This window comes from Lactuca virosa, chromosome 4 (genome assembly GCF_052849685.1).
Source record: "Lactuca virosa cultivar CGN04683 chromosome 4, Lactuca_virosa_CGN04683_v6, whole genome shotgun sequence".
Taxonomy (NCBI): domain Eukaryota; kingdom Viridiplantae; phylum Streptophyta; class Magnoliopsida; order Asterales; family Asteraceae; genus Lactuca; species Lactuca virosa.
This window is the reverse complement of record NC_136429.1, coordinates 478,914,260-478,986,348: the sequence shown is the minus strand read 5'-3', so window position 1 is coordinate 478,986,348 and position 72,089 is coordinate 478,914,260. Positions and strand designations below refer to the sequence as shown.

Below are 72,089 nucleotides of genomic sequence, written 5' to 3'. Positions count from 1 at the left end.
TGCTAAGCGCAAGAGAGACAAATGATCGAGTAGCACCCGAATCAAACAACACCTGAACTGGGATACCGTCCACATGGAACGATCCCGCCACCACATCGGGTACAGCACGTGCCTCCTCGGCTGTCAACTGGAAAGCTTGGATCCTCACCACTAGAGCCTCTGACTTGACCTTCCGGCCATCCGTAACCCGAGTAGTCGCTGGAGTTGGTGCCACCACTGGCGCTGCTGCTGTCAGCCTAGGGCAGTTGGCCTTTTTATGGCCCCTCTGATTGCAATGAAAGCAATTCAGGTCTAACGTCTGAACGGTGGGGGCAGGGGCATTACAATCCCTGCCAAAGTGCCCCATCTTGCCGCACTTGTAGCAGCCTGATGATCCCGCTCTACAATCTCCCTCATGCGGCCTGCCGCATTTCCTGCAGCGGCTCTAGCCCGACTGGCCCTTCAGCATAGCGTTGGATCCCTTGGGTTTCTTCCCCAAAACCCCAGTAACCTACTCCGTCTCTGCCTTCCTCTTCCTGAGGTGCTCTAAATCAATCTCCCTCTCCCTCGCCCTGGCAATCATAGACTCCAGGGTCGGGTAGGCTGAGTAGCTGACATGCTCTTGAATATCAACTCTCAACATATCATGATAGTGGGTCTTCCGCATGTCCACATCCCCTGCATACTGAGGTACCAACAAGGCCCTATCTCGGAACATGGCGGTGATCTCTGCCACTGTCTCCATAGTCTGTCTCTTGCCAAGAAACTCCTTGGCCAACTGCTGAAGCTCCACAGCTGGCGCAAACTCCGCCCTGAACCTGGTCGCAAAGTCCGACCAAGTCATAGCCTCGATGGTTGGGGCTCCCAGTGAGTCACCAACTAACTCCCACCAATCCCTAGCTCTGTCTCACAAACAACCCGCAGAAAAGCGAACCTTCGACCCCTCCGGGCAGAAGCTCGTCAACTGCGCAGACAAGATGTTTGCGATCCATCACCTGGCAGCAATGGGGTCCTTCGCCCCGTGAAATTTTGGTGCACCACTCCCCCTGAAGTCCTTGAAGGACAGTGTGCGCGTCCCTGACTGGCTGGACGCCAAGTCACTCCTGAATGTCCGGAGGCAATCCTCCATCAACTCCATAATCCCCTCCTTGATCGACCCGAAAATGACCGGGGTTGCCTCAAGGATACCTCTTGTGATCTCAGACGTGATGAACTCGTGTAGCCCGTCATCAACCTGCTCAGATCCCGCACCCGAGCCTGATCCTGATCCTCATCCAGACCCTGAACCTCCTGCTCCATGTCGCGTAATCGCCATACTCAAATAAACACATAAACTTCAGGGTCATACATACTCTCGAGAGGTCTCACACACTCTCCAAGTTTCCTGGTTCTATCTTAGCCTTCCTTGATTCGAGTACGGATCCTCTGCTTCCAGTAGTACGGGCCCATACTACCTTCCACATCTATTCGTACTTTCCTCAAGGATTGCTTCGACTTCACCAAGTCCCTTCTACTAATACTGCTTTCCAAACTATTCTCATCCTAGGTTTTTCCTAGGGCGCTCTCCGACCTACTCTCCGCCATCAGCTGCACAAGGAGTCCCTACCATCTTTCCCTAACTAGCTTGCGAATACTATTACATATTCACTTACTAGTTAGTTAAAGCTAGCTGGAACCCCTATAAGCACAAAGCAAGCAGCATTCGTGCATTGAGTAACCATTACCAAGCATAACCTAATCAGGATATCATACTGCTGACTAACCAGACTTAGCATATAGCTCAATAAACTCATACATCAGGCATATAAGGCATCCTTCCTAGATCCTTAGCCCTAATCTAGCATGCAGTTCTCATAATCACATAACAGGCATACAAGGCATCCTCCCTAGATCCTTAGCCCCAGTCTAGCATGCAGCTCTCATAATCATATCATATAACATAACATATCATGTATGGGTATCTTGGGGAAAACTTACTTGAGCTCGGCCGGTCGCACGCATCACACACCTTGTTCTTTCTCAAAACTCCTTATTTTTAGATTTTAGAAAACTATTTTTTTTCTTGTAAAAATCCTTCAAGCGCTCGGTTTGAGTCCAGACACCCCCGAAGGTGTGCCCGAATCCCTCAAACCAAGGCCCTGATACCAACTTGTAACATCCCAATTTTCAAGACCAAAAAAAAAATTGTTTTTAATTAAGTACTTATAAAACCATTTACTGTAAAACAACATCATCATCATTTTAATTCATCAAACCATATTCACATGTCTCAAAAACCATAACAGAAAGTAGTAATAATGTCAGAGTACAATCCCAGGTTTCTCAAATGCGGAAAGTCATGTGTAATTGTGTGATGCGCTGCTACCCCGCCGGCTCCTTCCCCTTGGATGAAGAGGTACCTGAAACCAAAACTAAAAACTGTAAGCACAAAGCATAGTGAGCACCCCCATCATACCCATACCAAATAATGCATAATCCTCGGTATCCTTCAACCGGTAACTCCTCTTCGGTATCTTTCAACCGGTAACCGGGAACTAACATCCCCTTCGGTATCTTGCAACCGACAATTGGGAGCTACCCTCCCCTTCGGTATCTTTCAACCGGTAACCGGGGACTATTTCACCCCTACTACTGCTAGCACATAACAAGCACAGTAACATATCAGGCACAATAATAATATCAGACACAATAATCATAACACATATCAACACTAGATAATTTGTCACAAAGACAATCGTCTATCCAACACTCTTACTTGTGGGCCGGCATTGTGGCCGTATACCCACTCCTACTAGGAGGAAACTCACCTCAAAGTCGTGTGGTGTCTGCACTGATCTCGGTATGAAAACTAACTCTCCTCGAATCCTCACTCCCTACACAACAACTTTTCTAACTTATCAATCAATACTCGTGACCCTGACAAGCGTCTACTCCAGTCCAAGACAAAGTCAAGGTCAACACCTTAGTCAAAGTCAACTTCTGGTTGACTCGACTCGCCGAGTTGGTCTACCAACTCGCCGAGTTCCCATGTCCACGAAAAGCCATAATCCCGACCCTACTCGTCGAGTCTAGCAAGAGCTCGACGAGTTTTCCTTCAACAACACATCAGACTATCTTCAACCGACTCGCCGAGTTCATCCTTGAACTCGTCGAGTTCATCTTCATCCGCATGAATGAGTTCAGTCTATGACTCGCCGAGTTCCCCTTGAACTCGCCGAGCCCCTCTTCATGTGGTTGGGGCATTACCTTGAACTCGTCGAGTTAGCTCATACGCTCGCCGAGTTCTATGATTTCCAGGTCCAAAACTAACCCCAACAGGCTGAGTTTTCCTTCAACTCAACCAAAGACCACTTCCAGAAGTCGTTTTGGGGGAAACTGTGACCCGACTCGCCGAGTCCCTCTTTGTCCAAAACTATATTGTAACATCCCAATTTTCAAGGCCAAAAATTTCGTTTTTAATTATTTAACATATAAAAACAGTTTACCAAAAACATTGTTAATTTCATATGACCACGAAAACATGTATCAATTCATATCATCAAACGGTACTAAAATCAGAGTACAATCCCATGAATCACATAATGTGGAAATCTGGTGTGCGGGTGATGTGAAGCTACCTCGCCGGCTCCTTCCCCTTTGCTAAAGAGGTACCTGAAACAAACTGAAAACTGTAAGCACAAAGCTTAGTGAGTTCCCCCATCATACCACATACCATAAATAACACATACTGCCAGGCGTATCTGGGTGCCTGACCTACCCCTTCAGTCCTCTTGACCGGTAACATTGCCTATCATACCTGGGCGCTGGCCTACCCTTTTGGTCCTCTCGACCGGTAACCTTGCCTAGCATATTTGGGTGCTGGCCTACCCCTTCGGTCCTCTCGACCTGTCTTCGGGGACTATTTCACCCCCTACTACTACCACATAAAATCATAGCACATAGCATAAGATGTCTAACATGACTAGGCACTAACTACCCCTTCGGTCCTTTCGACCGGTTTTGGGGACTATCCTACCCCTCCTATCATATATCACATAGCATCATAGCATCCTAGCATGTAATCATAACGGATAACACATACCAGACAATTATCACAAAACAATCATCTCAACTCTAACTCATACTAGTGGGTCGGCCTTGGTGCCTTAGACCCACTTCTACTGGAAGGTAACTCACTCGATGTCTTGCAGTATCTGTACAGTCCTCGGCACGGGAATCAACTCGTCTCTACTCCTCAATCCCTACACAACGACCTTTTCCGATTACTAATGCATACTCATAACCCTTACAAGGGTCAACCCAAATCCAAGTCAAAGTCAAGGTCAAACCCTGGTCAAAGTCAACATCCAGTTGACTTGACTCGCCGAGTTGGTCCACCAACTCGTCGAGTCCCTAATCTTTCAAAATGATACACCCCCCCCCCCGACTCTACTCGTCGAGTCTAGTAAGAACTCGACGAGTTCACCTTCAACCATAGCATCGGGACCATCTTCAAACGACTCGCCGAGTTCATCCTTTAACTCATCGAGTTCATCTTCATCATATGAATGTGTCCAGTCTATGACTCGTCGAGTTCTATGCACAACTCGTCAAGTCCGTCTTCATGGGTTGGGAGATTGCCTTGGACTCGCCGAGTTTGTTCATACACTCGCCGAGTCCCATGATTTCCAGGTCCATAATCACGTCCATCTTGTTGAGTCCCCTTCTAGACTCAACCAGATTCCTCAGAAACAGAAAAGGTTGGGGGAACCAATACTCGACTCGCCGAGTCCTCTAAAGTCCATATCCATAAACTCGATTTCTGTTGAGCTCATGTCATCCAAAGGGTAGATCTGACCTCCTAGGGTCGATATAACACGTAAAGTCACAAACTTTACGTCTATGCATGGGTCTTTAAGCTTAAAAGACCCAAAAATGAGGTCTACAAGATGCATGGGGCTCTCATGGCCATAAAGTTGGCACCTTTATGCCATGAGGACCCTCCAAGGCTCAAGATCTGAAGCCATTACTTATACCTTACACTCAAAACCCGAAATGGCTTAGAAATACCCCAAAGATGTCAAGATCCAAGCCCTAAAGTAGATCTAACAAATAAGAAGTTAAGGTTGGAGCTTTTTACCTTCAACAAGCTGGAAATGCAACCAAATCCCTGGATCTACTGACTTCCTCTTGAATCTCCAAGTCTTTCCTTCTTTCTTCAAACTTCAAATCACAAAGAATGGCACAAAAATAGCTCAAGACACTCAAAAGTTGATTAGGGTTTCGTGAATAGGGTTTGGAGGTGATGGAGGTTTGGGTGGAGGCCTCATAAAGTGTTTAAATAGGGTGCAAACCATCAAATTTAGGGTTCAGTCAGATAGCTCCTACTCGCCGAGTCGATCTTCTGACTCGTCGAGTAGGTCACTTAACCCCCCCCCCCCCGATCCGAATTCGAGCCTACTCGACGAGTTGGGCCTCCAACTCACCGAGTCCCAGAGTAAAATATGAAGTTTTCTTGAATTAAATACGTACCTGAAACCAGGTGTTACAACTCTCCCCCGCTTATTTTAGACTTCGTCCTCGAAGTCTGCTGCTGAGTCCTGAAAAAGCTCGCGGTAGTGCTCCCTCATCTCTTCCTCCGGCTCCCAGGTCCATTTCGACCCCTTGCGGTACTGCCATTGCACCTTCACCAGATCCACCCTCTTGTTCCTCAGATCCTTCGACTTCCTGTCGAGGATCGCCACTGTCCGCTCGATGTAGTTCAGGTTGTCATCCACCGGAATATCCTCCAAGGGCACCACTGTCGAGTCGTCCACCAGGCATTTCCGTAACTGGGAGACGTGAAACGTACTATGAATCTGACTGAGTTCGGCTGGCAGGTCCAGCCTATACGCTTCCTTGCCCACCCGGGAGACAACCCTGAAAGGTCCAATATACCTGGGGCCCAACTTGCCCCGCTTCCTGAATCGGATGCCGCCTTTCCAAGGCGACACCTTCAGGAGGACCATATCCCTGACCTGAAACTCCAGGTCCGAACGACGCTTGTCGGCATAGCTTTTCTGCCGACTCTGAGCAGTCTGAAGCCTGCTCCTAACCTATTGAATCCTCTCTGTCCTCTTGAGCACCACTTCGGTGCTCCCCATGACCCTCTGTCTGACTTCACCCTAACATATCAAGGTCCTGCACTTCCTCCCTTACAACATCTCAAAGGGAGGACGATCGATACTCGCGTGATATTTGTTGTTGTTAAGAGAACTTAGCTAATGGAGATAGGTATCCCAGCTACCACCAATATCTAGAACACATGCCCGCAGCATATCCTCCAAAGTTTGGATGGTCCTCTCGCTCTGACCATCCGTCTGCGGGTGAAAAGCGGTGCTAAAGTGCAGACGAGTACCTAACTCGTCATGGAATTTCTTCCAAAATCTGGAAGTGAACCGTACATCTCTGTCTGAAATCACGGAGACTGGCACTCCGTGTCGAGCTACTACCTCTCGGATGTAGATATCGGCCAGCTTCTCGGCCGAGATTGTGACAACTCGAAATCTCTATCTATAAGTCAACTCGATCAATAGAAAATAGGACTTGTTTCTGCCATCGTTTTACTGTGATTAGGGTCAGTTTGAGAGTCACTAAGCTTAGTACACTTAAGGATTGAATGCTGAGAAGTGTTAGCTCGGGATTAGAGGAATGCATTCGAGCCGGAAAACATCGTCTAGGGATGTTCACGGCCGCAAACTAGGTTCACGACCATGGACCCATGTTGGGCCGTGAACACCTCTCCATATATATATATATATATATATATATATATATATATATATATATATATATATATATATATATATATATATATGTTTCCTTCATTTACTCCTCATTTCTTCCCTCCTTGGCCGAAAACTCCTCAAGACTCTCTCAAGACTCATCCAACAAAAGCTCTCTTTTCACCCCACAAACGTAAGTAATTCATCCCTTTCCACTTGTTATTCATCTTATTCATTGATAAGTCTATTTTATGAATATACTAAATTGTACTAAATATGTTCAATTGATGCATAATTGTCCAAGAATGGCACTACTTTGATGAGTTGTTGAACTATATATGCAGGTAAATACTTAGTGCTAAAGTGGGTGGAACTTGCAAGAAAAACGAGCAAAATGAAGCTAACAAGCGTGGGAGACGAATTGCTAAAAGAATGAAGAAAAATGATGCTGAGAAATTTGACCACTCTTCAATGTTTTGATCATATCTCAAGATTTAGAGCTCCAATTGACATGAATGAAGAAGTTCTGCAAACTAGACAAAATTTCCTACAACTTTCATGTTTTACGTTTTTGCTGATTCTACCGTTTTCATCACCAAAAAGGGGCAACAAAGATGAGAGACGTCCTAGAACGCGTCTAAGACGCCCCCTAGGACGCCTACCCGTTTTAGGCCATTTTCAAGTGCAAATCTGTAACATCCGGATTCCCAGGTATCTTATTTTATGTATTTTTATTGAATATTAGAGAGGGACTCGGCGAGTAGACGCTTAAACGCGCCGAGTAGGAACGACGTTTGCTGACTGTATTAAATGAATGGACTCGGCGAGTCCGCGCTGTTAAGTGAAACCCTAATCCTCGGGGCTTGAGCCCTATTTAAAGGCCTTTATGGCCTCCATTTGCGGCCAATGCACCCCAGAGGAACCCTAGAGAGAGCAGTAAGAGAGTTGAGAGCAAAAGGAGGCTATTTCTTCATCTTTTTATGTGGTTTGGCTTGAAGGAAGATAGGAGCACACATCCAGAACGTGAAGGGGACTGGATCTGAGCTAATCATCTTGTGGTATCATCTTTAGAGGTATAAACCTTTCCCATTTCGTGTTATATTGATGGATTTCTTGCTTTTAGGGTTTTTACCCTCATTTTATGGAAGATCTAGAGAGTATGAGGTCCACTTTGGGATTATGACACCAGATCTGGACCCATAGAGGTCCAGAGGACCTTTCCCACCTTGCTTTATGCTGATTCATGGAGGATTGGAGACTAGGTTGCCATTTCTAGTGTTATTTCTCCATTTGAGGCTTGATATGGGATGCATGCACGTAAAGGTTGCACCTTTACGTGACTTTTGAGTGTTAAAAGGATGGATCTACTGTTTGGTGAAGCAGATTTGACCTCAAGAGATCTTTTGAGGGTTTTCATGGGAGGAACTCGCCGAGTCCATAAGGGACTCGACGAGTCGAGTCGGGTTGCCCCGCGACTCGCGACCTGTGACGACCCATGGAGCACCGGGTTGACCAGCGAGTCCAGGGAGGACCAGGGACGTAGAGTACAGACATGTACTCGCCGAGTCACTCTAGTGCACTCGGCGAGTCCGGTCAATGTTGACCGTTGACTTTTGTTGACTTTTAGGGTTTAGTCAGTGGTTGGTCTTATGAGCCATTAGAGGGGCAGATTGGTCTTTTGCCCTTCTTAGAGAACTTACAGAGAGGGGTTGACCTAGCCTTTAGAAGTTGTATTAATTAGAGTAATTATTTATGTGATTAGGCGAAGGCTAGCGCAGTAATTCAGAGTTCGAGATTTACCGAGTCACCTGAGGTGAGTCTTCTCACTATACTTTACCTTGAGTGGTAATAGAGCTATGTGATAGAGTATCTTGTATGTTATGTATGTGAGGTGTTGCACTGTATTATTTCTATGTGATATATGCTGTGTGTATTCCAGAGTTACAGAGTTAGAACCGGAAGGTTCACAGAGTTAGGACCAGAGGGTCCACAGAGTTAGGACCGGAGAGCCCACAGAGTTATAGCCTCGAGTGGCTAATATGTGTTACATGTGGTATTTTGGGGAACTCACTAAGCATTTATGCTTACAGTGTTGTGTTATGTGTTTCAGGTACCAGTGAGGATCGCGGGAAGGCGCCGGCATGATCAATACACACATGAGGAGCTTTTTATACTTGTGATCTTGGGATATGTCTTCTGGAGTGTTATGTGATACAATGAGATTTTTATAATATTGTGAATGAAATTATGTTTTTAAAATGTGAAAAATTGTTTGAAAATTTTTGGCGTTACAAGTTGGTATCAGAGCCTTGGTTTGAGGGATTCGGATGCACCGTCGAGCGCATTTGAACTCAAACTGAGGATTTGAGGAAAATTTTTCAAAATAGAACAAATTTTTCTAAAAAGAGTAAAAAGATTTGAAACAAGCAGAGCAGATCAGTGTGTACGATCAGCCAGCGCCCGAACGGTGATTTCCCAAAATACCCTTACATTATGCGTTATGAGATATTATGTGATATGCTATGCATGCTAGAGTAGGCTAGGTATTACTATTAGGACTAGAGTGGCCTGATCTGTGATGCCTTAGCCTAGGAGTTACTGCTACTATGAGATGCTTCGAGAGTAAGTAGGTAGCAGCGAGAAACTTATGAGTGGTTTACTAGAGAGTAGCCTGAGTTTAGTGAGATATGGAGTACTGGTGACCTGGGATCCAAGGAGGAGGAATTAGGGTGAATACTGATGCGGTGTGGACGGTAGTATAGGGCCCGTACTACTGAAGACACCAGAGCAGTGCGCACTCTAAGTAAGAATCCTTTGGGTACTATGAGAGCAAGTAGGGTCGAGTATCGAGTGCGAATATACTCAAGCGAGTCTCTGATTCCTTTTGTGTTGTATTTCAGAGACATCATGGTTGGGACGCGCCATCACCCAGGGGGCAGTGGTACCAGTGATGAGGAGATCCGTAGGCTGATTCACGAGGAGGTGGCCGCGGCCATCCGAGCTGAGATACCAGAGATGTTCGGGTCTATCAAGACCACGTTGATCGAGACTTTTGATGAGCGGTACGCTGCTCTCGCTGCTGCCAGGCCGCAGGGGGGGTGACTCGTTGCTGTACCGAGAGTTCAGCAACACGAAGCCACCAGAGTTTGATGGGACGCAGGATCCGATTGCTGCGATGAGATGGGTTTCTGATATTGAGGGATGCTTTTATACGTGTTCTTGTCCGGAGCATCTGAGAGTTCGGTTCGTGCTGAACCAGCTTCGCTTGGGAGCGAAGGACTGGTGGAAGTTTGTGACAGCGCACTACACACCTGTCGAGTCTGCCGCAGTAACCTGGGAGAGGTTCACCGCTATGTTTCGTGATGAGTACGTTCCCCCGGTGGAGAGGGAACGTTTGGCCCAGGAGTTTCTGACCCTCAAGCAGGGTACTGAGTCTGTTACTGTGATCATCAGGATGTTCCATGAGAGGGCGATGTTTTGCCCTAAGCACGTGTCTACCGAGCAGGCACGTATGAGTCAGTATCTGAGTATTCTGAGGAGGGACATACGAGAGTTCGTGGCGAACTCGTCATACCAGACATTTGCTGAGCTTCAGGCAAATGCCCGGAAGAGGGAGATAGAGCTAGAGACTCAGGCTAGAGAGGAGGCGGAGTCTCAGGGGAGAGATCGGCGACCGGCACAGTCCCAACCGGCAGCCAAGCGGGCCAAGCCCGCCGATTCGAGATCAGGGAACCAGAAGGGCCGCACTTGTGGCAAGTGCGGCAAGGGTCACGAGGGAGTTTGTAGAGCAGGGTCTTGCTACAAGTGTGGCAAGGAGGGGCACATGGCCAAGGATTGCCCCAAGGGGTTTGTAGTTTGTTTTCACTGCAACCAGACCGGACACCGGAAGGCAGAGTGTCCGCAGTTGCGAGGGTCGGCCCAGGGAGCTTCTCAGGGATCTGTCCCTGCTGTCGTGCGAGTTACGGAGAGTCGGCCAGTGAAGGCCAAGGAGCCAAAGGCTCGCGGGAGAGCCTTCCAGTTAACAGCGGAGGAGGTCCGCGCAGCGCCTGATGTCGTGGCTGGTATGTATTCTTTCATCTGCTTATTTTGGATTGTGGTGTTATGCTTATATTGTGTTATGCGTAGGTACATTTCTTGTGTGTTCTGTACCTGCTTTGGTGTTATTTGACTCGGGTGCGAGTCGGTCTTTTGTGTCGTTAGCCTTTAGTCAGCACATCAGTACTCGTCGAGAGGCGTTGAGTCGACCTTTGCGAGTTTCCATAGCTGACGAGAGAGCAGTGTATGCCACTGATGTGATTCGAGGATGTGTACTCGAGATCTTCGGCGTTGAGTTTCCGATTGATTTGGTCCCGATTGCTATGGGAGATGTCTGTGTCATCATGGGCATGGACTGGTTGAGCAGATTTGGAGCGGTTATCGACTGCGAGCGACATCTGGTGACCATACAAGACCCTAGTGGGGGAGTTCTTACAGTTTATGGCGAGGATACCCGTTCTGGGTCGGCATTTTGTTCAGCCGCAAGAGCGAGGCAGAGTCTACAGCAGGGCTGTAGTGGGTTTGTGGCTTATGTGGTGGATACGAGAGTAGGTGCAGAGAGACCGAGGTCGGTCGATGAGGTCCCGATAGTGCGTGAGTTCTCGGATGTTTTCCCCGAGGAGTTACCGGGTGTGCCTCCCGAGAGGCAGGTGGAGTTCCGTATCGATTTGGTTCCGGGGGCAGCGCCTTATCACCTTGCACCTCCAGAGATGCAGGAGTTATCCTCGCAGCTTCAGGAGCTGCTGGGAAAGGGGTTTATACGGCCGAGTAGCTCGTCGTGGGGAGCGCCGATCCTTTTTGTCAAGAAAAAGGATGGTTCACACCGGATGTGCATTGACTACCGGGAGTTGAACAAGTTAACGGTCAAGAACTGTTACCCTTGGCCGAGGATCGATGATCTGTTCGATCAGTTGCAGGGAGCATCTTGGTTCTCCAAGATTGATCTGAGGTCTGGATATCATCAGATGAGAGTGCGAGATGAGGATATCCAGAAGACGGCGTTCAGGACTCGTTATGGGCATTATGAGTTCGTGGTGATGCCCTTCGGGCTCACCAATGCACCAGCATCATTCATGGACCTCATGAACAGGGTGTGTAGATCGATGTTGGATCGATCGGTGATCGTGTTCATCGATGACATATTGGTGTATTCGAGATCCAGAGAGCAGCATGAGGAGCATTTGAGGGAGATCCTCGAAGTTCTGAGATCGGAGAGGCTTTACGCCAAATTCTCCAAGTGTGATTTCTGGTTGCGAGAGGTCCAGTTCCTGGGACATCTCGTTAATCAGAATGGGATATTGGTCGATCCGGCCAAGATTGAGGCGGTAATGAGCGGGGAGGTGCCGAGGACCCCCACCGAGATCAGGAGTTTTTTGGGGTTGGCCGGCTATTATAGGAGATTTATTAAAGATTTCTCCAAGATCGTCGTGCCTCTCAACAGGTTGACCCGGAAGGGCGTTACTTTTTCGTGGGGTCCTGAGCAGCATGCCTCGTTTGAGACTCTTCGCCAGAGGTTGTGCGAAGCCCCGGTGTTATCCCTTCCAGAGGGAATGGAGGATTTTGTGGTGTATTGTGACGCATCGATATCAGGGTTGGGTGCAGTGCTTATGCAGAGGGGGCATGTGATAGCATACGCATCGAGGCAGCTGAAGCCTCATGAGACGAGGTATCCCACTCATGACCTGGAGTTGGGAGCTGTGGTGTTCGCTCTCAAGATCTGGCGTCACTATCTGTATGGGGTTCGGTGTACCATATACACGGACCACAAGAGCTTGAACTATTTGATGGATCAGCCCAACCTGAATATGCGCCAGAGGAGATGGTTGGACGTGGTAAAGGATTACGATTGTGAGATCCTGTACCACCCGGGCAAAGCTAACGTTGTAGCTGATGCCCTGAGCCGTAGGGCGGAGAGTGCCCCGATGCGAGATGTTTGCTTGAGATTGACTGTGATGACTCCGGTGTTGGACACCATTCGGAAGGCCCAGGCAGAGGCTGTGAGACCGGAGAACCGCAAGAGGGAGCGGGTGATTGGGCAGGTACCTGAGTTCGTTACCGATAGTCGTGGGCTTATGACCTTTCAGGGTCGGGTTTGGGTGTCGTATACGGGCGGGACGCGCATCACTTTGATGGAGGAGGCGCACAGATCGAGGTTCTCGATCCATCCCGGGGCCACTAAGATGTATTTGGACCTGAAGAAAGATTATTGGTGGCCCTGTATGAAGAGGGATGTCGCGTGGTTTGTTGAGAGGTGCTTGACATGTCGCAAGGTTAAGGCCGAGCACCAGCGTCCGCATGGCAAGTTGCAGCCGCTTGATATTCCCCAGTGGAAGTGGGAACATATTTCCATGGATTTCATCACCAAATTGTCGAGGACCGCGAGGGGTGTCGATGCAATTTGGGTGATCGTCGATTTGCTGACGAAGAGCGCGCATTTTCTTGCCATCAGTGAGAGCTCTTCTGCTGAGAGGTTGGCAGAGTCGTATGTGCGGGAGGTGGTATCACGTCATGGAGTACCGATCTCGATTGTGTCAGATCGAGATGTATGTTTCACTTCCAGGTTCTGGAAGAAGTTCCACGAGGAGTTGGGTACGAGATTGCATTTCAGTACCGCCTACCACCCCCAGACGGACGGACAGAGTGAGCGAACGATTCAAACGCTCGAGGACATGCTCCGAGCATGTGTGTTAGACTTCGGAGGAAGTTGGGACACGTATCTGCCGTTGGCTGAGTTTTCCTACAACAACAGCCACCGTTCGAGTATTGGTATGCCTCCCTTCGAGTTGTTGTATGGGAGGAGGTGTCGGACTCCCATATGCTGGGGAGAGGTAGGGCAGCGTGTGATGGGTAGCACTGAGATAGTGTTTCGGACGACAGAGCAGATACAGCAGGTTAGACAGAGGTTACTGACGGCCCAGAGTCGTCAGAAGAGTTACGCGGATAGGCGACGATCCGATCTTGAGTTCCAGGTGGGAGATTTCATACTCCTGAAGGTATCTCCTTGGAAAGGAGTGATTCGATTCAGGAAGAGGGGCAAGTTGGGGCCCCGGTACATCGGTCCGTTCAGGGTGACCGCTAGGGTGGGCAAGGTAGCATATCGGCTGGAGCTACCTGTGGAGTTGAGCCAGATTCACAATACCTTCCACGTGTCCCAGTTGAGGAAGTGTATAGCCGACGAGTCGACGGTGGTGTCATTGGAGGATATTCAGGTGGATGCGAGCCTGAATTATGCTGAGAGGCCGATTGCGATCCGGGATCGGAAGATCAAGGTTCTGAGGAACAAGGAAGTGCCCCTGGTGCAGGTCCAGTGGCAACATCGGAAAGGGTCCGAGCTGACCTGGGAGCCAGAGTTGGAGATGCGGGAGCAGCATCCAGAGTTGTTCGATGAGCAGGACTTCGAGGGCGAAGTCTGATTCTAGTGGGGGAGAATTGTAACATCCGGATTCCCAGGTATCTTATTTTATGTATTTTTATTGAATATTAGAGAGGGACTCGGCGAGTAGACGCTTAAACTCGCCGAGTAGGAACGACGTTTGCTGACTGTATTAAATGAATGGACTCGGCGAGTCCGCGCTGTTAAGTGAAACCCTAATCCTCGGGGCCTGAGCCCATTTTAAAGGCCTTTATGGCCTCCATTTGCGGCCAATGCACCCCAGAGGAACCCTAGAGAGAGCAGTAAGAGAGTTGAGAGCAAAAGGAGGCTATTTCTTCATCTTTTTGTGTGGTTTGGCTTGAAGGAATATAGGAGCACACATCTAGAACGTGAAGGGGACTGGATCTGAGCTAATCATCTTGTGGTATCATCTTTAGAGGTATAAACCTTTCCCATTTCGTGTTATATTGATGGATTTCTTGCTTTTAGGGTTTTTACCCTCATTTTATGGAAGATCTAGAGAGTATGAGGTCCACTTTGGGATTATGACACCAGATCTGGACCCATAGAGGTCCAGAGGACCTTTCCCACCCTGCTATATGCTGATTCATGGAGGATTGGAGACTAGGTTGCCATTTCTAGTGTTATTTCTCCATTTGAGGCTTGATATGGGATGCATGCACGTAAAGGTTGCACCTTTACGTGACTTTTGAGTGTTAAAAGGATGGATCTACTGTTTGGTGAAGCAGATCTGACCTCAAGAGATCTTTTGAGGGTTTTCATGGGAGGAACTCGCCGAGTCCATAAGGGACTCGACGAGTCGAGTCGGGTTGCCCCGCGACTCGCGACCTGTGACGACCAATGGAGCACCGGGTTGACCAGCGAGTCCAGGGAGGACCAGGGACGTAGAGTACAGACATGTACTCGCCGAGTCACTCTAGTGCACTCGGCGAGTCCGGTCAATGTTGACCGTTGACTTTTGTTGACTTTTAGTGTTTAGTCAGTGGTTGGTCTTATGAGCCATTAGAGGGGCATATTGGTCTTTTGCCCTTCTTAGAGAAGTTATAGAGAGGGGTTGACCTAGCCTTTAGAAGTTGTATTAATTAGAGTAATTATTTATGTGATTAGGCGAAGGCTAGCGCAGTAATTCAGAGTTCGAGATTTACCGAGTCACCCGAGGTGAGTCTTCTCACTATACTTTACCTTGAGTGGTAATAGAGCTATGTGATAGAGTATCTTGTATGTTATGTATGTGAGGTGTTGCACTGTATTATTTCTATGTGATATATGCTGTGTGTATTCCAGAGTTACAGAGTTAGAATCGGAAGGTTCACAGAGTTAGGACCAGAGGGTCCACAGAGTTATAGCCTCGAGTGGCTAATATGTGTTACATGTGGTATTTTGGGGAACTCACTAAGCATTTATGCTTACAGTGTTGTGTTATGTGTTTCAGGTACCAGTGAGGATCGCGGGAAGGCGCCGGCATGATCAGTACACACATGAGGAGCTTTTTGTACTTGTGATCTTGGGATATGTTTTCTGGAGTGTTATGTGATACAATGAGATTTTTATAATATTGTGAATGAAATTATGTTTTTAAAATGTGAAAAATTGTTTGAAAAATTTTGGCGTTACAAAATCTAGGACGGCAGAAGACATATAAAACGTCCTGAAGGACACCCGGACGTCCTATATGACATCTAAGACGCCTACTAGGATGCCAACGCGGAAACAGCTCCGAAAATAAGTTTTTCAGCACCTATTTAAAGGAGATTTAACCCTAATCGACTTTGGACCTCTCCCATGCGATTTTCCACAGTTTTGGAGGGTTCCAAACACATTCAAACCTTCTCCAAACGCGTTTCTGATCATCAATTTCCGAATCCTAGGCTACAAATCACAAAGTTCATCATCATTCAACAATTGAAGTCGTTCAACCGGTGGATCTTCATCAAACTCCAGATTTTGTAACTTCTTCTCCAAGGGTTCATCGTTCCATGCAGGGGCGGAACACAAGCACTACAACTAGGGGGGCTGAAATCAAAACTTCATAATTAAACTATATAAACAAATTTTATTTGGTTCAAATTTTGACATATCAGAAGTGTAAACAAGAAAACTAATAAAGACTATTACATTTTTTATCAAAGTGGAACGCAACGATCTTTTGCTTTTTTAAAGTCTTCTACAACTGTTTCTAAACTAATCTTTTCAGCAAGTTCCCTTTCGAAGTGCAAAACCAATGAGTAATTCAAAAACTCGTCTTCCATCTTATTCCGTAACCTTGTTTTAATGAGGTTCATTGCTGAAAATGATCTCTCTGTTATAGCAGTAGAAACTAGAAGAGTAAGTATGAGACTAGCTACTCGATAAATAAGATGAAAGTTTGCTACTCTTCTAGTCTTTATCAACCATTGACACAATTCTGACATAGATGTCAATAGTTTATAATCTGCATGTTGAACAACATCAATCTCATAATGTTGAAGTTGAATCTTCAAAACTACTTTTTCTTGTTCATTGAAATCTTCAGGATAAAACTTCTCTACTAACTCAATTATATCACCACTTTGAAAAGGCTCATCAACACTTTTAGGATCTAAAGTTGTTGAAAGTCGAAGCAACTCCATAGATCTATCGCTGAATCGATGATTTAGTTCCATTATTTGACAATTAATTGCTTCGTAAAATATATCCACTCGGTAATGATGTTCAAGTGTATGATCACTACGCTCGTTACGAGCTCGAGCCCCTCTACTAAAGTATGGAGAAGACATATCAGGGATATCAATGTTGCGTTCCTGACAAAATGACATAACAAGAAAGAGCAACCCATCCCATCTTTCATTTTTTGTAATAACAATTTGGTAGATGCAACTAGCCTCAATACATTACAAAAATCTTGAGATTGTCTTTGTAAAGCTTGGCAAAGTAAATCAGTGATCTCCATTATTTCTTTCTCGAGATGAAGAACAAAAATGAACTCAAATGTAGTAATAGTCTCATATGCTGAATCTGCGTCGCCTTTGATTGAACCGGTGCCATCTTCAATAACTTTAAGTAAAACCTCACAAGTTGGACTAAACATTTTGATTAAGCTCGAAATTGATTTAAGGTGAGAACTCCATCTAGTATCACCAGCTCGTTGTAATGTACCAATTTGATTAAGACCTCTACCTGTCTCTAACTCATCAATAGAAATCTTATATGCAATTTCTTCGGCTTGTACAACTCTAAGTTGGTCGGAACGCTTGGAGGAAACAACAACAACATTGATAACTAAAGATAATCGAGTAAAAAACTTTTGTAATGCAACAACTCCTTGTGAAGCATCCATTAACGCTAATTGCAATCGATGAGCAAAACAATGAACATAATACGCATATGGACAATCATTTGAAATTAATGCTTGCAAACCCTTGAAATGACCTAGCATGTTGCTTGCACCATCGTACCCTTGGCCACGAATTGACTTAAGATCAAGATTGTTATGTGACAATACAAAATAAATTGCATTTTTAAGTGTTTGTACTGTAGTGTCAGGTACATGAACAAGCCCAAAGAAACGCTCCATAACAAAGCCTTCTTTATTTACAAATCTCAAAACAACTGACATTTGCTCTTTATTAGACTGATCACGTGCTTCGTCAACAACTAAACAAATTTTTCCACCATCAATCTCCGCACAAATCATCCTCCTCACCCTAATTGATATAAGGTTTAGAACCTCTTTTTGAATTGACGGTGATATATATGATGCATATTTAGGAGCTGTACGAAACAATTCTTCCATCTCTGTGTTATAATCGCCAATTGCCTTTAACATTTGACGAAAATTTCCTTTGTTTATGGAATCTGGTCCTTCATCGTGGCCTCTATATGCAACTCCTTGAAAGGCACACCAACGTACTGCATAAATAGTGGCTTTTAGTCTCAATCTATTATTTTTACGCTCTTCTTCTGTAAATGTCTCAAACACATTTCGTATGTCTTGGGTCTCGTTTAACAAATCATCACATGATTTTTGTGCAATGTTGTGAAACGATGTACACTCAGTCCCTATATGATGCAAAAAAGCACAACTTTTTCCACCAACTTTCTTCCAATTTTGAAATCCATCTATAGTAAATGCTTGTTGGTCGTAGTGTCCCATTCCAGAAGGCTTGTTAAATAGAAAACATGGAAAACAAAACGCAGCATCTAAGCTCTCAGAATATTCAAGTCAGTGATATAACTTAAACCAAGAAGCTTGAAAACTATGTTTATGAGTTTCTGGTCCCGGTTTTGGATATACAGAAAGTGTTTGATGAAAGGGACCAAAATTAATATACGCTCGCCTAATAGTATCTCGTTCATTCACCGGATAATCATAAATTTGCTTACGCAAACCAGGATCTCGTTCTAGTGTATTAAGATCAATTTCATTAATTTCAAGATGAGGTTTTTTGAAACGGTTATCAGTATTAGGAACAATGGGCGTGGGGGTATCATCATCTAAAACAATCTCTGATGACTTTTCTGAATCATGAGCAGAACTTGTATGTTTCTTTTAAAAAACTCATCAATAGTTGATTGTTTTTTCATGTTGATATCTACGAAACAACCAACATTACTAACAATCAACAAATATCAATATAAAATAACAATAAACAAATGAAGTTTTTTATTTTAAAAAGAACATTCGAATAATCAATAATTCCATATAATTCTATTAATTCAACCTATATTATCCACATTTATGATTTTATATGCAAAATAAAACAATAATTCTATTAATAATAAACTAATAAAGTTAAAGTAAAATATACATTTATATTTACCATCTATCATGGCAGATGTGTGTAGTGTGTTGTCAAAATCACATACCACAATTTGTACTTTATTGACTATTACCGTCGCAGTGTCTAGTGTAGGGAAACAACAATAAAATTAATCAATATAAATATAAACAAAAAGAAAGCAAACAGCCAACAGAGATACAAAGGAAAAGGCAGAGAAGCAAAACTACTAACCTGACAAGAGAAGTGAGAAACGAAGACCAAATCAGCGGAGCACTTAATCACACGGCGGAGGTTACGTCTCAACAGTCAACGGTCCAAGCTCCGACGACTAGCAAAGAGGAGGCTCCGGCGACTATCACGAGTGCGGTGAACAATCCGGCGACCAGAAAAAGGAACAAGACAGCAACGATCTTAATGGGTGGCGTTCTTCCGGTGAGTTTCAAGAAATAGTTTTCCGGCGGCGGGGATAAACTTAGGATTTTAGGTTTACACTTTTCAGTTTTTTAAACTCAAACTTTGGTTATATTGTTGTAATTTTGATTAGATCGTGAGTTTTTATAGATTTTAATAGATGTTAAGTTTCCTTATTTTAAAGGCAAAATTTCGTATATGCCCTTGCTAAATAACTAAATATCGTATTTGTCCGGCCTAAAATCTAAATATCATATTTGCCCTTCTTAATATTTAATAATATCATATATACCCAAATTTAATTTTTTGTTAATTTTTATTGATTTATAATCCTTTTTTATAACCTTAAATCATTATAATTGAAAATAAATATGAAATGGACAATAATGCCCTTACTTGTAAATTCCAATACCACAGATACTTAAAATCGCTGCTTCCTATCTCACCTTAATGTTGATCGTTGCTTCCCTGTTTTTACTTCCGATCACAACTTGCTTCCCCTCTTATCGCATCAGACTCATGCATCAGGTAAACAAAATGCGACCCTATTATTTTCAATCATATGGAATGTGAATTCCGTTTTTAGGGTTCCTAGTCTCAATTGTTCAAAATCTTTTTACAACCAGCTTAGTCATGTTGTATTTGATAGCTTAGTTATGTTGGATTTCACTGATTTGTGTCATTGATTCGTCATCTTGTTCATCCATGTTATGTGATTGTTCATCCAATGTGCTTAATGTCCCAAGCCTGACAATTCCCATTAATCTCTTCATGTTCTAGGTTGATACGTTTTGGGGATTTAGTCTATGGAAGTGATCAATTGTTATCCCCTGTTCTTTTTCATTATTTCTTGATGCCAACTGGCTGGGATTGTAATCTTCGACTCCCTATCATCCTACCAAATTTTGATGGAAAAACAGCTTCCCCAAGATCAGGAGGTAAGTTAGCATGTGCGTTTTGAAGCCCATGGAGTTCTGCTAGTGTCTTATCTTCTTCTTTTTTGTTGTTTTAGATTTCAGCCAATGGTGGGCCTGAGAGTCGAGCACTTGGAGCACAAGTAAGTTCTTAAAGTCGTTTCATCATTGACCGATTTTACTATTTTACAACTATCAGAATCTTAATTTGATGTGTTAATGCAGTTAAACATCCTCGAGCTTGCTGTCAATCTTGCAAAAAGAGGAGACGGTGAATCATTGACCAATTAAAAAGAGGAGACCTACCTGGTGAATCATTGACCGATTACCTGATGTGTATTTCTTGTGTACGACAACAAGGGGGAATAGGAGGTTGCTCCAATGTATTAAGAGCTTGTGATAGGGAAGAACCTTGGATGCGATATGGAAGCCCTGCGAATCTGTTATCATAATTAGCCTCAACACACGTGATCTGCTGTATTGCAATTTAGAATTGATTGTGAGGAATTAAATGAATTAAACCTCGTCTTAGGAAAAGGAAGGGTAATATTGTCCATTTGATTGTTGTTTTTAGTTATAATGATTTAAGTTTATAAAAAAAGGATTATAAATCAATAAAAATTAATAAAAAAATAGATTTGGGTATACATGATATTATAAAACATTAAGAAGGGCAAATACGATATTTAGAGCTTAGGCTGGGCAAATATGATATTTAATTGTTTAGCAAGGGCATATACGAAATTGTGCCTATTTTAAAGAATCGTAAAGAAACAAGGTTCAAGGATGGTTTTGATTTTGTTAAAGATCTTCCGAAAATTTTGTAACTGGTTTATGTTCACATGATATGGAAATCGGGGGGGGGGGGGGCAAGGATGTCATTCTAGAATTTTTTTTTTTTTTTTTTTTCAACATGGTTATCAGACTATGTAATTACTGGTATAAGGAGACCTAAAAGCCACTGGTTCCATGAGACGGTCCGCCACTGGTTCCATGATTGATTGATCATTAGATTTTATTAGTTTTATGATTTCAAGTTTGTTTATGAATTTTATTATGAGTTACATTGTTTTTATTCAAGTTTTGTGTTTTGTGAATTCTATGGAAGGCTAAACCACCTAGGTTACTTCTGGGAATGTTTAGGATGATTTGATGAACGTGTTTTGATTATTACTTCTATTCCAATCAACTTTGGTTATTATATGTTCTTCAATTTATGATTTCTATCAATGATAATTGAAGTTGGGTTTTATTCATGTGTTTAATTTTACAATTAAGATAGTTTATTGTCAATTCACTAATCGTGCCTAATTCATATAGTTTAGGAACTAAGACGATGAGTTGAATCAACGTATACTATTCCAAACTTGTGATTTTAAATGCTAAAAATTGTAATTGGTAATCATAAGACACAGTATTGTCAAGCCACTCATTGTTCCTAATCCATTTAGACATAGGGAGTAAGACAACTAGTCGGGATAACATATTGTGTGCCCAAAGTTATTTATTGCATGTTAATTGACCTTAGTTATGTTTTCATAATTAATTTGGAATTTAAGGGAAGATAAGCACGTGAGTCGTAATCAGCCGACACTGAACCTGAAGTAACCTTGTTTTTCTCATTGGTAATCGTTTGCAATATAAAGTTTCTAGTTTTTTTTTATTTAAATCTTAGTTTAAATATTTTTCGTGACAATTGCAAGTATTAGTTCTTTTTCATTGACTACTTTAGCACAAAGTTTGACCACAAACTCCTCGTGAATTCGACCCTTACTTACCCTAGCTATCTAGTGGTTTTGAGGTTATTTTTGATTGAGACAACCAAGGTTATAGAAGTCGCTACTCGGTACCTGCTCGGCCGACTGGGGAGTAGCGAGTATTCGGGAGTACTCGGGGAGTACTCGGATTCGGTAATTCATGTAGAAATATTTTTAGGAAAATTATATATGTCAAAATCATAAGTTAAAATTATAATTTGATTGAAATATATAACAAAATTAGATACATGTGAATACATAAAAACTGAAATACACACAAATGTCTCACTTCATAAATAATTACTGAAAATTTAAGATATATATGTAGTAATAATCACATGTGTGTGTTAAATAATAAATAATTAAGTGTATTATACATATTAATCTTGAAATTCTTGATTTTTTTTCTCTTTTTATGACAAATTTGACCATTTGACCGAGTTTGACCGATTTTGACCGAGTTGGCCGAGTTTGACCGAGTAGGTCCAAGTAATACCGAGTAGGCCCGAGTTAGAGAGATGTTGACCGATTTTTGACCGATTATGACCGATTTTTGACCGAGTTTGACTTAATCCGAGTTTTTTTGCCGAGTTCACATTACTCGCCTCGGTGGAGGGCCGATTCCAAGTAATCGTCCGAGTACTCGGCCGAGTAGGCCAAGTTTTGCAACACTGGAGACAACGACCTCGATCAAAATTTGGCGTCGTTGTCGGGGAGTTTGTGCACTTAAATCGTTGTGTTTAAGTAGTCATTATTTTTTTTAGTTTTATTTTTAGTTTAGAATCTTCACTTTTTGTTGTTTTTGTGTAGGTACACCGCTATCTAAAACATTGCTGATATTCGATCCTGAATGGAGGAATATACTTACATGAATCAAGATATGTGGTGGGAGAGAGAAAATATGGGCCAATATCAATACTATAATGATCCATATAATGATGATCCATACGATGATCGATATGATGAAGATTATTGGTGGACTGACAATTCAGCTCAAAGCCAATACCATGAATCATCTTGCTTCCCAGACAACCAAGAATCAGATAATTCTTCATTCGAAAAGAAGTTGGATCAAATGTTGGACATGTTGAATGAAACATTCAACATGGAGGAAGATAATTCCAAATCAATGATAACATTGTGCATAATCCTACACCACCCGAACTTAAGGTTGTGGTGGAGGATGATGTACCTTTAAATGATAATGATACCCAAAGGATGTTTGAAATCAAAGAAGTTGTAATTGAATTGGAAAAGTCTAATGAAGATTTTCATGAGTTAGAAGCGTCCAAAGTTAGGGAGGGGTTTGTTGAGGCTAATACCACCCCCTATCCAACAACTTTTAAAAAAACTGACCCACAACTTCTTCTGATGGATTCTAAAACATTGGCCAAATACAAACAACCAAGTATAATCATTGATCGTCCTTTTTTGAAAACTATATATGCTCATATTAGTTGCCAGGAAGGTGCGATAAATGTGACCTTTGTAAGCCATAAATTGAGACTCCTATTATTTGGACCTACTAATGATCCTCCAATCAGTGGTGACATGTTTGTAATCAATACTATTGATGATTATGTCTACGAGCATACCACAAATATGCTCTATGACACCACCCACGATTTGGAGAAACCTTTACCTTGTCACAGGTTAATAGAGTTGAATGAGATCAGGTGTCAAAAAGTGAAGAAAAAATTACGGACCATGAAACATGATGGCACGCTTGCCTACAAATCAAAGATGAAGATGTTTCATGATACCAAACATCGAGTCAAGAAGTCCAGTAATAAAAATTGTGCTTGGCTGTTCAAATCAAGGTTTGGGCGTCATCGTGGAAAGATTAAAGGCAACATGGTTTATTTATACAAGGTCAAATATGGCCTGCCACACGATCCAGTCATTCAGGTTAAGGTCAACAACAAGACGGTTGACTTTCAAAAAAGTCAACTAACATATGATCCTCCTTAGACATCGCTCGAGGTAACCTGTCCCGCTAATGACGTTTAACTTGGCAATTTTGGAACTTTGTGGGTGTGTTCACTACAAACCCTCACGAGACTTCACTCGTCCACTAGGGGTAACCTAGGGGTTTAAAAGGCTTGTTGCACGTGCCAAGTGCAATCGTGGACCCCGACGAAATTGAGGGCTAGTTAGTGTAATTTATTTTTATTTGATTTGATTTGTGTGCTTGTAGTTTTTTTTGTTATTATTTTAGGAATTTATCTTTTGATGCATCGAGGACGATGCAAGACTTAAAGTTGGGGAGGGGTGTACACAAGAAAAAGATGGAGGACTGAAGAAAAAGTGATTTTAAAAAAACAAATCATAATTATTCGACGTTTATTCGGGCAAAACGAAACATTATGCAAATATCTCCAACCAGTCAAGTTTTTTGGAAATCAAAACCGCCTCTAGTATCAGTACCATCAGGTGTGTCGTCCTCCATATTTTTAATTTCTTTTACATTAACTTTGATGATTTTTTTTGGTTAATCAAATTAGGATGAATGTACTGCTATCTTAAACTCTATCTTTAATTATCTTATCTTGAAGTTGGTCACCATGAAATATGTGATGAGTTAGTAGCTTCTCTATATCTTGAATGTAACTCATCAAGATGGAAAATGATAGGAGTTTCGTACATCGAGTCATAATATCTATTTAATATTGATTTTGTGGGTTGCTCAGCCGGTTTGGAAATATTTATATTTATTTAAAAAATTGTTATGTGAAATACCCAAGTGTTTGAAAAATGAAGGTTTTTGGCTCGAGCCTACGATCTTTCAATTGAGGACCCACCCGAACAATATGTGTCATCACGCTCTGAGTACTTGGTCATACTTACTCCTGCGCCTTTGGGGTTGGGAGGGGACTATTATTGTTTTCACACAACCAAAAAGCATCATAAGACATTGAAGAACTTCAAAGTATATATATTCAAGCTTAAGTCAAATACAAAGATGATCAAATCCGATGAATCCGTCAAAGAACTTGAAGAATGCACAATCAAGATAAATATGAAGAAAAGTTCAAGTTGAAGACATTGTGTGAAACAATATGTGACCCCTCGATAGCGGGAGTGTATGGGTTGGTCCATTAAGTGTTACCGACCGCGCTAACTATGTTAGTGAACCTTGAAAATGAGACTTTGGCAATGAGTTCAACTGATTACTCATGAGGTTGATTATTGGAAAGGGTTCAAAAAGTGAAGGGTTTCAAACAACAAAGTAAAATAAGCATAACATGTATTTTGAGTTTAAAAGTCTAGATAAATGAACAAAAGGAATAATCCCCAAAATCAATATATTGTGTTTATTGAAAATATTTTGATGAAATGTAAGAAATAGCTATTTTAGGAATTTATTATTTTAGGAATTTATTTTTTTTATTTAAATCTTAGTTTAAATATTTTTCATGACAATTGCAAGTATTAGTTCTTTTTCATTGACTACTTTAGCACAAAGTTTGACCACAAACTCCTCGTGGATTCGACCCTTCTCTTTTCACCCCACAAATGTAAGTAATTCATCCCTTTCCACTTGTTATTCGTCTTATTCATGTAAAAAGCTTCATCTTCATCCATTGATTCATCACTTTCATCACCGTCTTTATGAACTTGAAGAGTTCACGGCCGTGAACCCTTCATAGGGACGTGAACCCTTCATAGATGGGTCGTAAACCCTTCAAATGTTCATGAGTAGGCCGTAAACCCTTCATGTGTTCATTAAATGTAAACATATCTTGGTCCGTAAACCCTTCATGTGTTCATGGGCCGTGAACGTATCTTGGGCTGTAAACCTATGGTGGTTTGGCCGTGAACTCCTTTTTTATCCCTCATTCTTGGTTATAACACTTCATTGCAAGTGTTTCCTACATTCTAAGGGTGTTTCATATGATCATTAGTGGATTTAGACACTAATTCTAGGCCTATACCTGTTAATATGTGCTCAATAGGGCCGTATTGTGCTCGGGACTTCACTTAGCATACCAAGCATCCTACTTTTGTCATTCATTCAAGTCATTCACAATAAGGTGAGTTCATACCCCTATATTTTCCGAGCTTTTTAATGTTTTAAGGGGGGGATACAAGTAAAAGCACAAGCAATCTTGTGTTTGAAAATATAATTTGGTTTAATATATTTTCCTATCAATAGCACACGTTGAACGTAGAACTTACTAAACATGGTATACATTGTTACTACTAGACTTGAAATCAGTTTTACAAAACATGTTAAGATACAAACGTTACAAGCACAATTTTCAAACAAGGAAACAAACTTATGAATTATGAAATAAAAAGGTACTATTTTTATAAGGATTCATGTTAATAACAGAAAGGGGTTTTCATAGTATTATTCGTGGATTCGCTGAGAGAACTACAGTGTGAGACATGTCTTCTGGGAAGTCTACCCCTTGTAACCAGAGTCTCCTGGAGGGAGAGCGTAAGTTTGTGTATAGATCTATATGGGAGTGACAATCCCGCACCCTGACTATTAGCTACAGTCAACCTAGGGTAACAAACGTCATTCAGTTCACGACGTCCGAAGTACGTCGTAATGTTTATCGTCCATAGTATGGTTATAAGAACTCACAGGGGAAACAACGACTCGTTCATGTAATAATATACCTAACAAACAGTCAACAGAGTTAGTAACTATGTGATGACTTAGTATGTACACTAGGGTAATATGAAATTAACATCCGACATGCAGTGGGATGTGTGATCTCCGCCTCATTTCCTGTTCCTTGTTTGGTTGTGGGCTTAGGGCAGAATCACCCAATCGACTGTCTGTTCGATCTAGATTTCTATAACTCGTATGTATTAAGTGATCACAGGAGGGTATTAACAACACTTCTAGCTTGCAGAACATACTACATATTACTGGTGGTAGCCAGGGTTTTCAAACAGAACAATGCATAAACAACATAAGTATGGTAGATACTTGTACTCTTTGGTTTGGAACAGATGATTCAATAACTTACACTTAGGGAAAATATAGGATTTTCCAGGATAAACATCAATGCTTTACAAATAACTGGGTTATTATTCAACTAACGAATATACATTATTAATTCTATAATTCCTTAGTTTATGCATCCGAGTTACGAATGAAGAATATCTGATAGGCAGTGGAATGTGTGGTTTTCGCCTCAGTTCCTGTTCCTTGTTTGGTTGTGGTCTTAGGGCAGATCTACACAATCAATTGTCTGTTCGATATTGGTTTATACCTAGCTAGTATGAGCTAAGTAGTTATAAAAAGGAATTGGTTTAATCATGCTTTCACAAAGAAAATATTGGATCTTCTTGAGGAACACCATCAATAGATTTCAAAGGACCAATACAGTTAACTTTGTAAGTATCTAGTGAATACTTCAGGGTTATATACATGAAGATCCGACAACCAGTGGAATGGGTGGTATCCGCCTCGTTTCTTGTTCCTTGTTTGGTTGTGGACTTGGGGCAGAACCACACAACCGATTGTTTGTTCGATCTGGGTTGTATATGATTTGTATACACTAAGTACTCACAGGAGGAACTAGTAAGAATCATTTTTACTTAATATTCATTACATTAGAAAATATAAGGTTTTCTGGAGAAACACACGCACTTTTCGAAAGAACAAAGAACCTGTTTTCTAAAACAAAACGCTTATGAACTCACCGGCTTAATGCTAATACTCTTTCAAAACCTACTTGTATTCTCAGGATAATAGTAGACAGTTACACGCACCGGATTCAAGAAGACGGAGCATAGTAACTTCGAGTCTTTACTTGTTATTTACTTTTGGAGTCAATCGTGTATGATTCGAATGTAATGTAAACATTATATTATTAATACAATGGTTGTTGTTGCTTTGATTACTATTATTCAATTGTTGTGATACTATCCATGACTTCCTCCGCCCCTGAACGTTTCCGCCGTTCCGGTTTGGGGGTGTGACAGAGATGCTCTCCTGGATCGGTATGAAATGGGCACTCTTGGTCAACCGATCCACGATGACCCAAATCGAATCCACTCCCCGTGTGGTCCTAGGAAACTTTGTGATGAAATCCATAGTAATATATTCCCATTTCCACATAGGGATATCCAACGGCTGCGTCTTATCGTGAGGCCTCTGGTGCTCGGACTTGACTTTCCTACAGGTCAGGCATCTCTCGACATACCAGGCTACATCCCGATTCATGCAGGGCCACCAATAATCAGGACGAAGAACTCTGTACATCTTCGTCGCCCCGGGGTGGATAGAAAACCTGGATTTGTGCGCCTCCTCCATCAATACCTGGTGCACACCTCCATGATATGGGACCCACACTCTACGGTGTAGAGTCAACAATCCACGATTGTCATAATCGAAGGAGGAAACCTTACCCACAATACGCTCACTCTTACGATGTTCCTCCTTCATAGCCTCCTGCTGGGCCTCTCGAATCCGCTCCAACAGCTGAGTCACCACGGTCATCCTCATGCAGATGTCTCTGATCGGCGCTGCCTTGCGGCTAAGCGCATCGGCCACGACATTGGCCTTACCCGGGTGGTAGAGGATCTCACAATCGTAATCCTTCACCACATCCAGCCATCGACGATGTCTCATGTCCAGATTCGGTTGATCCATAAGGTACCTCAGGCTCTTATGGTCCGTGTAAATGGTACAGCGGACCCCATAGAGGTAATGACGCCAAATCTTGAGGGCGAAAACCACCACCCCCAACTCCAAGTCATGCGTCGGATAGTTCGGCTCATGAGGCTTCAGCTGCCTCGAAGTGTAGGCGATAACATCCCCCCTCTGCATCAACACCGCACCAAAACCTAAGATGGACGCATCGCATTACACCACAAAATCATCCACGCCCTCAGGCAGGGCTAAGATTGGCGCATCGCACAATCTCTGTCTCAGCGTCTCAAATACGGCCTGCTGCTCAGGCCCCCAGCAAAATACAACGGCCTTCTTCGTCAGTCGGGTTAAGGGTACATCTATCTTGGAGAAATCCTGGATGAATCTCCGATAGTAGCCGGCTAATCCCAGGAAACTCCGAATTTCAGATGGAGACTTCGGAACCTCCCATCTCATCATGGCCTCCACCTGGGTCGGGTCAACCAATATCCTGTTCTGGTTGACAAGGTGCCCAAGAAATTGCACCTCGCGCAACCAGAACTCGCACATGGAGAATTTGGCATACAAGCTCTCCCTCCTCAGGGTATCTAACGCCTCTCGCAAGTGCTCCTCATGCTGCTCCTACTGTTGGATTAATGTCTAAGTCCATAACTATAATTGGTAAGACTTGACCCGACCCGGCATGGTCCATTTGGGTTGCATGGCATCATGCATTTGGATAGACTATAATGAGAGAAATAACACTTAAGGTTTGTTAATATATTATAAGTTATAATATATTAATAAGATTATTTAATTAGTATTGATCAAGAATTAATCTAGTATTAATTAAGTCATCAAAAGAAGACTAAGTAAATATATGGGTTGATTGTGTAAATCGTCCATACTTATATAGTGGGCTAATGCTCCATGGATTGTCAAGTTGGGCTAAAACCCATAAGATGCTCCATGGATGCTCCATGGTGTATTTGTAACCATGGATCATGGAAATGAAAGGCCATGACAATTAGGGTTTACATGGTGTAACCCTAACTATATAATGATCTTATTCTTGGAGAAAATCGGCGACTATGTGTGATAGAAAGGGCTAGCCGATTTGATGAAGTGTTCCAATTCTCTCAAGTTATTCCAAGTGTATTTGGTGTTGTGTGAACCATTTGAGGTGTCACACTTGGGGCACTAGGCACTCAAGCTTCATGAAGTCATTCTACATCAAAAGAGGTATGTAATTCTAACTTGATATATTCATATGAATCAATGTTATTATGCTAGTTAGGATGAATACCTTGGAAAGTTCATATTTGCATGTATAATAGAGAAAACATAGATCCAAGGTATTTAGGGTTGCATGTACACTTAGGAGTGTTAGAATGTTCAAAACCCAACAGTGGTATCAGAGCCTAGGCTTGTTTTCACTTATACTTGATGCAAACTTGTTTTTTCAAAGCTGAAACTGTCCAGACCATAAAACTCGACGAGTTCATCATTTTGGGCATGAACTCGACGAGTTCCTCAAGGAACTCGACGAGTTTTGGGTGCTGACAGCTTGCTGTTTGATGTTTTTGGCTAGAAATGGGCTAGGAACATTACCATAAGCTGTTTTTGAACCTATAAACCTGTTTTTGATGTGGTAATGTTCATTCTAATCCAATTTCAAAGATAATTGTTAATAGATTCATGTTTTGTATTAGTTTAATGGTTAGTCTAATTACATGAAAAAGTTTGATTAAATTATCTTGTTCTTATGAGTTGCTTAGATTAATAGAAAAATTATTAGAAATTGTTGTTTTCAATCCATTTTAATCTAAGAGATGATTCTAAAATGTGTTTGTGTAACTTGTCCTCAAGTTACATGAAAAGTCACATTAAAGTTTCTTAAAACTCATAAAAGTTGGCAAAGGTTACAAAATGAAGAGTCTTGTCTTCATTAAATGGTTTTATGACTTCATAACTTGTCCTCAAGTTATGGAGGTTCAAGAGTCACTTCATTAAGTAATAAAATGTGTAACCTTAATTAGTTCCATAAGTTACAAAAATAAAGAGAAGTTACATTCTTTTATTAGTTTAAAGTCTTCCATAACTTTTCCTCAAGTTATGGAACTTGAAGAGTTTTTTAATTAAAACTACTTTAAACACATAAGTTATGGAATTGAATAGTTTTGAATAGTTTCAAAACTTGCCCTCAAGTTTTGGAATTTGAAAAGTTTTCCCTTATGAATACTTTAATTCCAAGTTAAGCCCTTAGAATTTTAAAAGTTAAAATTCAATCCTTATATTTTATAATATTATAAGTTAATAATATATATATGTGTATAAGAGCAAGTCAGTCTTACCATTAGTAGGCCTCATTCACGAAGCCGGTCTATAAGGGGGGTATAAGGTTGTTGCCTATAAAATGGCAGCTTAATGGGTGTCCACTCTCACCCACCGCTTCTTTGACTGGTGGAGGGTCGTTAGCCGAACAGGTAGGACAAGGACTATAATTCTCCCTTCATTAAAAGTATTAATGATAAATACTAAGTAACTAAACACTTATTAATTCCCAATCTTAGTTACTTAGGAAAATGTGAATAAGGTGCTAATCCATGAAATTACACTTTGCACTTTGTTTAAACCGTTAGTGGAGCGTGTGTGGTTAACCGACACTCTAACCTGGGTTTAACAAGGTAGGCAAAGGGTAACTTAATATTTATCATAGTATCGGTGGAGCGTGTGTGGTTAACCGGCACATCGATTGAGGGGTAAATATTAAGGGTACCAAGTATATTTGCATGGTTATTCACACCTTGTTTTGTGATCCTCGGCATCCCAGTCACAAAACCTGAAGGGCACACTCGAGATTGAAACATGTCATTGAACAGTTCAATGAATCTCAAAAGATCTAGGAGTTTCAAAGCCAAGTAAAACCTAATTAAATTATTTCGTTTTCATGGTGGAAATTGGTGAATCGTCATTCACCTACCTTCAAATATTTTATAGCTTGGATTACGGCATCCCTCTTCCAAGTTATAAAATAGTTTGCTGGGTCCCAGCCTTAATATTTCATATTGGGTGTTATATTAAGGACATTAAATCAACTATCTTGAATATCTCCCAAAAGATGTCTAGCTCAGACATCTATGATCTTCCCAAATTTCTTGGAACTTCACTTCCTCCACCTCCTCCAATTATTCTCCCTAACCCACAAGTTCAAGGTCACTCAAGCCCTAATGGCAAGGCAAGCTCTAGGTGTGATCACATCTTAGAGATGAAGTCACATATTGACAAGCCGGGAGAGTTGGGTGTCAAAGTCTTGAGAAAGTTGGATGTTCAATCACTTTCTGAGTCACATAGTGAGTTCCTTTGGGACTACTATGAAATAGACTATGACATGACCCTTAATGATCTTATCTATTTGCTTGGTCAGCAATGATTTGAGGACTAGTAAAGCAAATTGATTAGGAGATCAACTTCCCAATGGACATTGCCAATGGTAACATTGGATATCTAGAAAAAACCTTCTCATCCCAAAGAAAGGGTTTGACCATAGTCAACTAGGTTGACCAAATGGTAAAGAGAAAGGCTAAGTCTGAGATAGTCCCATTACCAAAGAGTCCATATGTTTATCTTGCCAAAGGAAGGGGCATTGATTGCGAAGCTGCCTATTTACCTGAAAGATCATAAGGTTGATCAAGCCAAGAAGTTTGACTCTACTTTAGGTAAAGTCCACTATCTAACTCTGTTAAGTTTCTATTCTGAGATTCTCATTACATGATGTGACTGGGTCACATGTTGATGCTTTAAGAATCAAAGAAAAGTGAAGAAACTTAAAGGAAGTACATGCTGATTCTGATCACGAAGATGGATTTCGATCGCATGGTTTGGTGATCAGAATTTTTGAAGTTGTTACTTAGGAGTTATGATATATTGCTTAGGAATAGATAACAACAAGTTTTTCATATGCATTTGCACTGTAAGGATAAGTTTTTTCCGTAAAGTTTTGAAATAAAATAAAAGGTTTTAATTTTATATTTATTTTAAATATCCTTACAAGTGGCATTTGTGAAAAATGGTTGTTTATATGATTCCATTGATAGCAATATTTGGAAAAAAATGGACTTGATTCTTTCGTTTGTGGTAGTGTCATAATTTACCTAATAAGGAAAGATTCTCATTCCCAAGGCTTCAGTTGGATAGAAACTTGGAATCATGCAAGTTGAATAGTATGATGAATGAGAACTTTCAGCTTTGGAAAAAATTAAGACTAATTCCTTGTTCACATGTATATGTGAGTCAACTGAAGGACTAAGGGATCGAGTACCAATTCTTGTGCACTGACCAAGTCCACCACAAAAGCTCGGTAAGACTATTCGTCATGATTTACTAAAGTTTAGTAAATATGGTTATACTTATAAGTTTAAGTATAATTCTGAAGCATTGGAAAAGTCTCGATGTATGGCAGAACGAATGAGAAGAATCAAATTAGGCAGAAAGATAAAAGTTTCTCAAATCTGAAAAGATGGGAGAGTACTTTAGTATCATGTTTTGTGATCATCTTAATGATTAAAGAACCACATCACAATTGGTCTTCTAAGGACATCTTAGTGCATTCTTATGACTAAGAAGAGGAGTCATGAATTGTTGAAATGGTTAAATCGAGAAGATGAGTCATACTTCGTTTCAAAACAAGTCTTAGAGTCATACTCCAAGACTGTAAGTTGAGTGACATATCTTAAAGAAAGGTTCAAAACACTTGTCAAATGTAAGAGTAAAAGTTTACTACTCTTGTACATTAGAAATTGGTAAGTTGTGATGTTTTGGGTTAAACAAATACCAACTTAGGCCAAGTGTGTGAAGTGTTTGTCTTGATAAAGAAGCTGCACTATCTCTTGAATATTTGACAAGATAGTCTTATATGTCAAGAGGACAGTGGGAGTCTTAGAGATTCTGAAAGCTTCAAGGTCTAATCAAGAATAATAACCTGTAGTTTAAGACTAGCACACGAAGTGAGGTTTATAACCTATCGTGTTGACATAATTCTATTTCTGTGCCCATTCCAGTTAAAGTTGGCTTTTCATATGAGTTCTTAGAGTTCTTAATTGGTTGCATAACAACTTGGAAGCAATGGCAGGCCCTTGAGCTGCCAGGTGGCAAGAAATTCAGATTGAGTTCAGTCCATATGAGTTTGGATTTGTCATTAACCGTGTCTTGTGACTATGGTTTTGACGATTCACATGGATAAGAACACATACACCATAAAATCTAAGAGTCATAAGGTTTCTCTCTGATTCATGAAAATGATGGTGAAGAAACACTTCCACCAAGTAGATTTGAAGCAGATGGCAAAAGGTCTAAACAATTGAGACTATGATTACGGCATCCCTTTTCATAGTTCTGAAATTGTTTAGACACACATGCATGCTATCTAAGGAAAGTTGTATGATTTTGATAAAGTTTTATCAAAGCAATCTCATATCAGAAGTCTGAACTTTGGTAAGAAAGTCAATAAAGTATTGATTTCTAGAAGTCCAGCTGATTTCTGAGTACATGTCAAAGCTAGTGGGAGCATAAGTGTTATGCTAATAATCATCATGTTAGTGGGAGCATGATAATTATGATAAGTATTGCAAGTTAGCAATGTTAATTATAGAAAACAAAAGTTTCAATTCGTGAAGTTGCAGGGGTTGAAAAAGTTGTTTTGCTATAGTTAAGGGAGAGGATATACTTCATTTCAGTTCTAAAGGCTTAGATTGAGACCTTAATCATCTTTAGTCAAGAATATATATATGAATTTCATGTTGGATTGGTTCAACTTAAGGAAATTCCATATATTGCGTTCTCAAAATTCGATTATGATTACGGGATCCCTCTTCATAGTCAAATTTAGAGAACATGGCAAATAAAAATTTTTGTAGCAAAAGACTGGTCTAGAATCATGTCTTTATGTGAGACATCATGAATCGTGTCCCATTTGCTTTGGGTACAGGATCGATTGCATGTGCTATAGTATTTGTCTTTTCTAAATTTTCCAAATGCCTAGAGGCATTAAGAAGGGAAAAGGTCTAGAATTGGATATGACTAAAAGGATTAAGCAATTGTCGAGGACAATCTAAGGTTTACCAAATATTGGTTGCTCAGGGACAGTTGGAAGTATAGTGCTAATTTTGGAAGGACCATATTGACATATTCTGAAAAGAGGCATCTCTTGTTCAGAAGTGATAGTCAAAATGAGAATATGGAGTTGTCTCCATAGGTGGAAGTTATATGTGTAAGATTAGAAAACTTAATGCAAGAAGCATGTTCAAAGCAATGTACTTTGAATATGAGACTTCGTTTCCATGGAGTTGAACTCCATTGGAATACCTTATAATGACTGCTGACAAGTCTTTGTAACTTTGTACACTTTCATTACAAGAGGTCAGTGCATATAAGTTTAAAATCTAAACAAATTTTGATAAATGATAGGAATTTGGAATTCTTACATTTTTTGATAAGGATTTGGGAGTGTGAAAAGAGAATCATTGAAAGTATGTTCACTCGATCTAGTTCACAAAGTACGGATCATAGACAAACATAGAGTGCATACTTGGTGTATGGCAAAGCTATTGTTTAAGAAAAACATAGTGTACATGCTTGGAGCATGGGACAACTAGTGTTTTTAATTCAAGTATAAAGTTGATAAAACCGAAACAATGAATAATGAGTAATCAGTATGGTGATAAATAAAAGTGTTTATTTATATTCATAGGGTTTGATACCATATTTGATTCATTTATTCTTGTGTTTCTCTTTGCATGTTTTGACTTCCAGAATAACTAAGTCGCTCTTCCTGAATGATTAAGTTATTCAAACCATCCACAGTCGGTCAATTGTTGGAAGTATATATGAATCAAGACTGTCATGAGTTGGCTTGTAGAGGTCCAAGTTGGTGGACAAAGTGGTGCTACAACACTCATGTGTGCTCATAAGTTCTGAGTATTGGATTCAACCCACGCTCATTTGAATCACTTCATGGATTTTATCACGAGTGATCATGAGACGATAATATCTTATATTCTTCAAACCTAGAGATATGAGTTGTTACTATGAGTTGGTTATACATTGATTGCACGAAAACGCATTGGTAACTCGATGTTATAAAACGTGCCTTTGTGTATGATTCAACAAGTAGTAGAACAAGCCATATGAGTCGAAGTTTATCCATTCCTTTTATCTTAGGGATAAAAGCGATATCTGTGGGCCCCTCGATGATTTAGCGATGACACATGTGAGTGCTTGGCCAAGCCAGGACTGATTTGATTTGTTCAATCAGTCAGTCATCATAAATCGAAAATCGGGAAACAACAAATGGACAGAGAGAATGATTTATAATCCATGTCTCAGTCCATATGATATCTAGAATGGAGGAATATATGATCACTTATCTAATGGACCAGTCATTGACAGAGGTCAGAGATCATCAGCAAGGTCATAGTTCGACGGAAGCTTTTGAGAGCTACGATTGCCAGTCGGTTCTTGAAGTCATACGCAATAATAGTTTTAGACTTATCCAAGTGGGAGACTGTTGGATTAATGTCTAAGTCCATAACTATAATTGGTAAGACTTGACCCGACCCGGCATGGTCCATTTGGGTTGCATGGCATCATGCATTTGGATAGACTATAATGAGAGAAATAACACTTAAGGTTTGTTAATATATTATAAGTTATAATATATTAATAAGATTATTTAATTAGTATTGATCAAGAATTAATCTAGTATTAATTAAGTCATCAAAAGAAGACTAAGTAAATATATGGGTTGATTGTGTAAATCATCCATACTTATATAGTGGGCTAATGCTCCATGGATTGTCAAGTTGGGCTAAAACCCATAAGATGCTCCATGGTGGATTTGTAACCATGGATCATGGAAATGAAAGGCCATGACAATTAGGGTTTACATGGTGTAACCCTAACTATATAATGATCTTATTCTTGGAGAAAATCGGCGACTATGTGTGATAGAAAGGGCTAGCCGATTTGATGAAGTGTTCCAATTCTCTCAAGTTATTCCAAGTGTATTTGGTGTTGTGTGAACCATTTGAGGTGTCACACTTGGGGCACTAGGCACTCAAGCTTCATGAAGTCATTCTACATCAAAAGAGGTATGTAATTCTAACTTGATATATTCATATGAATCAATGTTATTATGCTAGTTAGGATGAATACCTTGGAAAGTTCATATTTGCATGTATAATAGAGAAAACATAGATCCAAGGTATTTAGGGTTGCATGTACACTTAGGAGTGTTAGAATGCTCAAAACCCAACACCTACGTCTTGGAATAAACCAAGATGTCGTCAATGAAAACTATCACGGACCGATCCAGCATCGGCCTGCACACGCGGTTCATGAGATCCATGAACGCGGTAGGAGCATTGGTGAGCCCACATGGCATCACCACGAACTCGTAATGGCCATATCGAGTTCGAAAAGCAGTCTTCTGTATATCCTCCTCTCTAACCCTCATCTAGTGGTACCCTGACCGTAGATCAATCTTGGAGAACCAAGACGCTCCCTGAATCTGATCAAATAAGTCATCTATCCTCGGGAGTGGGTAACGATTCTTCACCGTTACCTTATTCAGCTCCCGGTAATCTATACACATCCGATGCGACCCATCCTTCTTCTTCACAAATAGTATCGGGGCTCCCCACGGTGAACTGCTCGGTCTGATAAAACCCTTGTCTAGCAGCTCCTGCAGCTGCGTAGACAACTCCTGCATCTCGGGAGGAGCCAACCGATATGGTGCCTTGGCTATCGGATCCGCACCAAGGACTAGGTCGATCCGGAACTCCACCTGTCGCTCCGGGGGTATCCCAGGCAGCTCCTCTGGGAATACACCAGCATAATCACGCACCACGGGTACATCGCTCACCGACGCTTTGCCCGCCTCCCGAGTATCCATAACATAGGCGACATACCCAACGCAGCCCTGCTAAAGGTAGCGCCTAGCCCTCGCTGCTGAACATAATGCTGGTCCACGTTGTGGCCTCTCTCCCTGAATCACCAGCTCTCCCCTACCTGGGGTCCTGACACGCACCAATTGCTGTGCGCAGTCTATCACCACCCCATTAGGGCTCAACCAATCCATGCCTATAATCACCTTGTTCCCACGCAATGGGATGGGAACCAAGTCTACCAAATAACGCTCCTCGAACAACCTCAAAACACAATCCCTGAAAACCTCTGATGCTCGCACTGATCGATCGTCTGCAATCTCAACCTCTAGGGGACAATTCAACATGCTCGAAGACTCAGGAAACCTCTTGCTAAGCGCAAGAGAGACAAATGATCGGGTAGCACCCGAATCAAACAACACCTGAACTGGGATACCGTTCACATGGAACGATCCTAAACAAGACATATCACATGGCACATCAATATCATAAGCAACATAAAATAAAAGCTAGGGAGAAGAAATCATACCCGTCACCACATCGGGTGCAGCACGTGCCTCCTCGGTAGTCAACTGGAAGGCTCGGCTCCTCACCACTGGAGCCTCTGTCTTGCCCTGCCGGCCATCAGTAATCCGCAGGGTCGCTGGAGCTGGCGCCTTCACTGGCGCTGCTGCTGTCAACTGAGGGCAATTGGTCTTTTATGGCCTCGCTGGTTGCAGTGGAAACACAGCAACTCTGATGTCTTGAAAGTGGGCGCAGGGGCAGTACAATCCCTGCTGAAGTGCCCCGTCTTGCCGCACTTGTAGCAGCCCGACGATCCCAACCTGCATACCCGCTCATGGCTCTTGTCGCACTTCCCACAGCGGCCTCGACTCTGTTGGCCATTCGGCCTAGTGTCTGATCCCTTGGGCTTCTTCCCTGAAGCCGCAGTAGCCTGCTCTGTCTCTGCCTTCCTCTTCCGGATGTGCTCCAGATCAATCTCCCTCTCCCTCGCCCTGGCAATCATGGATTCCAGGGTCGGACATGCCGAGAAGCTGACATGTTCCCGAATATCAGCTCTCAACATGTCGTGATAGCGGGTCCTCCGCATATCCTCCTCTCCCGCATAATGGGGCACCAACAATGCCCTCTCCCAAAACTTGGTGGTAATATCCGCCACAGTCTCGGTCGTCTGCCTCATATCAAGGAACTCCCTGGCCAGCTGCTGAAGCTCCACAGCTGGTGCGAACTCAGCTCTGAATCGGGCTACAAAATCTGGCCAAGTCATAGCCTCAATAGTCGAGGCTCCCAGAGAGTCACCAACCGACTCCCATCAATCTCTAGCCCTGTCCCTCAAACAACTTGCGACATATCGCACCTTCGAACCCTCAGGGCAGAAGCTCGTCAATTGTGCAGACTCGATGTCTACAATCCATCTCATGGCCACTATGGGGTCCTTCTCCCCATGGAAATCTGGTGCACCACTCCCCCTGAAGTCCTTGAAGGGCAGTGTGCGTGATCCTGACTGGCTGGACGCCATGTCGCTCCTGAACGCTTTGAGGCGATCCTCCATCAGCTCAATGATCCCTTCCTTGATCGACCCGAAAATCATTGGGGTCGACTCAAGGATACCTCTCGTGATCTCAGACGCGATGAACTCGCGTAGTCCCTCGTCCACTGGCTCGAAACCTGCCCCCGAGCCTGATCCTGAACCGGATCCTGATCCTGAACCTCCCCCTCTATGACGTGTGATCATCACCATTCTAAAGCATAACACATAATCGTCAGAATCATACATAACCTCGGGAGGTCTCATACACTCTACAAGTTTCCTGTCTCTATCTCGGCCCTCCTTGACTCGAGTACGGATCCTCTGCTTTCAGTAGTACGGGCCCATACTACCTTCCACATCTATCCGTACTTTCCTCAAGGATTGCTTTGACTTCACCAAGTCCCTTCTACTACTGTTGCACTCTTGCTAATCTCATCCTAGGCTTACCCTAGGGTAACTCTCCAATCCACTCGCCGCCATCAGCTGTGTAAGGAGTTCCTGCTACCCTTACCTAACTACCTAACGAATACCATTACATATTACTAAGACCAGATAATTCTTTGAATGAGAGGTCCTACCCTACAACGGTTGGACTCAGACAAGAGCTGCGAAATAGGGCTAGACCTAACCTTCTGAAATTATTCAATCCTTGCAATATGTAATGTGATGTATTCATTCATTAGTTAACTAAAGATAGTTAGAACTCCTATTAGCACAAAGCAACAACATTCGGGCATTGAGTAACCCAATCAGACATACTCTATCCAAGCTATCATATACTGACTAATCAGTAACATCTTGCAACTCAAAAACACATATAGCAGGCATATCAGGCATCTTCCTAGATCCTTAGCCCTAATCTAGCATGCAGTTATCACATTTAGGTAATCAGCATATAAGGCATCCTTCCTAGATCCTTATCCATAATCTAGCATGCAGTTCTCATAATCGTAGCATATCATAACATAACATGTATGGTGATGATATATGGTCCACTAGCATGGCCTAGACTGCTCTAGCGTGCCAGCCTAGCCTGGCGCGCTCCTGCCAGCCATGCCTGGCGTTCCCTTGCGAGCCTTGCTGGGGAATCCCTTGCCAGCCCTGCTGGGGACTCTCCTACCGGTCCGGCCAGGCGCTCCCTCACCTGGCGCTCCCCTGTCATCCTTTCCTGGTGCGCGCCCGCCATCCTTTCCTGGGGCGCGCTCGCCAGCCCTGCTCGGCGCCTCCGGGCGGCCTTGCCCAGCTCCTTGCTAGTTGGGCCTGAATTGGGTTGGCCCAAGTCCTGACCCAATTCCCCTTGACCTAATTGTCCACTATAAATAGAATAGTGTCTCCTCCATGGAGGAGGACCCCTTTTCCCTTGGACTCTCCCTCAAGTGGCTTAGGAGCCACCATAGACTTCCCCCATGGCTCAGCCGCCACACTATACTCCGGCCGGGTGGCTCAGCTGCCACCCGCCGGCGTCAGCCACCATACACCACCACCAGCACCAAGATGGTTCTCTTCAGCTATGGAGAACCATCTCAGATCTACTAGCTTATCTAACTTGATCGTCGGAGTCCGCTCCCGGGGCACAGTCCCTGGGGCGGGTCTAACGACTTTGCACTGTGATGTCCAGATCTCCGCCGCAGCAGAAGACCAGAAGATACGCCGGAGGTCGATGTCGCATCATTTGGCGCCATCCCGGATTCGAGCAAGTAGCAAAAGCCTCAGTTGGTTTCAAGCTTGTTCTTCCTCACATCTGTTCAGATCTGATGGGTTTTCATCTTAGGTTTCCTCAGATCTGTTAATTTCTAGTATCATTTGTTCAGATCTGTTTATTTTTTGCCAAGATCTGTTCAAATTTGCTTCACCGTCTTTTAGATCTGTAGATCCATCACGTTTTTTAGTCCAGATCTATGGATCTATATGATTTTCCTTCACTCAAACACTCCCCAAGTTTGCAAAAATCTTCTTAGAATCGTTCTTTGGTTCATATTCTGGGGGTTTCTTGAGTAGGATGAAGATAAAAGAAATTTTTATGAGTTTTTCGTTCAGATCTATTGATCTGCCTAGTTTTTCATTCAAATCTCAAGATCTGTTGAGTTTTTTGTTCAGATCGTTAGATCTACTTTGTTTGTTGTTCAGATGTCTAAATATGCTTGGTTTTAGTTCATTTGAGAAACTCTCAAGTCTTAAAAGACTTTATCAGATTCTATTTTTCATCTATATCTTGATGGGTTCTTCAGCAAGTAGTGATGAAAGAATCTCTTACGAGTTCTTAACCCATTTTCGTTTTTATTTTGGTGTTTTATCAAGCAAACATGAGAAGAAATGGAATTTTTTTGATATTTTATCTCATCTCCAGTTGTTTTCCTAAAAGAAATCGTCTTTGGTTTATGATTTTCTTGGCAAAACACTGTTGAAGTTGTATATTTAGTGTTTCCTTCAAAGCTTAAAGAAGGAAAACGAATTTTTTCAGATCTGTAGATTTGCTCTTGTTTTTGTTCATTCAAACATCTTTCAAGCTTACACAAAACCCTATCAGATTCGTTTTTAAGTTATATCTTGGGGTTTTCTTCAGCAAGTTTGAAAAACGATTTTTATCCAGATTTTATGCATAGAACTTCAATCTCTGAAACATTTATTTGTACACACAGTTGTGTAACTTGTACATTTTACAAAACTCTAAGAAAAAAAAGAGAGAAGAAGAAGAAGAGATGAGCTTTCATGGGTTTTCAGAAAAACCCATTTGATGTATGATTTTCAAGTTTATTCAAGTTGTTTATAAGCTTGAAAGAAGAAATAAGTTTCTATGAATTTTTTACTTTCTCAAATTTCAGGAAACTCATTTTTCATTAGAGTATTTCTGAATATATTATCAGTTTAGATCCTAGGAGCTGCTGACATTTTTTAGCATGTTTGAAAGTATTTGTTCAAATCTATTTTGGTTTATATTTTGATGGTTTTATTTAGCTTTGAGAAGAAAGAAAGCTTTTATGAGTTTTTAGCATCTTTTAACTCATAAATTATCAAAAGTTATCTCAGTAAGCTTTTATGGGGCACGCCCGTCAGCCCCGCCCGGCGCCTCCGGGCGGCCTTGCCCAGCTCCTTGCTAGTTGGGCCTGAATTGGGCTGGCCCAAGGCCTGACCCAATTCCCCTTGACCTAATTGTCCATTATAAATAGAATAGTGCCTCCTCCATGAAGGAGGACCCCTTTTCCCTTGGACTCTCCCTCAAGTGGCTTAGGAGCCACCATAGACTTCCCCCATGGCTCAGCCGCCACACTATACTCCGGCCGGGTGGGTCAGCCGCCACCGGCCGCCGTCAGCCACTATACACCACCACCAGCACCAAGATGGTTCTCTTCAACTATGGAGAACCATCTCAGATCTACTAGCTGATCTAACTTGATCTTCGGAGTCCGCTCCCGGGGCACAGTCCCTGGGGCGGCTCTAACGACTTTGCACTGTGATGTCCAGATCTCTGCCGCAGCAGAAGACCAGAAGATACGCCGGAGGTCGATGTCGCATCATATGGGTATCTTGGGGAAAACTTACTTGAGCTCGGTCGGTCGCGCACATCACACACCTCGTTCTTTCTCAAAACTTCTCACTTTGTCTTTTGGAAAAACATTTTTCTTGTGAAAAATCTTTCAAATCCTCGATTTGAGTCCAGACACCCCCGAAGGTGTGTCCGAATCCCTCAAACCAAGGCTCTGATACCAACTTGTAACATCCCAATTTTCAAGGCCAAAAATTTCGTTTTTAATTATTTAACATATAAAAACAGTTTACCAAAAACATTGTTAATTTCATATAACCACAAAAACATGTATCAATTCATATCATCAAACAGTACTAAAATCAGAGTACAATCCCATGAATCACATAATGCGAAAATCTGGTGTGCGGGTGATGTGAAGCTACCGCGCCGGCTCCTTCCCCTTTGCTGAAGAGGTACCTGAAACAAACTGAAAATTGTAAGCACGAAGCTTAGTGAGTTCCCCCATCATACCACATACCATACATAACACATACTGCTAGGCATATCTGGGTGCCTGACCTACCCCTTCAGTCCTCTCGACCGGTAACCTTGCCTAGCATACCTGGGCGCTGGCCTACCCCTTCGGTCCTCTCGACCGGTAACCTTGCCTAGCATATCTGGGTGTTGGCCTACCCCTTCGGTCCTCTCGATCGGTCCTCGGGGACTATTTCACCCCTACTACTACCACATAAAATCATAGCACAGAGCATAAGATGTCTAACATGACTGGGCACTAACTACGCCTTCGGTCCTTTCGACCGGTTCTGGGGACTATCCTACCCCTCCTATCATATATCACATAGTATCATAGCATCCTAGCATGTAATCATAATAGATAACACATACCAGACAATTATCACAAAGACAATCATCTCAACTATAACTCATACTAGTGGGTCGGCCTTGGTGCCTTAGACCCACTTCTACTGGAAGGTAACTCACCTCGATGTTGTGTAGTATCTGCACAGTCCTCGGCACGGGAATCAACTCGTCTCTACTCCTCAATCCCTACACAACGACCTTTTTCGATTACTAATGCATACTCATAACCCTTACAAGGGTCAACCCAAATCCAAGTCAAAGTCAAGGTCAAACCCTGGTCAAAGTCAACATCCAGTTGACTTGACTCGCCGAGTTGGTCCACTAACTCGTCGAGTCCATATTCTTTCAAAATGATATACCCCCCGACTCTACTCGTCGAGTCTAGCAAGAACTCGACGAGTTCACCTTCAACCATAGCATCGGGACCATCTTCAACCGACTCGCCGAGTTCATCCTTGAACTCATCGAGTTCATCTTCATCATATTAATGTGTCCAGTCTATGACTCGCCGAGTTCTATGCACAACTCGTCGAGTCCGTCTTCATGGGTAGGGAGATTGCCTTGGACTCGCCGAGTTTGTTCATACACTCGCCGAGTCCCATGATTTCCAGGTCCATAATCACGTCCATCTTGTTGAGTCCCCTTCTAGACTCAACCAGATTCCTCAGAAACAGAAAATGTTGGGGGAACCAATACCCGACTCGCCGAGTCCCCTGAAGTCCATATCCATAAACTCGATTTCTGTTGAGCTCATCTCATCCAAAGGGTAGATCTGACCTCCTAGGGTCGATATAACACGTAAAGTCACGAACTTTACATCCATGCATGGGTCTTTAAGCTCAAAAGACCCAAAAATGAGGTCTACAAGATGCATGGGGCTCTCATGGCCATAACGTTGGCACGTTTATGCCATGAGGACCCTCCAAGGCTCAAGATCTGAAGCCATTACTTCTACACTACACTCAAAACCCGAAATGGTTTAGAAATACCCCAAAGATGTCAAGATCCAAGCCCTAAAGTAGATCTAACAAATAAGAAGTCAAGGTTGGAACTTTTTACATCCAACAAGCTAGAAATGCAATCAAATCCATGGATCTACTGACTTCCTCTTAAATCTCCAAGTCTTTCCTTCCTTCTTCAAACTTCAAATCACAAAGAATGGCACAAAAATAGCTCAAGACACTCAAAAGTTGATTAGGGTTTCGTGAATAGGGTTTGGAGGTGATGGAGGTTGGGGTGGAGGCCTCATAAAGTGTTTAAATAGGGTGCAAACCCTTAAATTTAGGGTTTCACTCAGACAGCTTCTACTCTTCGAGTCGGTCTTCCGACTCGTCGAGTAGGTCACTTAACCCCCCCCCCCGATCTGAAGTCGAACTTACTCGACGAGTTGGGCCTCTAACTCGCCGAGTCCCAGAGTAAAATATGAAGTTTTCTTGAATTAAATACGTACCTGAAACCGGGTGTTACATATACAGTCGATTTTAATCGGTCTTAACGCATCCAAATCATAGATATGACATCCTAGGGTCCATATTATACGTAAAGTCACAAACTTGATGTCCATGCATGGGGTTCTTGGCTCAAAAAGCCATAAAAAGGGGTTTATATGTTGCATGGGTCTCCCATGGCCATAAAGTTGGCACCTTTATGCCATGGGAACCCTCAATGGTTCCAAATCTAAAGTACAACTCCAAATATACACACAAATCCGAGAATAACTTCACTAAAGCTTAGAAAAATGTAGGAAATAGCCCCAAATCAAGATCTAAGCAATGAACCAAGGTAACAACTTTATACCTCAAATGAGCAGGAAATGTGCCAAGACTTTTGGATCTACTTGCTCTCTCTTGATCTCCCAAGCTTCCTTCTCCTTTTCCAACTTCAAACACATACAAAAAGGCACCAAAAAGCTCAAGAACACTTAATAGATGCTTAGGGTTTCTCTGTGTTGGGAGGAACAATGGAGGCTGGGTTGGGGCGTTATAAGTTGTTTAAATAGGGGGCAAACCCCAAATATTAGGGTTTCATCCAGACAGTCCTACTCGTCGAGTCTGTCTCCCGACTCGTCGAGTAGGTCACTTATCCTGCCGATCCAAAGTCAAGTCTACTCGACGAGTCCCAGAGCAAAACATGAGTTTACTTATTTTAAAATACGTACCAGGAACTGGGTCGATGTATCTTTTTATCAAAAATTATACTCAGTCAAATCTCACATAAATGATAATGAATCAAGAATTGCCAACGACTGGATGATGGTGAAAAATAAGCTAATTTATGATTTGTCGTAAAGGATATTTGGAGTTAAAAAATAAAATAAGGTAAAAAGGTTACCTATAAATTGGTTATCTTCTATATATAATAAATAAGCTACTTCCTATATCCCATACATATGACACGACACTTAGAACCTTTGGAAGATGCTTTTTTGATATCTCACTCCAAGTCGGTAACAATTACACATCCGAAATTTAATTTGGTTTACGGTTGTATATTATTTATGAATTTAGTTTTAGGGTGTTCTGCAAATGAAAGACTTCAATAGTGTGGGTAATTTTACTTGTTTTTTTGGTCATAAGGTGGTTAAATTATAACATCCTACTTTGACATTTTTATAGCATCCTACAATTTTATAGGGTTAATTTTTGTCCATAGTTGATTTTACATGATTTTTTGTCATCGTGTGATTCATTTTATGAGATCCTGTTTTGACATTTTGTATCATTTTATGGTTTTTTATAGTTTGGGATTTAATCCACAGTTAAGCCTACGTGACGTTTAGTCTACAATTTTTATGACATAGGTTTTCAATATACCGCGAAGGTTTTTCCCCTTGCCGCCGAATCTACGACGACAACATGTCGTCTGCTTAGTTTTTCCGGTCAAAGAAGTAGGGCCAAAGTTGGAAAATACTGTGCCGACGACATGTGGTCGGGATAGCTAGACTTTTACTGACGACATATGTCGTCAGGATAGGTGTCGCCTGTACACATTGTTATTCTTGTAGTGTAATAAACCCGTCGTCTTCTTTACCCGATCACGGTCCATAACCCGCTTTCTTGGCCCGTTTACAAAAACTAGGGCCCGGTTTCTACCAAATACGAAATCATATTCCTATAATCCTATCCATCTTAGGATTCCACTGAAACAAAATAAGCTCATTAAGGCAGTTTCCTTTAAGATTATAATTGTAAAAAGATAATTAAAAAAAACAATTTAATATAAAAGATCAAACAAGATGTTTCCTTATATAATACTACTAGCTAGAGATTAACGAACTAATCTTGCATGCCACGGATCAACCTGGTTTTTCTTTCCTTATTTGAATCTTCATCCCATTATATATAAATATATGATCACAGACTCACAGTTACAAGTGAAACCATAACCTGAGCTAATCATCAGCCATGACTGGTCATTCGTTGCTCATATATATAGTTTGTACTGTAGGGTTCTTCTCTTACGTTACCTGGTTAACTTGTGTTGCTTGTGTCAAGTGTTACATTAAACATCATCGTGGCCACGTCCAAGATGATCAAGATATTGAATTCGGAATAATGTCACCACCAACCCAAACGCAAATAAACACGCATGTCCTCCACCATCTTGTGGTGGCGTTAGTGATACAAGAAGCAAACCTTGATCGACAAGCAAAAACGATAATTGTGTGATGTGTCTTGAGGAGTTCAACAAGGACGAGAAAATCCGAGTTCTGGTGTCCTGCCAACATTCCTTCCATGGCTATTGCATCAACAAGTGGTTGTTGGTTAATCGAAGTTGCCCTATATGTCGAGTACCCATGAACAGATCTTCAAGAAAAGTGTCAGTGCTATGATATTGATGTTATTTTGAGATTCATGGGTCATGTTTGATTATTTGGGAAACTAGAATTAGTCTTACTCTTACGTATACTCTAGTTAGTTTTGTTTAGATGGGTATGTATGTTGTACAAATATATTGTAATATAGAAGTTTGTGCGTAACTGGTGTTCTATTAGTCTGCTAAACTTGTAACACTGTAATTCTAGATGACTTCAATATAACTTTCAAATATTTGTTACCATATTCCTTTACCAAAGAAGAAAGAGAGAAATGTGCATAAGTTGAGTGCTGATAGAAATTTACTCAAGTTATATCGATGAACTTACCACCCTTAGCTTGCTTTGAAAATTTATACAATCATGTCTACATTCAAAGTAAGAAAGGGAGAAATGTGCATAAGTTGAGTGCTGACTTAAATGTGGCCTTGTGAGTGTAGTAGGGATATATAAGTCATTTTAACTATGTGATCAATGCTAGTATTCCATTTAGAGGACAAGCAAGGGATGAATTGTAATTATAAGTTGTGCTTATGAACAGTGTATGTCAGCTTCTATAATTCAAAGTCAACAAACAAAACATCACATAAAATAATAGAAGGGTGTCTAATTTGGTTTAAATGCTATTTACGTGCAGATTCATAATATTATCAATCTAAATGATTCAAATTCATACCAACACTTCAAGATTCAACACAAATACTTTTGGAGAAGAATCTAAAGAAATTAAAACGGTTTCAAAATGGATGACATACATGAATAAACCGAAAGAGACAAGAAAGAAGTGTTAGCATACATGTATATAATATATAGTAGCCCACTAGATTACTAGATTGTTGTTAATGTGTATAGACCATTATTAGCCTATAGCTCTTCATTTCAAATATATATATATATATATATATATATATATATATATATATATATAGTAGGATCAAACGAAAACACTAAAAAGGTTAAGAACGCGAGAACAGATCTGAACTATCTAAATATATAAATCCATGGCTATTATCAAACGAGCCATTTATGTAAATTCTAAAATTATTGGTATTAAAATGTAACTTTTAAATTGTCAAATGGGCATAATAGTAATCACAACTTTTTCTAATTTCCTATAATTTCTTATTCTCTCACATATTTCCTCTTATTTTCCCGTATCTCTCTCGTTCTCTCTTTATACCTAGGTTTTATCAATAAAGCTGCATCATCCTCCTCATCATATCACGCCGCAACCATCTTTGAGCACCATTAAAATCTGTTCATCATCTTCATCATTTTGCGCCACAACCACCATCAGCGTACGCAATTCCGACCGAAAGCGACGATCGAAGATGTGATGAAGGCGAACAATCTCTTTGATATTTCTCCGTCAGATCTTCAATGGAGATGATTGCGATGAAGGCGACTGTCGAACATAAAAAAAAGGTAGTCAGCATATTTTTATGACGACTCTTTTCCCAGGAGACGTATACAACTAGAGAAAATATGGTCAAAATTAAATTCACAGGTCAAGGTTTCCAAGATATACTCTCATAGAAGTTCGTTTTGCAAATGTTGAGATTTTAAAATTTTGTCTTATGGCCCACCTTTACAATCAGTAAGTAATTGATTTTTGGGTTATTTAGATATATTATGTTCAATTTAAATTATTTAATCCTTGATAAAAAAGTATTTTATAATTCTGTTAGAATTAAAAATGTGAAGTTGCATATTAGGTGTTTGTGAAAAGTCCTTAGTAATTCTTGATATCAACGTACACACGTGTTCATATTTTGATCAACATTATGGTTTTATTTTCATTCATTGTCGAATAGGCAGAAAATAATATTACAATTATTAAGTAAACTTTAAGCGTGTTTTTGTTCTAATCATTTATGATTAACAAATATTAGGTAAATTTTAATTGTATTTTTTATTTATTTGTGATTAAGCCATAATAAATAAAGTGTCATTGTTATTTTCGCTTATTCATTGATGTATTTGTGAAACCATTAATAAATATTTAAAATATCATCATTTGTAAGCAACTTTTGACTTACTTTGGTAGTATATAAATGAAAGATATAATGAATATAACATTCTTCTTTATTGTTTGTACATGACTTAATTCATGTAATTTGATTTTTCATTTTGTAGGACCAGTAACAAGGAAAAGTGAACGTCTACAAAATACATATTGACATTGCTTAAACAAGTTCAAAAAAGATCATTCAAAATCGGTGTTGATAGATATGGCTGAAGATGAATCATCATTTTAATGTAGATGTATAAATGATGCTTTATTCATTTTTTATTATAAATGTATTTTTTTGTATTGTTATTACGTTATATTCATTTACGATTACATTGTTTTTTATTGCGTTATATTCATTTAGGATTCCAAATGTATTGAATGTGTTATTGATCTATACATGATGTTTTATTTTTTCTAATATTTATTTTTACTTATAATCATTCATGATTAACATAATACGGTTAAATGATATTTTTAAAAATTCATTATATGTATGTTTTAATTCATTAATGAATATACCAGAAAATTATTTTTCGATCTTGATAAAAATAGAGTTAAATATCAAAACCACTACAATTATATACCAAAATCTGGGTTTAATCATTTTGATAGAAATCGTATGAATCAATAATACAAGATTATTTAAGAAAAATAAAAGGAACATCTCCACTTATAATAATAATATAAAGCATTAAGTTCTTTTTCAGGTAACAATAAAACATAATCCCTAAATTTTAGGGAAATCTTATTTTATTATAATTTAATTTAAAAACATAATTACTAATATGCCCTTATATATTGATTGGTCCAGAATTGTTCTCACGTTCTTAACCTTTTAGGTGTTCTCATTTGATCATTTCCCTATATATATATATATATATATATATATATATATATATATATATATATATATATATATATATATATATATTGTTACTTCATTTTGTTTTACTTGGTAAATAATTTGAAAGAGAATGGTAATTAAAATTATGAACAACTAATTCCCTTTAAATCCATATTTCGTCCCTAGTGGCTAGTCTCATCATTTAAGAGAGTGTTTTGGGCTACTTAATAAACCTAATTGAGCTGCTTAAGAAGCCGTAAAGATTTGGGCCTAGCAAGTATTTTGGGCTAAATGTGCTTTAGTCGGGTCGGACCATTTTCAGATGTCAATGAGTCAATCAAACTAACCGGCTGGACCGTTCTATTATTCTCTCCGTTTAATCACAGACACCAATTTTTCCGTCATCGTTCACTGTCTCTCTCCCTGTGTTCATCATATGAGCTTCCATCCTCCATAGCAATTTACAGGTAAGCAATATCTTCTAATTCCACACAATTACAGACTAGTTCTCATCGATCTGATTGGAATCGGTAACTTTGATGTATTCACGTTTGTGTTGCCTTTTCTAACTAGTCAAATTCCGTTTTGATTTGATTGGATCGTTTTTTTTTTCTCATCACTCTTTCTGTTTCTATTCATGTAGACTGTATTGCTTTTTGTCGAAGGATCAATAATTGAAAGATCGATGGAGTGGACGACAGTGCAGCATTTGGATCTGCGGCATGTTGGTCGCAGTTCGAAACCTTTCCAACCTCACGCTGCCACATTTCATCCCAGTCAAGCGTTGGTTGCCGTCGCTGCTGGAAATTACATCATTGGTATACTTGATTTTATGGTTTAATTGTATGTTCAAATCAACTTTTAAGCAAAATAGATCTTTCAGAGGACGGTGCCCTTGTTGCTTTTAGCTTGCTAATCGTTGGGACATGTAGAATATATGAGAGGAATTGTAGAACTTGTCACTATTTTGAAGTGATAGGACCACAGTAATGATCGTAGTATTAACAATTTATGTGTATATGCAGAGTTTGATGCATACACTGGTAGCAAGATATCTTCAATCAACATTGGTGCTCCTGTAGTTCGAATGTCTTATAGTCCCACTAGTGGACATGCAGTCGTAGCTATACTTGAGGTTAGTTTTCTACTTCTCTTTCCCCCAATTCATGATTTTCAACACAGTTCCTGTCAATTCGAACACAACTTCTTTTGTCTGATGCATAGACAGCTAAAAGTTCTGAATATTGACAAATTGATTGTACTAACCTTGATGCTATATGGTTTGATCTTTTCAATCCATCACCCCACCATCTACACTTGAAGTATTGATGTTCCAATGTATGTAAACTTTATACACTTATTGCAGGATTGTACAATCAGATCATGTGATTTTGACACAGAGCAAACATGGGTTTTGCATTCGCCTGAAAAGAAGATGGAACGTATTACAATCGACACAGAAGTCCATCTGGCTTTAACCCCTCTACAACCAGTTGTTTTCTTTGGTTTCCATCGCAGGATGAGTGTAACAGGTTTACTTTTGTTCATCAGTTTTCATCTTTGATCCTTTACAATCAGTACTTCACACCTTCATCATGTCCAGCATCACCAAATTCACTTATCTAAATCTTCTTTTTTTGCTGCATGAAGTTGTTGGAACTGTTGAAGGAGGAAGAGCACCAACAAAAATAAAAACAGATTTAAAGAAACCAATTGTGAATCTTGCTTGCCATCCTCGCCTTGCTGTATTGGTAAACTTTCTTCTCTATAAACTAACTATTCTGATATTCTATCATTCTCCAAAGTGTTGATTTTTCTTTCTTTTTGGTCTTTAAAAACAACTTTATATCAATTTCATTTCTCCATTTCAGTACGTGGGCTATGCAGATGGTTTGATTCGAGCTTATAACATCCATACATATGCTGTTCTCTACACTTTACAACGTAAGATTTACACTCAACAATTTCTGTTTACACTTTCTTAATGTACAACCTAAAGCACATACATTTATTTTGATATGAATATGTGATCAATCTTATGTAGTTGATAACACCATTAAGCTGATTGGTGCTGGAGCCTTTGCTTTTCATCCAACTCTAGAATGGATTTTTGTTGGTGATAGGCGTGGTACTCTTCTTGCTTGGGATGTTTCAACTGAAAGACCTTTCATGATTGGCATGTAAGTTAGTTTAGTTTTTGAGCTTATTGCACATGTTTTCCAAATATACCCTTATATGCTAGTTTTTAATTATACATCTAAATGTCCTTTGCAGAACACAAGTGGGTTCACAACCAATTATATCAGTTGCATGGCTTCCAATATTGTGTGTACTTGTTACCTTATCCAAAGATGGAAGCCTTCAAGTTTGGAAAACAAGAAGTGCAGCAAATACCAATAGAACTCTAGTTCAAGCTAACTTTTTTGAGTCTGCATGTAAGGGTTTATTATTTCTTTCCTTTTCTAATATGGTGGATAATAATGGATACGTTTGGTTTTAATATAATGAGCAAATTGCAGAAAAATAGCAACTTATTTTACTCTTTTAACAACATAAGCAATGTACTTACCTTTATTACTGATAAGAGTAAAATGAATGAGAGTGTGACATGTGGAAAAAAAGATTTTTATTTATTAGTGTAGATGCATTAATCTTGTTTTTTTTTTTTTTTAATCTTTTGCAGCAATTGAACAGATTGATATCCCACGTCTGCTATCACAGCAAGGGGGTGAAACTGTTTATCCATTACCAAGAATTAGAAGTCTTGAAGTCCACCCAAAGTTAAATCTAGCAGCCTTGATGTTTGCAGTTAAGTGTTGTTGACTTTTTCTATATGAATAGATTGGTGATATCAAAAAGTTTGACTTTTTTTAATTCTTTCTAGCAGAATATGACAGGTGGCGACAATGCAAAAAATAAAGCTGCTTACACTAGGGAAGGAAGGAAGCAACTTTTTGCAGTTTTGCAAAGTGCAAGGGGATCTTCAGGTGATTTTTCTTTCACCCTTTAAGTTTTTAACCTCTTTTTCAGAAAATACTTTTTGTATAAGTATAAAAATGACAAAATTACCCTTTTATACTAAATTGCATGTGATTTATCATTTTGACAGCATCTGCAATTAAGGAGAAACTTTCTGCCCTTGGATCATCAGGAGTTTTAGCAGACCATCAACTTCAAGCCCAGTTGCAAGAGCATCATACAAAAGGGTAATTTAGTCCTTTTTTCTTTGTGTTACCGATTTCAACATTATGGTTTCTTGATCTTGAATTTAATTTAGGCCCAGTCAGCTTACAATCTCGGACATAGCACGGAAGGCTTTTCTTTACAGTGTATGTTTACTTTCATAACTTATAAATCTTTTTAATCAAAATTCAAAAAACATTCTCTGATTCAATAAATATCTTGCTTTTTCAGCATTTCATGGAAGGACATGCAAAAAGTGCACCAATATCACGCATGCCTCTCATCACCATTTTAGATACTAAAAATTATCTGAAAGATGTTCCAGTTTGCCAGGTAATTTAGGGAAAATTACAGAAACGCCATTACATTATCAGCCGTTTACCTAAAAAGCCATTATGATTATTTTGTTTATTTTTTTATAAAAGCACATTCCTATTTAAAAGTTTCTCCATTTCAGCCATCATTGACCTATAAAAACCTGTTAATACTATATTTGATTTGCTTACATAGACAAATTTTAATGAGGTGGCATCTGATGTGGCAAGGGAAATGTCCATATAAGTATTTTAAATTAGGATCTCATTAAAGACCTTATATTTTTTGTTTTTTCCGAATTAAACCTCATCTTTGTTTTTTTCTTTCTGAAAAAACCTTGTATTTTTTCCGAAAAAACCCTCAACTTTCCATCTGTTTCCAAATAAACCTTCAACTTTTTTAGTTTTTCTCGAAAAAACCCTCACATTTTACAAGTTTTTTTGGAAAAAAAATGAGTAAAAGGTCCAGACCGGGAAAAATGAAAAAATGCAAGGCCTTTTTCAAGAAAAAAATCAAATTGAGGTTTAATCCGGAATAAAACACAAAATATAAGGTCTTTTATGAAATTAACCCTTGAAATTACCAAAAAAGTGATGTTATGTTAAAATGTCAAAAAAATGCCCATCAGTATAACACATGCTTATGTGGACACCTCATTAAAAATTGTCCATGTAAGCAAATTAAACCTGGTAACCATTTTTTTGTATATCAATGATAGCTGAAACTGAAAAAAGTTAAAACATCAATGGCATTTATGCAAACAAAAAATAAAAGAAAAATCATAATCACTTTTTAGCTATAATTATTGATCATGAAATCTAAAAATGTTTCTCATTGTAACAGCCAATTCATTTGGAGCTAAATTTCTTCAGTAAAGAGAATCGTGTTCTTCATTATCCCACCAGAGCTTTTTACATAGAAGGTGTAAACCTTATGGCATACAATCTCTCTACTGGAGCCGAAACTATCTACAAGAAGCTTTTTCCATCGGTAAAATGACGTTTTTGTCCTTTTGAAACAATACACAAACTTTTTATTTTATACTGAGATTTTAGTTATCTACTTTCAGATGCCTGGGCATGTTGAGTTCCATGGAAAGTATTTACTCCACAGTAGAAAGCAACACTTGTTTCTTGTGGTTTATGAGTTTAATGGTGCTTCTAGTGAAGTTGTTCTTTATTGGGAAAACACAAACTCTCAATCATCCAACAGTAAAGCCAATACAATCAAAGGTCAGTTTAGGATTTTCACAAATTTAAATGATAATTTAAAAGTGCATAAAATTTAGTAATCATGATTTTTATAAACTTTTCAGGTCGAGATGTTGCATTTATTGGGCTAAATGATGGACAATTTGCCATTCTTGATGAAGACAAAATTGAACTTTCTGTATATACATTACCTGGAGGCTCTCCAAAACCAGATGCTGAAAAAAACATGATAGATGATCAAAAACCATATGAAGAACTTGATGTGTCTTCTATCAAGGGCCCACTTCAGTTTACTTTTGAAACTGAAGTTGACCGAATTTTTTCTACTCCAATTGGTAAGCAAAAGTGAAAAAAAAAAAATTTCCTGGTTAATTCTGTTTGTAGTAAACTACTTACAAAGTCAACTGTGAATTGTAGAGTCAACTTTGATGTTTGCATGTTTTGGGGACAAAATTGGAATGGGAAAGCTTGTTCAAGGATACAGCATTGCTACTGGTGATGGACCTAATATGTCAACAAAAGGTGAAGGGAAAAAGTCAATCAAGTTGAAGCCAAATGAGATTGTTTTGCAGGTTGATAACTAAACTTTTTTCTATGTTGTATTGCATATAGAAGTTAGAATGAACGACATTTTTGGTCCCTGATTTATGCTCATTTTTGCAAATTTGGTCCTTATTTGTGGTTTTGTTACGATTTTCGTCCTTGTTCCAAATAGACTTTTCTGATTTTTTTATAAATATTTGTTATTTACTTAATGTTTTTAAAAAAAAAATAATTAAACCCCCCTCATCATGCCTGTAGAATACTTGAAAATAAGGACCAGAATTGCAAGAGAACTTTTTGGGTTGAAAATTGCTTAAATTAGCTAAACTTGGGGACCAGAAATGTAAATTACTAGTAAGTTGTGTTTTGGGTCCCTGAATGTTAATGTTTTGGTCCCTGTTCCAAGTACAATGACTATATTACCCTTTTGTGATTTTTCCATGCTGTAATAGAAAGAAATGGAAGTAGGATGCTATATTACCAAAATTGTTGGATACTTCAAAAATAATGATCAATATCACAAGAGGACTTTTTGGGGAAAAACAGCTAAATTCAGGGACCAAAGTTGTAAATTACTTTAGAAATTATTAGTCTGACTGTTTAATATGTTTATAACTTTTCAGGTTCACTGGCAAGAAACTCTTAGGGGCTCTGTTGCTGGAATATTAACTACACAGAGAGTACTCATAGTCTCTGCTGACCTTGATATTCTTGCAAGCACTTGTACAAAATTCGACAAAGGACTTCCTTCAATATCCTCACATATTTCAAATATTTAGACTAAATTACATTTTTGGTCCTTGAGTATAGCTGAATTTTGCAATTTTGGTCCCAAAAATAGTCAGGGACCAAAAATGTTACAAAAAGCTCGAATAAGGATCAAAATTGCAAAAGGAAACTTTTTTGGAACCAAAATTGAAAAAAATCAGCTATTAAGTTTTTATTTATTTTTTTGGATTCTTAACTAAAAATCACTATAGATCTCTTCTTTGGGTGGGGCCCGCTCTTTTATTTTCCACCACCACTGCCATCAGTGTTCTTGGGTGGGATGGAAAAGTGAGAACCATTCTTTCCAGCAGCATGCCTAATGCAGTGCTAATCGGGACTTTGAATGATAGATTATTGCTTGCAAATCCAACTGAAATAAATCCAAGACAAAAAAAGGGCATGGATATAAAACACTGTCTTGTAGGGCTTCTAGAACCTCTTCTTATTGGATTTGGCACCATGCAACAAATTTTTGAACAGAAGCTTGACTTGTCAGAGATATTATACCAAATAACATCAAGGTTTCAAATCTTTATTTCATCCACATTATTATAGTCCTTTTTTGAAAAATCTGACTATGTGATGACGTGGATAATTTCTTTTTTTAAAGGTTTGATAGTTTACGGATTACTCCAAGATCTCTTGATATTCTTGCGACTGGTGAACCTGTGTGTGGTGATCTTGCTGTATCGTTGTCACAATCAGGGCCTCAGTTTACTCAGGTGACTAAAAATCTGACATTATATTTCCCTTTCAAAATTCAAAATTCTATTAGTCAAAATTTTGGTTTGAATAGGTGCTACGAGGATCATATGCTATCAAAGCGCGTCGCTTTTCAACCGCTTTATCTGTTCTAAAAGACGAATTCCTCCGATCAAGAGATTACCCACAATGCCCTCCAACCTCCCACTTATTCCACCGATTCCGACAACTCGGATACGCCTGCATAAAGTACAAATTCCATCAACCTCCTTTTCTCACATACGTTCTTAAAATTAGCAAATTATTAATTATTAATTATTAAAAATTCACAGGTATGGTCAATTCGACAGTGCAAAAGAAACATTCGAAGTCATATCCGATTACGAAAGCCTACTCGACCTATTCATCTGCCACCTCAACCCTAGCGCAATGCGACGCCTTGCTCAAAGACTAGAAGAAGAAAACACCGATTCAGAATTAAGACGCTATTGTGAAAGAATATTGAGAGTCCGTTCCACCGGTTGGACCCAGGGTATTTTCGCCAATTTCGCTGCTGAATCCATGGTTCCTAAAGGACCCGAATGGGGCGGGGGCAATTGGGTAATTAAAACACCCGCGAGCACAAAAACCATCCCCCAATGGGAATTGGCGGCTGAAGTTATGCCGTATATGAGAACAGACGACGGCAGCATACCCTCGTTGTCAACCGATCACATCGGAGTTTACCTAGGATTAATCAAAGGCAGGGGTAATATCGTCGAAGTTCGCGACGATAGTTTAGTGAAAATTAAAGATAATAATAAAATCGTTGCTTCCACGTCTGTCGTTGCTTCCACTTCTAGTGACACGTCATCATCTCAATTGATGAATCTTGATTCTCTTACGAAGGCGGATTCGAACGTAGAACAGGCGAAAGCTGAAGAGGAATTTAAGAAATCGATGTATGGGACAGCTGGCGATGGAAGTAGTAGCGATGAAGAGGGTGTTTCCAAAACTAAATTGCGTATAAAGATAAAGGAAAAAACCGCGGCTCCTGTTACTGTGGATTTGGATAAAATTAAGGAAGCGACTAAACAGTTTAAATTAGCTGATGCTTTGGGTGCACCAATTAGAACTAAATCATCAACCGGAATGAATATTAATAATAATATTAATATTAATACTCCTCAACCCGTAAACAATCCTCCAGTTTCAGCTCCGGTTGATCCGTTTGGGGACGGTTATTTCACGCAAACGCCGCCAGTGTTTCCGGCAGGTGGTCCGGCGGTGGCAACCGGAGCGGCGGTGGGGCCGCGGCCGATTCCGGAGGATTTTTTTCAGAATACTATTCCGTCGTTACAGGTGGCGGCTGCATTGCCGCCACCTGGCACTTATCTTTCGAGATACGATCAGAATCCTCAAGGGAGACCATCGGGGCCTCCCGCTAGTGAAATTCCTCAAGTGCCTGTGAATGTTCCGGTTTCTACAGAGTCGTTTGGACTTCCGGATGGCGGTGTGCCGCCACAATCCATGGCTCCTCCACCTGTTGCCATGCCGCCACTTCAGGCGGTGGTCAACGCTCCGGTGTTGACCCAGCCGCTTGATTTAAGCTCCCTTGAAGGTCCGGGAGCTGTGAATGTAGTGAAAGCTTCTGAGCCTCCTCCTCCAACATCTGTGCGACCTGGACAGGTGGATAAGTTTTCCTTTTTAAAATTTATCATCATATAAAATTTAGTGAATTACAGTTTTGGTCCCGGACTTTCGTCTCTTACAATTTTGGTCCTTGTGGTTTCTAAGTAAAACGTGACTATTTTTGGGAACAAAGTTGCAAAAATCTGTTATACCCAGGGACCAAAAAAATAGTCAAATAAGGATGAAAAATGCAAGAAAAACCTTTTGGGGATGAGAATTGCAAAAATGAGGTAGATTGAGGGACCAAAAATGTAACTAAATGAATAAAGAATATGCATTATTAAAATTTGTTGTGATAAATAATAGGTTCCACGTGGGGCTGGTGCTTCAATTTGTTTCAAGACTGGGCTAGTGCATCTTGAACAGAATCAACTACCAGATGCATTATCATGTTTTGATGAAGCTTTTCTTGCATTAGCAAAGGACAATTCTCGTGGAGCTGATGTAAAGGCACAAGCCACAATTTGTGCTCAGTATAAAATCGCAGTCACCCTACTTCAGGTATTATTATTATTTACTTTTTTAAAACTGAAAATGGAACTCAAATTTACACAATCCACCCTCAGGAAATCGGGCGACTACAAAAGGTCCAAGGTGCAAGTGCAATAAGCGCAAAAGACGAAATGGCAAGACTCTCACGTCACCTCGGGTCACTACCACTCCAAGCAAAACACAGAATAAATTGCATACGAACAGCCATAAAACGAAACATGGACGTGCAAAATTACGGATATGCCAAACAAATGCTTGAATTACTTTTATCAAAAGCTCCACCGGGTAGACAGGATGAATTAAGAAGCTTGATTGAGATATGTTTACAAAGGGGGTTGACCAATAAGTCAATCGACCCACTTGAAGACCCTTCACAATTCTGTGGTGCAACACTTAGCCGATTGTCGACTATTGGGTATGATGTTTGTGATGTTTGTGGGGCTAAGTTTTCGGCTTTGGCTTCTCCCGGGTGTATTATTTGTGGTATGGGGAGTATTAAGCGGTCCGATGCACTTGTGGGACCCGCTCCTGTTCCTTCGCCTTTTGGGTGAGTGATGAATGTGTGTTGTAGGTTTTTTTTGTGTGTAAAGACTAAGATACCCCCGACAATTTAGATTTGATTTGTGTGTATACGGATTCAAATGGTGGTTTTTGTTTTACGAGGCTTGTTGTATAAGAGATAGGTTAAAGCTTGTTTAAAGAGAAGTATATTTTTAATTGCTTATTGAAGTGTGCTCGAAAGGTTTTGGGTCTTGGTTCGGGATAGAAAAACACGGTTAAATAAATTTGTTAACAATGTTAATAATTTACAAGTTCCACTTAACAATATTTGTCAAAAAAGGATAAAAACCTCGAACCCTACAGGGAAGACCCGATCGTGACTGGTTACAGCTTTTTAGGTGTGGTTACACGGGATACTAATTTTCTTGTTCATGCATTAGTTACCGGAGGTTTGGTTATAACACTAGACGGTGCACCGCACACCGCGGACTGCGGTGAACACCACACCAACCGGTATGTGGTGGTGCGGTGTCCACCTTGCACGAGATGTTGCCGCACTTTTTCCTTTGTGACCGTTTCTTTTAACTTATGTTTTCTTGGAAACCTGAAAACTAAAAGTGGAACCGTAGATTAAAAAAATTTAGTGGCCTAGATCAAGAATGATATAATTGTAATTATCAGCAATTTTAATGGTATTCTAGACTTTTAAAAAATATCAAAGGTGTATATTGGGGATAAAATATATTATTTCCTAATAATTAATTTAAGAAATCACATTGTCTCTTCCTTACCGACTCTATCTTTCTCTCTATATCCCTTTCTCTCTCACGCAAACAAATATTCATGGCTCTGCCTATCTTTAGCCTTCAAGATGGTGCTGCCTTCGCCTACGAAATCATCGATGAGAGATCGGGAGAGAACACAATGGTGCTACCCTCTTCTCTCTTCTTTTTCTCTGCAGGATCCTGACTAGCATTAACAGACTTTCCAGTCAACTTAGCTAGAGCTTCACGCCAGCCGACCACATTCCAGGATATTGCATTCTCCATATCCTCCGCCAGCTTGATCTTTGCCTCCCAGATGGCCTCAGCGGCGCTGCTCTTAACCTCAGCAATCACCTCTTCGATCTCCAACTCATACTCCTCCATTTTCTCCACTTTCTCCTTACTCAGCTTCGCCACCCTCTGCAAAAGCTCTTTGTTGATCCCCTCTTGCTTTTTCAAGGCATGTTCCGCCCGGTCAATCTTAACCTTAAGATCCTCGGTGGATCGAGAGGCGTAATCAACAACCTGTAAAAGGCTACGGTAAGTAAATTGAAGTTAAACAGAAAAAAGCACAAAGATACTTACAGATTGTGAAAAAGAGATCAACTTCATCATCGCCTCGTCCGCTCCGAGGTTAAATCCAAGGACTCAACCGACTTCCTCTTCCGGGATCCTGAAGTCTTGACAGTCAGATCAATCGAGGCTCTCTTCGGAGAAAGAGAAGATGATGCCTTCTCCTTCTTCACCACCAGTTAGCCACTAGACATAGTCGTATCAAAATTAGATAGGAAGAAACGGGTGCTAGAGCGTGTAGCCTTGGATCCTGAAAATTACAAAGAGTCTTCATCAGTTCAGGATCCTTCAAAATAAACAGACAAGAGATCCTTACCGGTCAAGATTGTGACTGTAGCGCAGGAACTCTCTTGGACGTTGGGTTGTTCGAACTTGAAGGATCTTTCAGCCTCGGGTAAAGCAAGAAAACTTTCAACCTTCTCCTTAGTATCTTCAGCGGCTGGAGCAACTTCCTTGAACTTGAAAGCTGCATCAGAACAAACAAAATAAGGAAGCATGAATTTCACGATCCTTAACATAATAAAATAAAATCATACCATTTTTAACTCGGGTTTTTGGCAGAAGATCTCCATTAGGAACATAATCAAGTCTCACGAAGAAATATTTTTCTTTCCAAGGACCATCGTTTTGTTTGGATTTCAAAATAAGATGTGAGTTGTTTGTTTTGACTTTGAACAAAAAACAGGAAGAACCAGAAGTTGAAAGATCATACACGTGGGCTAATTCAGACAAACCAATGTCTAGATCCATGGAATGATTTAATCGATCAATCCAGAAGAGGATGCTCCAAACCACTGACATGGCTTGGATGTAGGAAATTTGGGTAACCTCAAAAAATTTAGAAACAACTCCAAGGAAAGGGTAAGAAAGACCTAAAGTAAAAGGGTACTTGGGAAAACAAACCCAAGATGGAGAAACGAAATCTGGCTAAGCCAGAGCATCGAAAGGCCTAAAAATGGCACCAGTCGGAAAAGCCCCATTAACTTTCAGGGATTCAATATTATCATTTTCAAAAGAGCATGTCTCTTCGTAAGCCAAGATCTTTTGATCACTAAAGTCTCCGTTAGAGGAGGCGGTGATGCTAGCACGAGAACAGACTGCCTTCTTTCCTATAGTCAAAGAAAAAGAAAATTAAAGAGAAAAGAGCGAGAAGAATACTTTCAGAGATAACTGGTAAACCCTTGGATGAAAACTAGAAGACGTAAAGAATGATCGGGAACTTATGTGCCCTATTTATTCGAAAATCACAGATGAAAGAGAAACGATTTGATAGATAATCATGCCTAGACTAACGGCTAGATTTCTATCCATTACAGTTTGAATTTTGGAACCCTTATCTTAATTTAATTATATACTAAAATTATACTATTTCAAATATTCAGAATTAATCCAAAATATTTTGCAGGTATAATTTGAGAACAATTGTTAGGGGTCAAGATCCTGAAACATGTCTAGGATCCTGAATCTTAAATTAAATCAGGATCGTATCACAAACATTACAACAAGTCAGGATCCTGAATATATCAATATTATTTACTAATACGAATAACGGATATATTTCTTGTTAATTTTTCGCATGTGAAAAAATAATCAACAAGATACTTATCTAATCCAAAGAAACGTTTTAATCAAGCTTAAGACCCAGAAATACAAAGTCAAAACAATGTGCAAATATCTATTCAACGGGATCCCGGGAAAATCGAACTTTTAGTTATAGGATTTAAAGTATAAATGCACATGTGAAATACACACACAACACACGGTTTTACACTCACTCAATCATTTGTATTTAGATAGTCAAGCTATTCTTTGTAATTCATTCTTTAATCAATACAGGGCGTGTTCGGCACGTAGCGTTTGAGAGCTTCTAGCTTCTAGCGTTTGACAAAACGCTCCATTTTGAACAGAAAGTCTCGTTCGGCACTACAAGCTTCTAGCGTTTAGTTTATACAAAACGCTCCAAATCCAAATGCTACGTCATGTAGCGTTTAATAAAACGTTACAAGCTACAAGCCACCCGCTATCCGCCACAAGTTACCCGCTACCAGTTAGTTTTGCCGAACACGTCCATAAATCAAGCAAGGTAGGTGATTATTATCACCTCCCAAAGTTTTGTATCGGAGATCCTAGAATTGATCAAAGACTTTCCTTATAAACCACATGTGTCACTTTCTCTTGATTTGCATACTTACTTCGATTACAACACCATAATCTCTCATACAATTTGGTTGATTTATACTTGATTAATTTTTTATCAAAACATTAAAAATATTCCAATCAAACAGTGTAAAACATTTTCAGAAATTTTGTTGCATTCGCTTTCTGCTTCCATGATTGTCACTGGAAGATGACTAGAACAGTTTTCGTGTGCCCTTTCTTGATCCATTAATCTATTATGTAGTAATGTGAATGTGATTATAAGTTAAATCATAAAGATTAAATAGTTTTAGGTTTAAAAAGTTGACTTATTTGTCTTTTGTGGATCAAAACTAATATGAATTCTTTAAGGTTCCAATACAAAATTTGATTACTAACATTAAATAATGATGAGCTTCTTTTCTAACTTTTAGTTGATTTTCAAAACCAACACTTATATTCATGAGCTTCTTACAAATTCCACACATATTTCCAAAACATAATATCGGATCTATTTATAACCTCTCTTTTGAATAGCTTCTGTAGTTTAATTCCATCCTCCACCAAAATCCTGCCCGATCTTAAAACCAAAGCCCGTGATTAGATTATCATGACCATTAATTTTATTAATTGACATGATAATTTTAGACCCCATATACATTGGCTCTACTTTTAGTTTCCATCACCATTTAGCAAATAATTTTTTAATTCAATCCGCCAATTCCTTAGGGGTAACCCGTTTAATTATAGTTTAATTGACATCATAACTTGTTTAATTCAATCTGTCTAACCCGATTAATTATACAGCTTTACGAGTTCATGAGTCAGATTCAAATTTATGTGTTAAATTCATATCTTACAAACCCCCCAATTCCTTAAGGGCAATACCTTTTGCCAAACCACCCAATGTATTCCCCTTTTGGATCCGTCTCCACCCTAATAGTGTTTTTGTTTCTTGAAACAAGTAGCCAGTGAAAGGTGCCTTTTGCATGTGCATGTTAAATATTTAGATTAAAAAACATTGTCTTTCGAATTCATATACTCTATTAATGAATATGGATTTATTTCATATTATCCACCATTCTTTTACTGTTCTGCTATTTACTCCCATATTTTATATGTTTCAAGATTTGCTCCATAACTCTATGATCATTTTAGTCCATATTTTGTATGTTTCAAAATTTTGTCACAATCCTTTATATAGTTTGACAGTTTTAGTCTCTGGTATATTGTAATTAGAGATTGGCCCATGTCTTTTAATATTTGTCACTTTAAGTCCCATTATTTTCTATGTTTCAAGATTTTGCCACAATACTTTCTATAGTTTGACAATTTTAATCCCTAGCATGTTGTAATTAGAGATTGGCCACATGTCTTTTAATATTTGTCACTTTAAGTCATTTTGACCATTTTAGCCTTCTTTTTGTCCCTTTTTTCATCTTACTACTTTTTCATTACAGATTGGCCACACGTGTTTTAACATTTCTCACTTTCAGTCCCTTTGACCATTTTGACATTCCTTTTGTCTCTTTTCTGTCAACCGATTTATGCATCTGTTTTGGGCTTCGTTTTGTCATCGCCATCCTTTGTGAATAAAACAAAATGCATTTTAGTAATATCAAGTTCAATAAATGTACAAGAACAACCACAATGATGACTCATGGTTCACCACAGGCTCACACACTAGTTTACAATAAAAATTAGAGGACACGTACAAGTATCATTCCATTTTAGCCACGTTAATAAATTTTACAATGAAATTGTTATAATATAAAGATTTATTCTCATAAAATATTATAAGATTAATGAGAGGCGAATATGAAATTTGTCTATAAAATATTATAATTAGAACCGGCCTCGACCTGTAAATTCAAAATTGGACTAAAATTATACAAATTGTCTATAAATTAGAGGCGAATATGAAATTTTTCAAAAGCATAAGTGACAAGGGGTTGCATGATGTTTCTAAACAATCTGAGAGTTCACAAATCAATATCAAGAAACCAAAAGGACTAGAGGCGAGCCTTCTTAATATTTCATCAACCCATAAAATCATAATTCCATAAATAAACAACTCTAAAAATAAAATTTATGTAAAAGTTACAAATACAAAAATAAAAGTAAATTAATCCAACACCCTAATGACCCCAAATTTTTTTCTTTATGTATATTGTACTCATATGTACTATGTACAAACCCCCTTCCATTCTACACTAACAAACTCTTCACAACAACAATAACAAAACAAAAAAATGTAACATCATTACATCGAATTGCTCTATTTTAATGCATAATATATGATTTATCTTCAACTTCATGTGTCCAAAAATGGCATATAATTTTATCATCTTTGAATAAGATACCTGAATTTATAATCATAATCCATGACTTGAACTTTATTCGCAAGAGGTTCTATTCCTCTTCCTCTTTTTTCAAGACACATAAGTGCTTGTTTCCTTAACTCACTTGGTAATTGAAGGCAAACCCAATCCATTAAAGCTTCCAAATCTTTTGCAAAATCTAATAAATACCAATCTAACATTTTTGGTATTATTAATTTATTTGTTTTTGTTATCCCAAATGATGCTTGAAGATATTCTCGCTTTGATGTCGATAACTCGTTTTCTACTTGTGACGCTGTGTATACTCTCACCTATAATAATATCACGAGTTTTAGATATTTCTGTTTTTTTAGTTAATGGACTTAATAAGATTTTCTAATCATTGGAGATGAAGATTTTCTTTTTTTAATTATAAAAAACATAAAAAATAAATAACCACTTATTTTCACATAAATGCTTAATTTGTATTTTATCTTTTTGACACTTTACCCCCTCCCATCAATAACATTTTCATTTTACCCTACAAAGTAGAAATGAATAAAATTTATATATAAAAAAAAGTATCATTAAAAAAGGACTTGTCAAGATGATCAAAATGACACCAATATCAAATATTATAAAAAAATATACAGATCCTAAAATATGTTTTTTATGTTTATTTTTATAACAACATATTTTATTTTTATGACAAACACATTTGATCAAAACGACACCAATATCAAAACGATTAATTAGAAGAAAGGAGCTTTGTAAAACATTTCATTACATGATGATAAATGTTTGCTTATTAAAAAAGCCTTTATAAATATATATATATATTTTAAATAAAGTTAGTAGAAACCTTTATAAATATATATATATTTTAAATAAAGTTAGTAGAAAGCTAGTGTGGCAAAAAAAGAAAGTACTTTTTAAAGGACTAACAATTGTGGATATAAACGAGCTAATCAAGAAAGTAAAAGAAATGAGATTTTTCGTTGAATCCTTTAACTTTTTAGTTTTTACAAATTTGTACTCATTTTCTCAAATATTTTATTAAGTCATTTATCCATACTAAAATAAAAAATAAAAAATAAAAAATAAAAAACTTACTGCAGGGGAAGACCAGGTACCGCTGCATAGTGCAAATGTGACCAATGGTTCGGACCATTCCAACCCAAATTTGTCACGGATTTCAGTCTCATCTTTTTTTGGAGATTTTGGGTATGACTGAAATAAATAAATAAAAATAAAGTTTATATTTATTTAAAATAAATGAAATATAACTAACTTATTATGATTTTATTATATTAATATGTGAACAAGTGTAACTTACAAGTTTGAATCGATAAGGAAGTCGCAAGATAAAATGCTCAATTGTGACTGCGTTTAACAAATACCCTCCTGTATTTATTGTTGCCTGATAACATGCAATCAATCTTTAGTGTTTTCACAAGGGTAAAATGGTCAATTCAATAAAATCTCCGAAACTTTTGTGATTTGATTGGAAAAAAAAATATAAGTATTAGTTGTTAAACTGCAAAACTGCCCAAAATATAATGGTTTTTCTTTAATTTTTGATTTACATAAGAAAAATATATATATTTCATTACTAAAGTACTATAATACCCCTACAGGTTTAGCAAGACAAAAACCCACGAAGAAAACTTCAATGGAAGGGCAAAATGGGAAGAAATGAAATTACTATAATGCCCCTATAAGTTTAGCATGAAGAAAACCCACAAAGAACTTCAATGGAAGGACAAAATGGGAAGAAATTAAATTACAATAATACACTTTCATGAAGAAAAAAAACCCCACAGAGAACTTCAATGGAAGGGCAAAATGGGAAGAAATTAAATTACAATAATACCCTTTCATGAAAAAAAAACCCACGAAGAACTTCAATGGAAGGGCAGAATGGGAAGAAATGAAATTACTATAATACCCCTATAGGTTTAGCATGAAGAAAAACCACAAAGAACTTCAATGGAAGGGCAAAACGGGAAGAAATGGTTTACCTTTTGCATTAGTGTTGGCATCATTTCAGGACTCTCAGGCATTCCATGCTCTAAATAAGCCTATCATTTTACAAACAATATTTTTCATAATTGCCCTTTTTTTTTTTGGTTAAAAAAAAGTAAGAAAATATAAGAAATGCTTACATTCATCATACAAATATTGTAAACATTTATCCAAAACGCGAGCTTTTGCTGATGTGTCATCAATCCCTCTAAGTTAACAGAAGCTAATTTCTCAAGAAGAAGCCTAAACACATAATCAATGAAACAAACATTCAATTATAATAAATTAATAATCAAGAAACTTTTTATAAAATATACAATTGAAGAACTTACTTGAGTCTACGAATCAAAAGGGATGCATTCTTTTTCTTTTTAAAATCAATCGATCCAGATTCAATTGCAAAAAGATCTTTATAAGGACCAATATCTCTCTTTCTAGATTTCAAACAAACACCATAAGGATCCCTAAAACCAGGTCCTCGGTCAACTCCAGTCAAATCCAATGTCATTAGATTTGAAAAAGCTTCAGCATCCATTGTTTTTGCTTTCAATTTGCTTAATCTTAAAAAGATTCCAATCAAACAGTTTAAAACATTTTCAGATATTTTGTTGCATTCGCTTTCTGCTTCCATGATTCTATCACTTGAAGATGAACTTGAACAACTTTCTTGTGCCCTTTCTTGATCCATTAATCTATTCTGTAGTAGTAATGTGAATGTGATTATATAAGTTAAATCGTTTTTTTTATAAAAAAGATTTGAAGATGATAAAAGAAATTATAAAAAAAAACATGATTGAGATCTCAGATGTTACCTGTGGTTTAGGAGTGCGTTTTTCGACAATTTCAGGCTTATTTTGAGGAGATCTCTTCACTGAATTTTGCACTTCATTGGTTATCTTTTCAGGAGAATTTGTAATCTTGCTATTTGAATTAGAAGATGATCGATTTTCTTTACCTAAAACACTATCATCTCCAATTGACGAATCAAGTTTCTTCAAATCAGCAGTATCAACAACCCTATTCAAGAAATCGCTCCCGATTCTATGAGAGTATGATGATCTACATGAACCACTTCGCAAGAGGGAATTCAAGGGCTTATGTTGAGGTGGTTTGGATGCTTCAAATTCGACTTCAATTTGGGAAATCGAGGATTTTGATTCATCATTTTGCTTAAAAGTTGTAGTTTTTGAAGATTGTTCTTCTGATGGGTCGTTGTCGGAATTCCCGATGCTGATTCTTGATGATAGATAAACAGCTTCTTGATATAAACCTTGTCGGAAATTTACTACTTCTTCTTCCAAACGTACAACTTCTTCTTCAAGAACAGCTACTTCAGCTAACAGCTCCAAAGTCTGTCAAATGATTTTTACACGATTCAAGTTCAATTTGTAGAAAAGTTTAAAGCTTTGCGAGAATGTGCATAAACCATTTGAAACGTGATGAATTTAAGGAAAGATTTGGGGCTGATTTTATTCGATTAAGAAGAAAAAATGAAGAGATAAAGAGGGATTGGGTTTAAAGTAGAAACCTGTGGAGGAAGATAAGGAGGGAGATGAGGTAAAGTTCCTAAACGTCGACTGAAAGCTCTTTCAAGTGCTCTGTGTACGTTTTCTTCTTGTCTTAACTTTTTCTTCAGTTTATCCACCTGCAAATGCGATAAATTCATCCCAAAAAGGATCGAAATTGATTAATCTTCAATCAAGGAATGAGATTCTGTGTGTAAAGGAGAGAGAGAGAGAGAGAGAGAGAGAGAGAGAGAGAGAGAGAGGAATGGCGTACATCTTCAAGCAGAGCAAGTTTTCTTTCTCTTCTTGTAAGGCGTCGATTGAGAATGGGTTTTCCGGGAGGTGTTGATTTGTGTCGTTGGATTTCCATCTTGTTCGGAAATTCAAATCTTTTGGGTGTTCAATAATTGATCTACATGAGATTCATTTAGTGAAAAGAGTAAGATAGATTTTCATTTCAGAGTTCATTAGAAGAAACAAATCAGAGACAAGCATATGAGATTTGAAACAAAAGAAAGCAAAGCCCCACATCGGCATTTTCACAAACACCTAGAGTGAACTAATTGATAAACATAAGAAAGACGAAAATTTCAGAGATCGGATAAGATAAATCCAGCAAGAAGGGAGATTTGAAAGAAGAAAAACAAAGAAATCCCTCGATTTTCCCCATTCTTCGTTAAATCCAAAAGGGTTGAAGCATAAAACCAAAAGAAAAACATCGATTAACGAAATAAAACAGTACGAACTTACATTACGAAAATGATCTTCAAACGAACGAACAGTACCTATCATATCTACTTAGATCGTCACTCAAAATTCAAAAAAGGTGAGAGAAGCTTTCGTCGGAGAAAGATACTTTTTTTAAGGTGGTAGTGAGCGGGAAAAGGTGGTGGAATTGCGAAAAAACATGGCTACTCTGTATATGTGAGAGAATGTGCATATAATAATGTCCATGGGGTAAGAGATATACTAGGGGTCCTTGTGTTTGTTGAGTAAAAAAGCAACAAATTTAGTCAGTGTTCAGAGAGAGATTAAGAAAAAGACGAGAGGAGAGGAGAGGTTTGAGAGCTTCGATGCAGAGAGAGAGAGAGAGAGAGAGAGAGAGAGAGAGAGAGAGAGAGGGGTGTTGGTAGGCCACCGCCATGGACAGGCGCAGAGAAGCTCTGTAACGTAACGACTACACATCGGTTACATATATATACATAGCTCCTCCCACTTCTCTTCTCATCTAAATCTAAATAAATACAATCCTAATATAGTAATGTTATTATTATTATTATTATTTTATTCTAATATTATTATAATAAGGCTAAAATGAGTGGTAACACTCTTGGTATGTTGCCACATAGGATTTTTTAGTTTTTTTTAATGACACATAGGCTTAGCATGTTTTGCATAAAAAAGATAGGGAGTGGAAGTGTGACAATTTAATAGGTTTAATTTTGAAGAAAAAAAAAATTAAAATGTATAAAAAAATACAAATTAACCAATCACAACACACCTTCATACTTTCTCTCTCCTCTCTCTTCTCGCCACACACATAGCACCCATTTCTTAGCACCTTTTTTAGCATAAGGTAAGGAGTGGTATAACATATTTAGCATTTCCTTTGACATCTCCACTCCCTTTAGTCTAATAGTATTTTATTACCAATGTTCATTATTCGGACGGCAGGTGTTAAAATAAAAATGAGATTAATTTTTTAAACTGAATTTTTTTTTGAGTAAATTACACGAATAGTCCCTATGGTTTGGATAATTTGCGCGTTTGGTCTCTAACTTATTTTTTTAACTTGGAATGTCTCTACTATTTGTTTTTATTACGCGCTTGGTCCATGTTGTTTGTTTTTTTTACACGTTTGGTCTCTATCTTACCTAAAAAAATTATTATTTAAATAGGAAAAAATTGTGGGATACGTAAGATAAAGTGAAGGGGTGAGATTGGGGGTGTGTTTATTTAAATAAATCAAAAACTCAAGGGCAAAATAGTCTTTTTAGCTAACTCAGGGACCAAGCGCGTAATAAAAACAAAATGTAGGGACCTTCCGAGTTAAAAAAAATAAGTTAAGGACTAAACGCGTAAATTACCCTAAACTATAGGGACTATTCGTGTAATTTACTCTTATTTTTTTTTTGCAGAACAACAAAGATTATATTAAAAAACAAGTTAGCAAGAACAAATACACAATCAATTACATGAAAAAGGAATAAACATGATTATTACACCAATCTAGCCAACTTAAATTCCTCATATTTGGTCGGATGTTTTATCCAGTTGTACGAAATCAATTTAAAGTTATACACTGTCTTTAATGGGGAGCAAAACTTCATTTTGAAAATTCGGGAATTCCTCTCCTTCCATATCTCACATACTAATGTGTAATATAAGGCACCAAGAAGCTTCAATTTATTACCCATGTTAGGAGATGATGTGATTACATCAAGCATCTCAGGAGGAATAGATAATATCTTACTCCATGAGCAAAACTAACACCATAAGGCTGAGGAAAACGAACACCTAAAAAAAGATAACCGTCTAATTCGGAATCATTGTTACATAAGCAGCATAGAGTCGAATCAATATGAATGCCCATCTTAACTAGATGTGGTGTTGTATGAATTCGGTCCTTGAGAGCCCGCCATATAAAACAATTAACTTAGTTAGTGTAACAACCCGTTGTTTCAAGTCAATGTAAGTCAAACTTATTCAAATAAAAGTCAAAATCTTAACCAAGTACATGTGAATTTATATCATTTCATTGATGTTATAAGAACTTTGAATGCCTAGAGTGCATGTTCATTTAACTTACATGTAAGTATATATATGGAAAACCATGTTAAGTAAGCTAGTGTAAGTCAATAAAGGTTACACTAGTTCATCCAAAGGCTTAATACTTAACTTAAAATGTGAGAATTCAAAGTGTAAATGTTGATTTTGGTCTAAGGAATCTTATCCTAAAATCCCAACCGAAATCACATGCTTTAATAAAGTCCAAACCGCAAACACCCCATTTTAGAAAGTCATGACCGCAAACCCTTTTCCCTTTGACTCAAAACCACAAACCTCTTTTCCATTTGACCTTGTGACCGAAATCAAGAGAGATTTCGGTCATATAGGACCGGAAACAAAAGTTTTAAGGCCCATTAAGGCCGAAAACCTCTTTTATATATATGTTTTCAACCGTTAACCCAATTCATTTCTCAACTTGTAGGTCGCAAACACCTTCAATTTGCTCTCAAGTATCATCCGACAACCTTCATATCTTCATAAAATATTGTCAAGATCTTCATAATTCCAC

At 39.2% G+C, this 72,089-nt stretch overlaps 3 protein-coding genes across 4 annotated transcripts; 1 reads left to right on the top strand and 2 right to left on the bottom strand.

The window, feature by feature from the left end:
* Positions 1 to 16,274: 16,274 nt before the first annotated feature.
* Positions 16,275 to 18,283, bottom strand: LOC145106875 (uncharacterized). The gene is made up of 2 exons (XM_079043800.1): positions 17,021 to 18,283; positions 16,275 to 16,931 (listed from the first exon to the last, which is right to left on the bottom strand). The coding sequence occupies exons 1-2, from the start codon at positions 18,281 to 18,283 to the stop codon at positions 16,275 to 16,277; spliced, it is 1,920 nt and encodes a 639-aa protein (XP_078899926.1).
* A 32,151-nt stretch (positions 18,284 to 50,434) lies between these two features.
* On the top strand, positions 50,435 to 59,690 carry LOC145109221 (Transducin/WD40 repeat-like superfamily protein). The gene is made up of 24 exons (XM_079046341.1): positions 50,435 to 50,548; positions 50,725 to 50,899; positions 51,107 to 51,216; positions 51,448 to 51,613; positions 51,732 to 51,832; positions 51,953 to 52,025; positions 52,126 to 52,261; positions 52,356 to 52,516; positions 52,765 to 52,889; positions 52,969 to 53,068; positions 53,191 to 53,287; positions 53,359 to 53,410; positions 53,496 to 53,597; positions 54,423 to 54,569; positions 54,649 to 54,811; positions 54,895 to 55,125; positions 55,208 to 55,362; positions 55,957 to 56,085; positions 56,309 to 56,622; positions 56,712 to 56,823; positions 56,898 to 57,052; positions 57,136 to 58,471; positions 58,781 to 58,975; positions 59,041 to 59,690. The coding sequence occupies exons 2-24, from the start codon at positions 50,767 to 50,769 to the stop codon at positions 59,515 to 59,517; spliced, it is 4,770 nt and encodes a 1,589-aa protein (XP_078902467.1). The 5' UTR covers positions 50,435 to 50,548; positions 50,725 to 50,766; the 3' UTR covers positions 59,518 to 59,690.
* A 5,308-nt stretch (positions 59,691 to 64,998) lies between these two features.
* Positions 64,999 to 69,996, bottom strand: LOC145109219 (uncharacterized). 2 transcript variants are annotated; one of them, XM_079046340.1, is made up of 10 exons: positions 69,577 to 69,996; positions 69,066 to 69,203; positions 68,815 to 68,931; positions 68,099 to 68,638; positions 67,619 to 67,983; positions 67,427 to 67,529; positions 67,283 to 67,342; positions 66,598 to 66,681; positions 66,375 to 66,491; positions 64,999 to 65,593 (listed from the first exon to the last, which is right to left on the bottom strand). In XM_079046340.1, exons 2-10 carry the CDS (start codon positions 69,159 to 69,161, stop codon positions 65,285 to 65,287), a joined length of 1,791 nt encoding a protein of 596 aa, XP_078902466.1. In that variant the 5' UTR covers positions 69,162 to 69,203; positions 69,577 to 69,996; the 3' UTR covers positions 64,999 to 65,284. The 2 variants fall into 2 exon arrangements, with proteins under 2 accessions (XP_078902466.1, XP_078902465.1); XM_079046339.1 differs by having other exon boundaries at positions 69,542 to 69,995.
* Positions 69,997 to 72,089: the final 2,093 nt, after the last annotated feature.

What these genes read in the sequence shown, in the direction of transcription:
- LOC145106875 (XM_079043800.1), bottom strand. Translation starts at nt 18,283, where the DNA reads ATGGGACACTACGACCAACAAGCATTTACTATAGATGGATTTCAAAAT. An exon ending in AATCTCAAGATTTTTGTAAT is followed by an intron (nt 16,932 to 17,020) that starts GTATTGAGGCTA and finishes TCATTTTGTCAG; the next exon opens with GAACGCAACATTGATATCCC.
- LOC145109219 (XM_079046340.1), bottom strand. Translation starts at nt 69,161, where the DNA reads ATGGAAATCCAACGACACAAATCAACACCTCCCGGAAAACCCATTCTC. An exon ending in CTCCTTATCTTCCTCCACAG is followed by an intron (nt 68,639 to 68,814) that starts GTTTCTACTTTA and finishes ATCATTTGACAG; the next exon opens with ACTTTGGAGCTGTTAGCTGA. An exon ending in AACGCACTCCTAAACCACAG is followed by an intron (nt 67,984 to 68,098) that starts GTAACATCTGAG and finishes TTACTACTACAG; the next exon opens with AATAGATTAATGGATCAAGA.
- LOC145109221 (XM_079046341.1), top strand. Translation starts at nt 50,767, where the DNA reads ATGGAGTGGACGACAGTGCAGCATTTGGATCTGCGGCATGTTGGTCGC. An exon ending in CAGTCGTAGCTATACTTGAG is followed by an intron (nt 51,217 to 51,447) that starts GTTAGTTTTCTA and finishes CACTTATTGCAG; the next exon opens with GATTGTACAATCAGATCATG. An exon ending in TGTTCTCTACACTTTACAAC is followed by an intron (nt 52,026 to 52,125) that starts GTAAGATTTACA and finishes AATCTTATGTAG; the next exon opens with TTGATAACACCATTAAGCTG.